Source organism: Paramisgurnus dabryanus, chromosome 4 (assembly GCF_030506205.2).
Source record: "Paramisgurnus dabryanus chromosome 4, PD_genome_1.1, whole genome shotgun sequence".
Lineage (NCBI taxonomy): Eukaryota > Metazoa > Chordata > Actinopteri > Cypriniformes > Cobitidae > Paramisgurnus > Paramisgurnus dabryanus.
In genome coordinates, this window is record NC_133340.1 from 23,253,649 (window position 1) to 23,325,737 (window position 72,089).

General features: G+C 36.5%; 5 protein-coding genes across 9 annotated transcripts in view; 2 read left to right on the plus strand and 3 right to left on the minus strand.

Annotated features, from left to right (window-relative positions):
* tbc1d9 (TBC1 domain family, member 9 (with GRAM domain)) overlaps positions 1-21,859 on the minus strand; it is a 27,182-nt gene extending 5,323 nt beyond the window's left edge. The window contains exons 1-16 of the mRNA XM_065295199.2: positions 21,102-21,859; positions 14,313-14,423; positions 10,657-10,775; positions 10,288-10,516; positions 7,850-8,111; positions 7,558-7,765; positions 7,137-7,343; positions 5,909-6,082; positions 4,425-4,575; positions 2,729-2,943; positions 2,513-2,630; positions 2,125-2,410; positions 802-931; positions 612-710; positions 449-517; positions 93-333 (exon numbers count right to left, since the gene is read on the minus strand). Coding sequence (XP_065151271.2) covers positions 93-333; positions 449-517; positions 612-710; positions 802-931; positions 2,125-2,410; positions 2,513-2,630; positions 2,729-2,943; positions 4,425-4,575; positions 5,909-6,082; positions 7,137-7,343; positions 7,558-7,765; positions 7,850-8,111; positions 10,288-10,516; positions 10,657-10,775; positions 14,313-14,423; positions 21,102-21,225 — 2,743 coding nt within the window. The 5' untranslated portion in view covers positions 21,226-21,859. The remainder of the gene's footprint in view (positions 1-92; positions 334-448; positions 518-611; positions 711-801; positions 932-2,124; positions 2,411-2,512; positions 2,631-2,728; positions 2,944-4,424; positions 4,576-5,908; positions 6,083-7,136; positions 7,344-7,557; positions 7,766-7,849; positions 8,112-10,287; positions 10,517-10,656; positions 10,776-14,312; positions 14,424-21,101) is intronic.
* Positions 21,860-26,752: 4,893 nt separating this feature from the next.
* On the minus strand, positions 26,753-43,994 carry rnf150a (ring finger protein 150a). The gene is made up of 7 exons (XM_065295236.2): positions 43,065-43,994; positions 36,800-37,050; positions 36,591-36,662; positions 36,420-36,502; positions 36,239-36,335; positions 35,961-36,153; positions 26,753-33,751 (listed from the first exon to the last, which is right to left on the minus strand). Exons 1-7 carry the CDS (start codon positions 43,507-43,509, stop codon positions 33,633-33,635), a joined length of 1,260 nt encoding a protein of 419 aa, XP_065151308.2. The 5' UTR covers positions 43,510-43,994; the 3' UTR covers positions 26,753-33,632.
* A 575-nt stretch (positions 43,995-44,569) lies between these two features.
* On the plus strand, positions 44,570-48,084 carry znf330 (zinc finger protein 330). Its single transcript, XM_065295246.2, has 10 exons — positions 44,570-44,734; positions 44,961-45,087; positions 45,255-45,274; positions 45,385-45,455; positions 46,764-46,840; positions 46,943-47,069; positions 47,201-47,305; positions 47,387-47,433; positions 47,514-47,631; positions 47,732-48,084. The coding sequence occupies exons 2-10, from the start codon at positions 44,968-44,970 to the stop codon at positions 47,989-47,991; spliced, it is 945 nt and encodes a 314-aa protein (XP_065151318.1). The 5' UTR covers positions 44,570-44,734; positions 44,961-44,967; the 3' UTR covers positions 47,992-48,084.
* Positions 48,085-49,501: 1,417 nt separating this feature from the next.
* il15 (interleukin 15) lies at positions 49,502-60,069 on the plus strand. Of its 2 annotated transcripts, none has more exons than XM_065295263.2 (6): positions 49,502-49,997; positions 51,224-51,318; positions 55,195-55,291; positions 57,970-58,084; positions 58,431-58,475; positions 59,342-59,473. In XM_065295263.2, exons 1-5 carry the CDS (start codon positions 49,926-49,928, stop codon positions 58,457-58,459), a joined length of 408 nt encoding a protein of 135 aa, XP_065151335.2. In that variant the 5' UTR covers positions 49,502-49,925; the 3' UTR covers positions 58,460-58,475; positions 59,342-59,473. The 2 variants fall into 2 exon arrangements, with proteins under 2 accessions (XP_065151335.2, XP_065151334.2); XM_065295262.2 differs by lacking the exon at positions 57,970-58,084 and adding an exon at positions 59,574-60,069 and having other exon boundaries at positions 49,535-49,997.
* A 5,556-nt stretch (positions 60,070-65,625) lies between these two features.
* inpp4b (inositol polyphosphate-4-phosphatase type II B) overlaps positions 65,626-72,089 on the minus strand; it is a 160,791-nt gene continuing 154,327 nt past the window's right edge. For 3 of the 4 annotated variants that reach the window (XM_065295210.2, XM_065295212.2, XM_065295213.2), the window contains one exon: positions 66,475-66,921. In XM_065295210.2, coding sequence (XP_065151282.1) covers positions 66,744-66,921 — 178 coding nt within the window. In that variant the 3' untranslated portion in view covers positions 66,475-66,743. Of the gene's footprint in view, positions 66,361-66,474; positions 66,922-72,089 lie in introns of those variants that run through there. The other variant, XM_065295211.2, reaches the window with a different exon arrangement.

Consider the following 72,089-nt stretch of genomic DNA (forward strand, 5'->3'; position numbering starts at 1 on the left):
TTCACATATGCATTCTGGGGACACCAAAGATTTATATTACATCTTAAAAAAAATCTCAAAATATGACCCCTTTAAACGCCATGCTCACTTACTCAAGCCACAGATGAACTCGCGGAAGTTTATGAGCGCGTCTGCGTTTTGATCCAGCAGACGGAAGAATCGCAGGGCCAGATCGTCCGCGTGAGAGCCGCACGCCCAGGGGAAAAGCAGCACGAACAGACCCTTAAACTGCTCCAGGTCAATGCGGTACTGCTCCAAGTACGGCAGACTCGGGTCGTGACGGCTCATGGGGTTACTGGTGCTGCCCCAGTAACAACTTGTCAGATGCTCAGCCTGATGGAAACACATGCATGGATCGGCCATGAGACTTCAGTATTAAGTTAATGGATGCGTGGCGTGTTAATAATTAATCAGGATCATGACCCCAAAGACTTATTTTAGGTCTTACTTTAAACAGCGTGTAGAGCTCCTCTAGTTCATCGATGCTAAAGGCCGTCTCGGTCACTATGGTCCGCACCTGGATAAAAAGAGCAGAATGAAATATATTAACATCATGCAATCGCTATATAACACAGACACATGTAACATATTTTACTTGAGATGGTCATTACCACGTTGCGTTTGGTGTTGTCTTCAATAGCCTGGATGACTTTAAGCCTCTGTTTGAATCGCATCTGCTCGATAACATCTGCCCTTATGGAGCCAAACTTCTGTAGGTGACAGAATCAACATAACAGTTTAATATTACACCGCTCGTGAATTTGTAAGTCAGGTTGAAAGCAGACATAAATAATGACAAACCTCATAAGAAGTGCGGACGAGTTTGAAGATGTCCACCTCGGGATGTGGTTCGCCGTTATCAGTCAGCAGAGAGTGCAGGTGAGGGATCGGAGGAAGTGTGCTGTCCTTATTGGTCACGCTGTCCAGATACCTACAACACAAACACACAAACTTAAAATTAACCTTAAATACCCTTAAAATGAATGTAAACCGATATACGACATCTTCTTTACACTGTTTACTCACATTTTTATATGCTCACTAGGTAGAAAACTAAATATTATACCACATAACCTACTATGCAACATACTGCATACTAACTGTACTGTAATTAAAATGCTATATACTTAAATACTCAATATGCAATATAATACAAAAGCTGTACTGAACATCCAATATACTACATATATTCACCATATATTCTGCACAAAAAATGATATAAACTACATACGCGTTATACTACACAGACTCAGTATGCAATATACTGTATATATAAATGCAATGTCAATGTTTACAGTATACAATACATATACTGTACTTAAAAAGCAATATACTACATATATTCAATATGCAACATACCATATTTTCTGCACAAAAAATGCAGTAAAAAAGCTACACAAAATGCTCTATACTACATAGTCTCAGTATGCAATATATTGTATATATAAATGCATTGGTCATGTAGTATATATACTACATATATTGTACTCAAAATACAATATACTACATATATTCAATATACCGTATATTCTGCACAAAAGATGCAATAAACTACATACAAATTATACTAGATAAATTACATGGTATGCAATATGTACTGTATATATAAATGCAATTCAATATACTACATATACTGTACTGAACATGCAATATACTACATATATTCATTACACAATACACCATATATTCTGCACAAAAGATGCAAGAAACTATATACACGTTATAATGCACAGACTCTGTATGCAAAATACTTTATTTATAAATACAATGGTCATGTAGTATATATACTACATATACTGTACTTAAAATGCAATATACCACATATATTCAATATGCAATATACCATATATATTGTAATAAAGATGCAACAAACTACATACACGCAATATACTGTATATACTGTACTCAAAATATAAACTATATATACACACTGGTGCGAAAATGCAATATACTAAAATACTCCATATGCAATATACTACATATACAATATACGCATACTGCACTCAAAACGCAAAACAGCACATATATTCAATATGCAGTAGACCATATTTACTTAAAATGCAATATACTACAAACTCCCACACTGCAGGACACAACATATAGTCACTTTAGATTTCCTCATACCTGCCCAGGATGGTCATGGCTTCTCCATCATCTTTGCAGGCCAGCAGCTGATGGATGTTGGCATCCAGCACCGATAGCGCGAGTTGGAAGATGACCTTGATGCCCTCGTAGAAGAAGCAGTCCACCACCACGACGGCACTTTCAAACGGCATGACGGACAGGAAGAGCGTGAGGAACCACGAGAGCGAGATGGTGGAGATGACGGCCAGCGCCTGCATGCAGTCGTACAGCTGAGGAACGTGCACGTGAGCGAGCTCTTCAAACACACCCTGATCCACCAGAGCACCTGTTGACAAACACACACAATATCACCGTATGCACCTTATGACCTTTATGATGTATGCGTTGTATTGCCAGTCTGCTAAACAGATAATAATCCGGAGCTCACCTACAACTCTGGTGTTGTAGTAATCTGGTAGCATTCTTTCACATAAGGCCACCAGAAGCCAGAAGGCCTCTTCCTCTTTAGCGTACAGCAGAAGTACAGAAGTCACGATGTTCATGGCCTGTGTGTAAAAATATGAGTTTCAAGAGTAAGTTTGCAGAAAAACGAACAACATATCTCCACTTGGGTTGTTTGCGTGTGTGGAGGGTGCGCTCATACCTGGCAGTAGCCAATATTGGGGTTACGAAAAGCGTACGCCGTCAGTACTCGACGCAAGGCGGCGATGCCCATCTCGTTCTGAAAGGCCGGATGCTCCGGAAGAGACCGATGCAAATCTCTCTCGATCTCCTCTGTGGCCAGATTATATTTCCCCATCGACTTCTCCACCAGATCTTCGTAATAACCAGGATGAGTAGCCATTTCATTAATCGCCCCTGCGCACACCAAAATTAACAGCCAATCAGATAACACTGCATACCAATTCTACTACTTTTACGTTCATGCTTTTTGCAGTATATCCAAACAGAACATTCAACTCATTTTCATCAGTATTTGTGGGAATCGAACCCATGACTTTTGTGTGTTGAATGCAATGCTTTACCAATTAAGCTACAGGAAAATGTGCACTATTGTACACCTCACACCTAAATACCAGCATACAAGTTTAAAGCAAAAGGCGAATTTAAACCAGGGACATCGCATCAAATGACAATGAAATCAGTCTTTTCCGACCTTTATTGGCCAAACCTGACTTTGGTGGGCAGAGCTAGTGTAAATAGCATTTGCCAACAGGTGACACTTATTTGCACTTATAATTAAAAATATAACCATTTGAAAAAATTATGACTAAATGTATCTGCAATTATATCATCACCCATCATCAGACTGCTACATTTTGCACGACCACAAAAGCAATGTGCAGTCATGTTTATAGTTTGTTTAGTCTTATTGTGGCCTGTAAAGGTTTCAATACGCTTTACTTCACAAAACATCTAAATAACAGGAAACAATTTTGAACGACAAACAGGTATGTGCAGTTAACCACGAGAGCACCACAGAAGAAAAGTAGGCTAACAGGTGTGTGTGTAAAAGTGAACGCAGAGAAATGTACCACATTAAAAAAAGTCCAGGTTTTTGTTGAATATCTTATCCCAATCTGTAGTGCTAACGTACAAAGGTTATTATAGAAAAGTAAAATGTTATGTTATGTAAGGGATAACGTACAGATTGTATCGCCAAAATAAGCCCAGACAGTGTGATCAGGTTTGTGTTACACTTAAGGGGCTTATTTTGTGATAACAACCGGCTGCCTGTATATTATCCAGTCCCTCCAGAAAAAGGCCTCATTTTTTCAAAAACACCACATATTCGCAGCATAAAATCACATATATCTTTGCAGAAAGTTGAAAAATGTTGCATTTACTTCACACAAGCGCAGCCATGTCCCCTGTTGCCATGGGAATGTTATAAAGTGACGTGATTATGTGATGTGAACATCATTATAAAACTGCAAAACCTGAAAACTGTTTTTGCAAATTCCCGCAAATTTTTGCAAGTTCCCGCAATTTTATTGCATAAAATTGCATAATTATCCCGCATATTCCATAGCATTTATTAAGAAAACGTGGTGCGAGATCAAGGACTTTTGCCCGCAACAATAAAAAAACTCGCAGTTTTTCTGGAAGGACTGATGTTATTTAAAAACATATTTATATTAAATTTTTGTGTAATATTAATTTGTTACTAGTTTTGAGCGTACCTTGTTATCTGGGAATAACAAACCTGCAAATGTTAAGACTGACCAATCAGAATCAAGCATTCCAACAAGCTGTATAATAACATAATTTATAACCATATTTAGATCACGTCCCACCAATAAAAAACAAGCAGGTTTAAGGGATATCCTGCGACTCACCTGAAAACAGGAGCCAGAGTTCTCCTCTCATGTTCTCCGGGATACCCTGCATCACCAGGTCTTTGGTCTTCTCTGTCCGGTACATACACACTCCCTGACCGTACTCCGCAAAGTGATTTTTCCAAGCCTGCTCCTTCAGAAACTCTTTAGCCTAAAGACATTAAACACCACATCAACCATGTGAGAAGTCCATTTTTAACAAATACATACTGGGAAGCTAGAATCTTCATTACGATTTTATTTTAAAATTGTAAATACGTTTTAGATCAGATAATTAAAATACATGTGTCTCTGCAGGACATGCATGTATTTACAATCTCATACGCCCACACTGAACTAAATGAACACAGAATACATTAAGTGGTTTTAAAGCAGTTGACGGTAAGCAGATGTTAAGTTTAGTAACTTGACTTTCACTTCCTGTTTGTGTCTGTTTAGCTACAAACACTCAGAAATCAATCAACAACGCGTTGTGATTGTCTGTTGATCGGTGTTCGATGTGAAGTCTCTGCAGATTAAACCCTAACTATGAGTTTAAATGATTTATGCATGTTTTTTGCTCAAGAATGACAGTGGCTGTATCATTTCTATGGTAAAGAATTAGACAAATATTAAAGATTAAAATGGATATAAATGTTGTTTGGCTAAAAGTAAGATTTCTTCATCTAAAGTGAAAGTAACAGAAGTGGGTCTATTAGCTCCCCCTGCAGGCATTTGTTGAAATACATAATGCTGTTTTTGTTACAAAGGCTACATATTACTGTAATGTGTTTACTTGTTTTGATACTTTATTTGAACCAACTATTATTGCATTGTCATTATTATGTAATTTTAAAGGTTATTGCTCACTTGGGTCTATTTTATTATGATATTACGCACTGCCCGAAAATAGTCCCCTGCTATTGAAAGTAACCAAGGGGACTATTTTCGGGCAGTGCGTAATATTACTATGCCTGCTGCAGCCATGTTACGGCAGCAAAGTGTTGATTATTACGCCAGAATGAGAGTATAGTTCCTAGCCACATCTGCCTAGAAAATCACAACTTTTAATTTTCTGTCAGTCTTAGTACACGATGTAACTACAGAAGAGTCAAGTTTTAAATAGGAAAAATATCAAAACTCTTTGGTTATTTATTAGCGTGATGTTAATGGTCTTATCAGATTCAATGGATTGTGCTAAGCTATGCTAAAAGTGGTACCACCAGACCCGGAGATCAGCTGAATGGATTCCAAAACGGTAAGAATCAAATGTTTAACTCTAGGGGAGCTGGAAAATGAGCATATATTCAAAAAAAGTGGAATGTCCCTATAAAACATTTCAAAATAATGTGATTTCATTTTCCCATTTATTTAATTTACCATTAAGGATTTCTTAAAAAGTGTAAAATCTTGTCTCGTCTCGTGAACCCAATCTCATGTCTTTTCTTGTCTCGTGGATTAAGTGTCACACCCCTAACAGTGATGGTGCATTTTTGTGCGTTTACCAGTTTTGGGTTGAACTCCTCTGGTGATCGCCGGCGGTACATGGTCATCAACGCTTGTGTTGCCGTGGGAACTCGGTTATCATTGAGATTAAACTGCCTCTCGCTCTCTCCCTCTGAGCCGAGAGCCCTGCGCTGAGGACTACAGGACAGAATGCTGCTCTGCTGAGAGTACAACTACAAACAGAACACAATTCAGTACACTATTGGTATAGTAAAGCATAGTATAGTATTTTTTGTAAAATATGAATAGTGTGACATAATATTCCTTATACCACAGGCATGTTGAATGCTTTATTCTGATTGGTTGAGAAATGTTCCATGGGTGTTAATTATTTTTCTGTAAACCACACACCTGACCTGTCAAATGTCTTAAAATAACCACCAGAGCGATGTTTGTGGTAACTGTGGTATAAGAGGAATAATTGACTCCGGTCCTTCAAATTATTTGAAAATAACGCACACTCCACTTTGCGTCGTGCCGCATTACCAACTTGGGTGTAAATAATTTTTAAATAATTCAATGGCCTGTCGTCAATTATTCCTTACATAGTTTAATATAGTAGTGTGCGGTATATTGTCCAGGGTTGGGGAAAAAAATAAGATTTTTCCTAATACTGGGTTCATGTTTCTTTGCGCTCAAATAGACAAATTTACCCCCAAATTATTTCAAAATGCCGCAGTTATCCTCGTAAAAATAGTTTGCTGCGTGAATGTGAAAGAAAACGTATGTGTAACAGTATACTGTTATCTGTGAATTACATCTGGGTCTTAAAGTGACAGCACACCAATTAAAGGTGCAATGTGTAGATTTTAGCGACATCTAGACGTGAGATTGTGAATTGCAACCAACTGCTCAGTCCACAGCTCACCCCTTTTGAAACGCATAGAGAAGCTACGGTAGCTACGTACCACAGGACAAAAACATGTAATTGTCTGAGAAAACGTAGTGACAAAACGCGCTCTGTAGAGCAGTTTGTCCATTTAGGACTACTGTAGAAACATAACAGCGCAAAATGGTGACTTCTATGGAAGGGGACCCTTACATGGAAGGGGAGTAGGGTATGGTATAGTATCATACTGTATTGTATTGTATCACACTGAATCAAGTTATGCAATATTATATTGTACTCGTATCAAAGTACAATATAGTTAAACAAAGTAGGCTACAATGTACGTCTGTAGTAGCATACGGTATACCATGTATTATCAAACAAACAGTTCAGCCCACCTCGTCATCTGAGCTACTGAGACTGCCTGCGATTTCCCGCTCAAAGTAGATTTTTGAAGTGGTCTGCTGCAGGAAGTCAGAAATCCTCTGCACTAGAAAGTCCCGATCTTTGAGGTTGGCAAAGAGGAAAGTCATTTTGTTTTTGGTGCTGATCGACAAGGGGCTCGGCAGGACATTGGAGCTATCAGCTTTCTCAACAATGGTCACCTGTTGAAGAGAACGAGAAACTCTTGAAATCGATTGTGATTGGAGCTCTTTGTTTAATGGGTGGTGGGGCAACTATCCTACGTCATGACAATTATCTGAATAAATTTTGTTGTTTTTGGCAGAACTACATCTGAGCAAAGTATCCCATAAACTAGGCAGGTGGAGCTAGGGATGGAGGTGGGTTTGACAGCTTAAGAACTGTGAAGTGACAGACCTCTCTGAGCGGGATAATCAGACTGCAGACGGTCTCCTCTTTACTTGTGAAGCAGATGTAATTAGTAGAGACAAACATCTGTCCGAGTATGTGCATCTTGTTGAAGGGCGTCCACAGCGTACAGTCGGTGTGACCGTCAAGCTTCTCGTCTTTAGGAAGGCGGAAAAGCGCCCGGTATCGCTCGCTTTTAGCCCTGGCATCCAAATCCCTGAACACATCACATGGAGAAGACATTCAATTTCTAAATCTCAAAAGAAAAGCTCTATAAATCAACTGATTTATCAGCACAGACCTTTTAAGAGCAGACACTTTCTTGGGTGACTTTTTCTTTAGTTTGGGCAGAGATCGGTCCTGCTCGAAGCTCTTGTTGTCCAACAGCTGACGCATGGCTATGTTAGCCAACTGCTCCATGAGTTTGAAAGTCTCATTGATGTTCAGGAACACAGAGAAGACGTGCTCGCTACTGCGCGTGCTGACTCGCACCATGTCGGGGAGCAGAAGTGTGGCGTTTTTCTCCAGCTGTGTGATGTCGGCCCAGCGGATCACCAGCTTGACTAAAGGAACCGATAGCGAACACAGATTCATATAAAGATTCATTGGTGTTTATATACAAACACAGATTCATATAAAGATTTCTATTGTTTGTGTTCATATACAAAAACAGACTCATTTTAAGATTAATTTGTGTTTATATATGAACATATATTCATATAAAGATTCAAATGATTTGTGTTCACATACAAACACAGATTCATACTGAGATTCATATGATTTGTGTTCATATACAAACACAGATCAATACTGAGATTAATTTGAGTTTATATACAAACACAGATTCATATAAAGATTCATATGCTTTGTGTTCATATACAAACAAAGATTCATACTGAGATTCATTTCAGTTTATATACAATCACAGATTCATACTGAGATTAATATGTTTTGTGTTCATATACAAACACAGATTCATACCAAGATTCATTTGAGTTTATATACAAACACAGATTCATATAAAGATTCAGATGTTTTGTATTCATATACAAACACAGATTCATATTAAGATTCATATAATTTGTGTTCATATAAAAACACAGATTCATATAAAGATTCATATGACTTGTGATCATATACAAACACTGATTCATTCCGAGATTAATTTGAGTTTATATACAAACAAAGATTAATATAAAGATTCATATGTTTTGTGTTCATATACAAACACAGATTCATATAAAGATTTATATGTTTTGTATTCATATACAACACAGATTCATATGAATACAAAACATATGAATCTTTATATACAAACACAAATTTATATAGAGATTCATATGTTTTGTGTTCATATACAAACACAGATTCATATAAAGATTCATATAATTTGTGTTCATATACAGACACAAATTCATATATAGGTTCATATTTTTTGTGTTCATATACAAACACAAATTCATATAAAGATTCATATAATTTGTGTTCATATACAAACACAGATTCATACCGAGATTCATGTGAGTTTATATAAAAACACAGATTCATATAAAGATTCATATGACTTGTGATCATATAAAAACACTGATTCATTCCGAGATTAATTTGAGTTTATATACTAACACAGATTAATATAAAGATTTTTATGTTTTGTGTTCATATACAAACACAGATTCATATAAAGATTCATATGACTTGTGATCATATAAAAACACGGATTAATTCCGAGATTAATTTGAGTTTATATACTAACACAGATTAATATAAAGATTTTTATGTTTTGTGTTCATATACAAACACAGATTCATATAAAGATTCATATGACTTGTAATCATATAAAAACACTGATTCATTCCGAGATTAATTTGAGTTTATATACTAACACAGATTAATATAAAGATTCATATGTTTTGTGTTCATATACAAACACAGACAGATTCATATAAAGATTCAGATGTTTTGTATTCATATACAAACACAGATTCATATTAAGATTCATATAATTTGTGTTCATATACAAACACAGATTCATACCGAGATTCATGTGAGTTTATATAAAAACACAGATTCATATAAAGATTTTTTTGTTTTGTGTTCATATACAAACAGAGATTCGTATTGAGATTTATTTGAGTTTATATGCAAACACAGATTAATTTAGAGATTTATTTGTGTTAATATAAAACACAGATTCATATAAAGATTCTTATGTTTTGTGTTCATATACAAACAGAGATTCGTATTGAGATTTATTTGAGTTTATATGCAAACACAGATTAATTTAGAGATTTATTTGTGTTTATATAAAACACAGATTCATATAAAGATTCTTATGTTTTGTGTTCATATACAAACAGAGATTCGTATTGAGATTTATTTGAGTATATATACAAACACAGATTCATATAAAGATTAATATTTTTTCTGTTCATATACAAACACAGAGATTAATTTGTGATAAAAAATACAGATTCATATTAAGATGGTTTGTATGTAAAAACAAAACACAGATTCATACAAAGATTCAAACCAGAGGATAAAACTAAAAATATTAAATGATTAATTAATAAGTATTGTGTAAAATAAGTTTTCTGCAATTCTGCAACTTGGTATAATTAAATATTATTATCTTTATACTGATTTTGGTAAGAGCTAATAAAAAGGCTTTAACCAATTTAAACAACATTACATCCAACAGTGTTCATCACACACATGTTATAAGATCTAAGATCTCCTCACCCTCTTTTCCCAGCAGATAGGAGTAAAAACAGAGGTGGTTGATGCTCAGATACAGCCAGCCCTGACGTGGCACCTTCCCTTTCCAGTAGCTACAGGAGTAATAGTTCACCAGCTTCTCCTCCTCGGGCATACAGAAGAGCTTACGAAACTTAGCGATGGCTTCCTTGAACTTGTCTGTGTCGTCGTCTTCTTTGATGTCGTGGCTTTTGCTGTATTCAGCTATGATGCCCTGGATAGAAAGACACAGACGGACAGATACAGAGAGATTACGACTCTGCTCTCCTAAAATGCTGCCATATAAGATATCCCAGAATGCAACACAAGTACTTAAAAAAATAAATAAACGAGATTGAAGCTGATCTGTCTCACCTGAATTTTGCCCTTAACAAAAGTAGTGATGTCATTTTCATTCTCAAATATAGAGAGCGTTTGCAGGAGGTTCTGCTCCAACCACTCCCAGTTCTCCGTGATCTCCTTACGAGAGCTCCCTACAGATAAATAAAGAATTCAACTCGAAATCAAACACCACAAATCCACATATTTGATATCATAAATTCAAGATTTTTCTAGCAGACGTTCAGATCACATCATTGAATTAAATCTGCATTAACTCGGCTCTCTTTAGGCAATGAATCAAATTCAGTACTGGCAAGATAAATGATTAATTATAACCCCTCTGCGACAAGATTAAAGTACTCGCTGTATTAAGACTCAGCTCCTGTATATCTCAGTCATGGGTTCACATATTCTGATAAAATCGCAATGCACTGTAAGTCACTGGATAAAAGCATCTGTCAAATGCGCTAATTTAATTTTAAAAACTAGTTTGGCATTTTCTATTAAACTATAAATATTTTAACATAAAATATAGAATAACAAAAAATCTATAATCATTTTATATATGCCTACATGTCAGATAGATGCATTGAAATATACAAAGCATCGAAACAAAAGAGATGCTTTGTAGAGAACATGCACACAGGTCTCTTTTGTTGCTCGTCTTTAACAAAGAGATTGACCAAATGGCTGACAGCTAGCAAAGTATGGGCTTGTGAAATCTGTTTCTTAGCTAATCGAGTTTGGAGGGAACTGCATTTGTTTCGGAGCACTTTCTGCTCCTTTGGGAGGCAGGAGATCTCTTTCATCCATCAGACATTGCGCTTTAGACTGTATTCGCTAGTGTACTGCTGTGGAACCAGTGCTATTCTTGCAGCATGCATACTTTGCACAGTCTACTGCAGTTTACTGTATTAACAAAACAACATTTGAGGACGCGTGTAGTAAATAAACACAATAAAATGACGTATTCTGCAATGTGGTGGTGTATCAGCGAGTCACTGTCCTTTTTGAATCGCTATTTGTTTGGAATAGCTAATGTTGAAATATTTATTTAATTTGACAATTGCAAAAAACGAAAAGTTACATACATTTTTTATGTATATAATCATCACCAAGCTTATGTGTATTGACACAACACTTGGTACTTGTGATGGCATTAAGGAACTGAGGGTGAATTTAAAGTTCCGTCACAGCACCACCTAGTGGTCAGAAAAATATTTAACATGCCTATAACTTTTGGCAGGGATTGACATATTTTCATGGGAGCTGATTTTTTAGATTCCTGAAACATTGCCGAGTCCAATGATACCAAACATACCAGGTTTGCCTTACACATAGTCCATCACTGCAAAATTGCGCAAAAAAATATCTCCGCGACCGTTATACCGATCAACTCGAAACCACTTTTATCACATATACAGCTTCTTGACTAGTGTTGGGCGACATGCCCCATTTTGAGATCGTCCTATCGTCAGCCTCTGAGATCGATGATACACAATAGTATCGGGGGCAGGGCAGTAGTTTACTCATTACATTTATTTTTTCATTTTTTTTACTTATTTATGTCACTTGATTGGTGGAAGCAAGGGCAACACTGTCATAACCACAACCTTCTTAAAACTGATGCCATTAGTCCATCCGCGTCATTTAGTCCAGGTGCTCTAAAATTTCCTGCGTGCCAGGGAGTGGGAACCACAAATGTTAATTTTAAACCTCTGCGTGCCTAACAACCTGCAAAGAAATGTCAAGCCGCGCGTATTACAAGTTGCTAGGAGGAGCCCATGCCACGCGCATTCAGGTCAGTGAAAGAGTGCAAGATGCGCGCATTGAGTCCACGTGCATAACAGAAGAAATCTGCACGTATTACAAGTTCACTCGCGCTATGTGATGCCCACAAACCCTATCATGTGAGGAAAAGCATGCAATGCGCATGTTAATATGACACTGTGAAGATAATAATACTAACTATTGCACCTATCCTCATGAAAGGCCGCTATTAAGCCGATTTATAGTCGTGTGTAGGTTCTACACCGTTGCTACGGCGTAGGCTATCCGTAGCCTGTGCGGAGCTCTGTGTAGCCTGACGCGCACCTCGCAAAATTTTAACAGCTCGTCAGATCTACGTGGACCACAGGCGCTGTGATTGATCCACCAGAACCCCTCCCGTCAGGTAAAAAAAAACTACGTCATAAGTATTTCCGTTTGTGACGGTGAAAACAAAGCTGAGCCAAGTTGAGGAGTGATTTAACTCAAACTGCATCAAAAGTCGCTGTTTATTTACTTTCATCATTGCTGGTCTTCTCAAATTATACACAACAAGTTGCTGTTTCTTCTTCGTTTGTGGGTTAACTTGCCAAGCTTCTTCTTCTCTGATGGTTGCGCTGCCACTGTGGTTACACGCGTGGTTACTGCCTACCAGCGGTCTGCACGTGTGTTTGCACGTCGACGCGGACGACGACGCAGAAGTATAAATGAAAACCGACGCGGAACCTACGCTGCCGCGGCTACGCCGTAGGACCTACGCACAACTATAACGAGCCCTTTAGCGATATGTCTGACGATCGTCGATACACAATACTATCGTCTATCGGCACAACCCTATTCTGGACTATATACTATTGACGAAACAACAAAATTCACAGAAAAATTTGTGAAAAAAATTAGGAGAGTTGATTCTTTACAGTCCTAAATTGTTGCCGAGTCCAACGATACCAAACATACTAGGTTTGCCTTACGCTTAAGTCCAGCACTGCTAAATAGCGCAAAAAAACAACCGCAAATATATCCACACGCGTTATTCGAATCAACTCGAAACCACTTTTATCACATATACATATATAGCTTCTGGACTATATAATAATAATAATGACCAAATTACAAACTTTCCAAAGAAAATATACCTCAAGATTATTTTCCACTTATCTAAATTTACTATTTATGTGTACATACAGAAGGCAAAACTGGAGTGGTCTCTTCATTTTTTCCATGGGCTTTATATTAAAGGAACAGCATGTAAGAAATGTATATCAATTAATCATAAAATGTCCCTGATATGTCACTAGACATTAAGAAATCATTTTCATTTCAAATACTTATATTACTGACAACAGTAGTCTAGCCAGGATATTGTCATTTAAAAAGTGGAGTTGCAGCCCTCAACTGATGTTTATGTTTTCATTTCGTGTATTGGCCACCAGTTGTGTGATTGCAGCACCAGTTTTGGCCACAATCCTACATACTGTTCCTATAAATATTGTTATTTGTGCTGCAGAAATATTAAATTATTCATAACAAACAAAATCACAAACAACTTCATATTACGCGCCAATAGAGTTAAAACAGTTAAACTAGAATCATAAAATAGTTTCAATTTAAAATTCTGATTGGTTGAGCCATATTTGACGCTGTTGTAAATTTGCCATTAAACACAAACCTAGACAGTGAATCACTGTTGGACAGCGACATAACCTCTGCTTGAGAGTGAACGATCTTTGCTGAACTTTCAAAGCCAAGACAGTAAGTGAACTCAAGCAACGTTTGAAAGAAAAGTGCACATTGATTTCTGACTTCCCATTCCACTTTAGATGCACTAGGCCATGAGGTAATGCCGCCGGGGAGAAGGCGAAATATTGCGAGGGAATATTCCAGAATGGGAGGCGGCGGGTGGTAAGAAGGCAGTATGTTACCATGGGCAATGGTCCAGTAAACCAGTGAATCGGGCGTCTGGTAGAGGATCCTGTACGGAGCCACACGGGCACTGGAGTCCAACACGACATCAAGCGTTCCAACAAGAAGACCTGTGGGAAAACAGTGAATATTAGGCAATGGATTATGATGACATGATGCTGGATTATGAAAGCAGCAGCTTAAAATAGAATTTGTCCAGGGATCCCACACCTATTGATCCAATATTATGAAAATATTGACTTTCCAATTGTTTCCAGTCATTTAGAAACATGATAGAGATGTTAATTTAATTGAGGTTGGTTACAAGAGCAATTTTTTTGGTAGCTCAGTGCATGGTAAAGCATTGTGTCTGCTGTGTAAAAGGTTGTGAGTTTAATCACAGGAAACACACATACAGATAAAATGTATACCTTGTAATAGTCTTTGGATAAAGGCATCTGCTAAATGAATAAATGTAATTTCTGACACCAAAATACTTTAAAGTCCCCATGTAGGTGGTAATTTTATCACTTAAAAATCATATTTGAGCATCATAATATCATATGTGTGAAAGTAATTCGCAGGAATATCTTTGGAAATAGTGCTGCCTCACGATTAGTCGTGACTAATCGTTTGCAAAATAAAAGTTTTTGTTTACATAAAATATTTGTGTGTACTGTGTATAATAACTATGTTTTTATAAATAAACACACATAAATGTATAATTTTAAGAATTTTTTAAAATAATTATATACATGCGTATGTGTATGTATACATAATTATTATACACAGTACACACACATATGTTATGTAAACAAAAACTTTTATTCTGCAAACGATTAGTCGCGACTGGAAAACTGGAGAAAATATGTAGGAATGGTGTTGAATGACGAAATTGCACATGGTTTGTCTTGCAGCATAAACCGGCCCTTGTATGTTTCTTTATTTAAAAAGTATAGCTAATCTGATAATACTTTCAGTTAGAAATAAAAGTGTAGTAGTGTCATCTCCATTTAAACTGTTTACACAGAATGTCCATCAGAATCAACCCTGAAAATGTGAAAAAAGGCCCTACACGTGAGCAGGGAAATTTAACAGATTGCCAACACATAAAACAGGAACAACAGGAACGAGTCATTGTGATGTGGATAAATTGGCATATTCATTATTGCACACTTCCCTAGTACTGGTGTCCTAATCGTCACTCGAGACTGGTAGTGTCACAATAACATAAAATAAAATTGGTTTTATCACAATAAAACAATAAGCCTAATATTTATATCCAGTAAGGATACTGTTAAATGGCTTTCAAGCAACAACCTAACAAAATCTAAAGAAACTATTTATTCATATTGTATTTATTTAATAAAATAAGTTTTTTGGTAAATGTTGTTATGCTAGTATGTAAAGCGCTTTGAGAAAGTTACTTTTAAGGGTGCTATACAATACATAAATGTCAGGGCTTCCCGCAGCACTTTTCAGTTCGGGCGGGCCGCCTAAGCTTGGAAACCCTACCGCCTTAACTAAGTTGTTAAAAAAAAAACACCAAAAAAAATTTGCCACAAAAAAAGGCTGTCAAGTGCATCTCGGGAAACAGCGCGGCTGTCTGGAGGATAACAAGCCAGTTGATAAAACATCTCGGAGATGGCGCGGATGCGCTTCACACTGTGAGCATGCACGCGCGCCACATGGCCGAAATGAGATAAAGACGTGGTCCGTCATGTCTGAAGGACAGCCAGTTGATAAAACACGTGTCCATGAGAACTGTAAGTGGACTTATGTTTTGGGGTTATTTAAGCCTGTTATTGTATTAGTCTATAGTTCTTGCAATTTTTGAGGTAAAACATTTAATTCATTAATAATCTAGTATGTGTTTATTTTCTGTCATAGTTTCTTCAAAATTAAGTTTTATGTGTGTGTTTTAAATAAAATAAAAAAAATTCATCATGACACGTATGCCCCGCCCCTTTAATTACCACTCCTCCGGTCCTGCCCCCCACCCAACCCTACCACCTTAACTAACAAATTTTCTGCGGGTAACCAGGAATGTATTATTATTATTAAAATGTATGTAAATTAGTGTATATGGTTTAAATTAACACGATTTATTTATAAAAAGGGCTTAATTATTCTTTCACATCTACTCAGAATTTTTTTATTTTGTTTATTAAAAATTTCCATTGAAGGAGTAAACACATACATATCTAGATATTTATCAAACACTGGCAAATATAAAAATTATTGAATGTGCCAAACTATTTTTTTGTAGTGGAGATTGGAAAAAACACACATATCAAATAAAGTCTGCCGAATATAACACCATCAAACCTGAATCTTTGAAACATCTAGATGAGGAACTTTAGCATTGCCTAAGGGGGGAGACTGAGGAATTGCAAGTATCCGATAATCTGACACGCCAAATTAAAACATCTGCAAAACCTACCGATCAACATGTTTCTCCCTCTGACATCATACTTTATCTTCAGATCTGCACCACTGAGTAAGTGAGCTTATATGCACAGAATAAGCGAATAACTATCAAAAATCTCATTATAGAAACCTGTTTTCACGCATTTACATGCAAATCAGTAAACCGGATATGCAGAAACTGTTTACAGAGGATTAAGATATTTGTCAGGTTTCTTGCAGGAAGTGACGTCACCGCATATAGTAAATAAAGTCGTTCAAAAAGCCGATGTGAAATTTGTCTTGAGCTATAATGTTGTATCTCTTCATGTCTGCAGAACCTGTTAATGTAACATGAGCTTTTATTTACACCAACCGCTTGAGTCGAACGCAGACTGTTATGCTTTACTATGCGCCTACTTTCGCTTGTGACATTTATCTTTCACATGTGGAGACATGCGCACATGACCAAAACTGTGGTTAAGATGTATACAGTTTATTAAGAATAATCGGCATAAGACTGTGAGTGCGTTTAAAGGTGAAATATACAATACATAAGAAAATATACAATACTATAGACAGTTTCAGCAATAACAACATAAACAAGCGGCTTTCGTGGAAAACACGTAACTTGTGGTAAACTCCGCTAAGAACAATAACAACAAAGTACTTTAAAAGTAGTTTATTTATATAACAAGCTAAATAAACAACATGCAGATTCCCTAGGAAACCAAAACATTTGTTATTTTCAACAAGGTAATTGTTCAAGAGTTAAGTTAAGCAACTAGTCAGACCATTAAACAAACAGAAACCGGAAGTAAAGTTCCGACCAGACGCATAATTGCGTCACAGCACGTTGTCGGATGAAACCGTCTATGGCTTTAGACAAATTTCCCATCGACTTTTTGAACGATTATAGGCGGTGACGTCGCTGCCTACGAGAAACCTTACAAATCTCATGTAAAGCAGTTTTCTGCATAGCTTGTTTATTGATTTGCATGTAAATGCAGGAAATCGGTCTTATCTATAAGAAGCAGATTTTTAATAGTTCTGCTTTTTCTGTGCATGTAAACACACTCACTGGGACAGTACCTCAGAAACTCCACACAGATATTTACCTTTAACGTCCCAGTATGAGGTACTAATATGCACCCTTTTTGAAGAGGTACTGCCCCAGTTACATTTTGTTTACCATTCCAGGACCGATACAGCTTTGCCAAGTCATGCTTAATGAATTGTAACGTACCGAAGCATGTTAAGTTGAGTTTTTTGTAGCTATTTTGAATAAAGTCATTATTTTTGCACTATGACAAAGGCTTGCGTTGTGCTGCAATGATTTTCCCACACTTAAATGTGTGGTTGAGAACAGGGATCCTCTAGTCTTCCTCTTTTCTGCATGGGTGAGATTACACCGCCTCTTAAACACATGACTTTCAGTTTTGCTCGGATGAGCAATGGTTTCCTTGGTTGCAGAGACAAGAGAGCAGAGATCTGAGAATACAGTAAACGTCACGTGATCTGTTCAGACTCTAAGCTCATCGCTTTGTGCCTCTAAGTAAACGTGAATTGCATTATGGGATACAAAATTGCACACAACATGCTTTGCTGCATACTGCACAATGCTCCTACTGCTACACATGTAGCGGGTTACACAAGTATTATACATGCCGTCTCCAGCATACGTATGAATACAACTTTAAAGGACACCTATTATGCAAAATCCACTTTTATGTAAAATCCACATAAATGTGCATTGGCAGTGTAAGAACACAACCACCCTACGATGAAAACAAATCTACCCGCTCTTTGTTTTTGAAGCCCTATTAAACCAAAGCAGTCTCATTAGACATGCCGTTTTTATTCTTTTATCAATGTGAGGTCACATTGATAAAGCCCCGCCCACTAACAGTCCTGCATTACCATAGTTTCCACCCTCAGGGAGTTGTACGCTGTCCACTATATACTATTGTCTCGGACTGTATTAATCAGATCTATTTGAACTGAAACAGTGCTCTCTGTCTGTTTGTAAGGAAGTGAGACACTGTAGCTCATTTGCATTTAAAGGTACAGACATTTAAACAGCGAGTTTTTTCTCCCACCCAAATAAGGGCATTTTGGACATGATATAATAAATGATCTGTGGAGTATTTTGAGCTGAAACCTAACACTTATACTACATCTTGTAAAAGGCTATAATAGGTGCCCTTTAATCTTATTATTTGAATCTATGGTGTAATTCAGAAATGTTGTTGTGCAGTCGAGGTGTTGTGGGAGGATTATTTGTGTGTCTTCTCTAAATATAGACTGTAGATGCTCTCAGTTGAATTCATTGGTAGATCATCTCTGCTCTGACAAAAACACATAGGCAAAATCAATATGCTTTTAAACAGCAACAACCTGATACTATACAGTGCGGAGTAGCAAAAAATAGCTTTTTGCAATGGCACGAACATAATGTTTGGCCTCTTGAAACCAACCTGAGCACTAGATTTTTAGATCATGGACTACATGATACTTTGCTGACTATCTTAGTGTCAAAATTTTTGAGAAGTATGATTATGTAAATTAAAGAAAAAACAAGAACTTCATTTCGAAGACACTGATCGTCGTCGCTTTTTTACAAGTTAGAGAAATCAATGTGAAATAAATGCATGAAATCAAACTTTGATGCTCCTCATTAGATAGAGAATTTGGTTTTACAGACAGGGTCACATATTATAGTCGCAAAACCTATATGCAAAGATACAATAGTTTTTCAGGTGTGCTGTTAAAATTCAACCTCAAAGAAAATAAGCAAGACAATTCATAAGAAATTTAGTCGGTTTCCCTCAGGGGTTTCGTCTAAATGCGGACTAGCCAAGATTCGTCTGGGCCGTGCCAGGACGACCAACTCTCACTCGCAACTGGCACACATCTCACACACTTATGTAACAATGACATCATCTTTCTCAGTTGTGTAGTCTTTGTGTCTTTCTTCCCTCGATGACAGACACAAAGGGAATTGACACCCGAATGCAGGCAACGTTTTGGCTCTTAGAATTATCTTCAGTAATAAAGGTCTTGTTTTAAGGACCTGTTTACTTCAAAGCTCAACATGAAACAGCAGAAACTCGACAATTAGAGGAGGTTGAAAGCGAACTGCTGCCCACCTATAAATACAGGTCAGGTCAGGTCAGGTCAGGTCAGGTGAGGCGTTTGTCAACACATTTACAACCCCAGCTTTCCCTTCACCGTACATATATATAATGTTAACAAAATAGATAATGGTTTGATCACTGATAAAGCTGACTCTTAAAGGAAAACACCACCTTTTTTCAATATTGTACTTTGTTCTTCCCTCAACTTAGACAAATTAACACATACATATCTTTATTCAATGCGTACACTTAATCTTTGTACAGCGTGTCGTGAATGTGTTAGCATTTAGCCTAGCCCCATTCATTCCTTAGGATCCAAGCAGGGATGAATTTAGAAGCCACCAAACACTTCCATGCTTTCCCTATTTAAAGACCGTTACATGAGGAGTAACACGAGTTAGCATGGTGGCACAAAATAAAATGTGGTGATTTTTTAAGTGCACTTAGTATGCAGCACTTCGACCTCGGGCGCAGTAACATCAACACTTCCGACTTCGGAGGTTTGAGCGAGAGGGGGAGTAATGATAATGTATTCATGCGTATGATAATGTATTAATTAAGTTGAGGGAAGAACATAGTAAAATATTGGAAAACTGTGGTGTTTTCCTTTAATAAGTTATTACAAACACATTTGCCTAGAGTGATTCTGAACTTTATCTATACTCTATCTATAATATTATTTCTCTCTTTCTCTCTCTTCGTATCTATCTATCTACCTACTATCTATCTACCTACTGTATCTATATACCTATCTATCTGTCTATCTACCTATCAAATATTGGATTTATAAACAGAATTCTTTTCAGTTTCTTTAATTTTCCAGGTCACTTAAACCATTTAATCATGTTTTTTCTTTACATCATGTTCAGACTTTTCTGGAAAATAGTTCTCAAATCATGTGAGGTGCATGCTGTCAATAAAGCAAAAAGTCAAATACTGACCATTTTTAAATACTAAACATGCATCTTTCAATGTAACTTTTCACTTAAATTACTCTTAACATTAAACAAATTAGTTTAATAACTGATGCATTCAGTAATCCAATCCATCTTTTCACATCAGCCCAACCAATCTTCTCCACGCTGAGGTAAGGGCGCACAGGTGCGTCTCCACTTACGCAGACGTAAGCAATAACGTAACACCTCCATATCTGACTCAATTTGCTTTAAACAGACACTTTCATAAAACATTTGCATGCCAAACAGCTCTGCAGAAGCCGCTTCTGTCATTAAATAACAAACACTCTTGAATAAGTGATTGCGTTACCTGCGAGTCCGCCTCCTCCTTCGCCATGGCCCTTGCGCTTCTGCAGGATGAAATAAGGATTCGCTCTTTCTGTCATCCACAAAGCGCTGGCCAACAACACCTCCTCGGGGTTGACCCACATCATTAACACGATCTCCTTACGAGGACATCAAAATAATAAATACAGTATATATGCGGTCCGGAATGCAGTCGATGTCCTAAACCTTATCCAATCGTCAAATCGCGCACCATTTAAAGGGAAACCACGCGCTTCAGATACCGGGTGGCTTTTATTTTGCACAATTACAGGTGATCAGCTACATATAACACCTAGTGTGTGAAACTAGGTGCGATATAAAACCAGCGATATACATTGAAATTTGCGCGTGCTATACCAGAATACTATATATATAATCTTAAAACGAGCGCGCACACGTCACATCACACATCCACGCTGCCCAGAAAGGACAATGACCGCTAACGATGGATATTAAAGCTTATAAAATGCAGAAGTGGTATATTCCAATGTTTCATGATGATGATGGACGTTTCTCGGTGGTTAAATCGCCTCAGTCTTTGTTATTCGCCTCCGTGTCAGGTGCGCCTGGACACAACGCCCTCTCGCGACTTCATTCATGTCAATGCAAAATAAACAGATGTGCAAATGCACACGCCGTTTGCGTTTAGTACGGTAACGACACGACAAACGCTTCCCATCAAACAAAACAAACAATGCATGACATTCTGCCCTGATTCACCGACGCGCGACTCTCTAGCGCCACTGCGGTACGGCAGCGCGCGGCCGGCGTGCGTCAGCGTCATGGGCGGAATGTTGTGACGTCACAACGGTGAGAGGAAAATACTTTCGATAATAAACAGAATTTTCTTGCGGTTTTTAATTTTTAATTTCGATCTTTAGTAAAGGTTATCACAAACATTTTTATATTAATAACGTAAGTGAAGTATAGAAATAATTATTGAATTAATATTATTAATACTCTAAAAAGGGATGTGTTTATTTTTACACATTTGTTTGTGTTATGCTATTTAACACATTAAGTGCCATTTTGTGTTGAATTTGTGTTTAAATAAATAAAAGGGACAACACAAGACAACACAAAATGTGTTGTTCCAATAATAACACACTTTCACTAACTTTTGTATCTCTAACTAGACATAAAATGTGTTGTTTTAACACAACCGTTTTAAGAGTGTGGACACATATTATCTTAAACATAACAAATATATTTTTAATATATTTTCTATTCAAGTTTAATATTTAATATATGTCACCCTACAGCTAAAGTCATTTTTTGTGATTTTCTGTTTTCTACATAAAATCATCCTAGATCATGTACAGAACATTCTGTAAAAATATAACCTTTAAATCTTTAATATTGACTGAGTAATATCATGTCAAAGATTGAAATGAATAAGTGAAATCAAACTTGGATGCTTGCAAACTTAAATTAGAAGACTTTTGCTTGGATTTCACAAATAGAGTCACATACTGTATGTTTCATTCAGATGAAATAGCCAAACTCAAATTGAATCCCCATGTACAGTTCTTACAAAGGAAATTGATACTTGAGGTGCACAATATGTCTTTCTGCAAAATAAAAACCTATGTGGTTCACAAGTGGGCCAAGTAAATATAAAAACCGAGGTAGTGTGGAGGAGGTGTTTCCCCATTGAGTGGGTTAGGTGCATGGTGTTAGACCAGGCGTGTTTGAAAGATTGATTTTTTATTTTTCCACGTGGTTAACCGCTGGGTGTTTTTAGGTTTAACACCCCATGATGTGATGAGTGGGAGAAGATAAAGTTGAGTAGGCTGAAGCAACAAAACATAATAAAAGTTTATTTGCAGGAAATAGAACAAACATAACAGAGCACTTCTCTACCGCCGGGGGTGAAAGTTTGATGGAGACAGAGCCATTTATTCAAACAAACCACATGAAGAAAACAATATGCTTGTGTTAGCGGAGGCGTAACTCATAACTGAAGTGACTCATAACTGTGACTGATCATTTACATTTTGTTTGAACTTTGACGAAAAATCATGAGCTTCTAGCAATGTTTTTATTATGCTCATCATATACTGCATGCCTATGGAGGGCCTTACGTACCATTTTACATCTTACTGCCCCTCCACTTTAAAATAATTGGCAACATTTTTTGAGTGGCAGCAAAGTCAGCCAATCAGTAATGAGATTGCAATTTAAGCCAGTAGGGGGAGCCAAATAGGTGCAAAACCACTTGTTTAAAATCCCCCACCCTAATAGAGCTATCTGAGAGAGGTTTTTAGGAAGCTTCTAAGGCATTACAGACTCAAACAAATTTTTTTTTATCTACATGTCACATCACAGAACAAGGATAAATACCCCGTTCAATCATTCTATGTCACCTTTAAGTTTGCTCACCCATTAATTTTATGAAAGGAGAGCATGTGAAATCATGATAAAAAGTCATATTAGTGGTGGTAATGATATTGTTTGCTTTTGAAAACAGTAAATTATATAATTTAGCACAAAAGTAGGCAAATTTAAACACTCTGTGTCACAGACCAATCAGAAACAAGTATTCCACAAAATATTTAACTGATGTCAAATCATGTAGTCAAATTACATCATGTCTTTTCCTGTACAATGGGAAGTTTTTGACAATTTCGATGAATGTCACAATTCTCATTAAATGTCATAACAAAATTCTCCTCTCATGAGTGAAGTACCTTGATGCTTTCAGACTTGAATGAGTAATTTCTCAGTAACCATTTATTCTCATTTCATACACAGTATTTGGGACTTTTGCACACTACAGTAAATGTGGAAGTAACTTGTTTTTGTATAATTCAACTACCCATTATCAATTATTTCTTACACATTCAGGTGTGCATTTATTAAAACATCTCAGAACACACCAAAATATTTTTTTATAGAAATATGCAGAAAAAATACATTTAGAAATACAAAAGAAAAGAGTAGTTTATGTTTTCATTTTCATTGTAAATGTTTAATAGCAATCCCAAAATACCTGATATCAAAACCTGTTATATCTGATATTGTGACTATTGTGCAACCCACCTGATCCCACTGTGTGACCCACTAGTGGGGCTTGACCCTCAGGTTTAAAATCCCTGAAATGGTACATGGTCCTGGTGATGGGAACCGTATAAAGTCATATCAGGGTCAGAGCAAGTGCCATATACATTTTCTTTGTGACAATTACAATGAATTTAACACAATAAGACCCATGTATATAGAGAAGTAAATAGGTTAAAATAGCGGTGCAACTGATTTGTCAGCTGACACAGCCACGAGAAAGCATAACATGTTTAGTATCATCTGTCATTAGGGAAAATCAGTCATTAGGAAATATTTACAGATTTTTTTACAATTTCCCATATAGGTGAAACACTTTTTATAAAACCTCGAGATTAGGGATTGTTCAGAAGGGTTTCTTTATGACTGTTGACTTTTCCCATTCATGTCTGTTTTCCACAACAACATGAAAGATTATTAAGAATGAAACTGAAATCTGTACTTTCTCTATTAGATGACTCATAACAAAACCTTAATATTACTGTTTAAAGGTTAACTGAAGTTAACTGAGATCAAGCGCTCATTACAGTAGAAGTTTTCAGCTAGTTAATATCAAACAAGAAGACCTAATGTTTTAGGACGTTTCTATTTGAGTGTTAATAAATACAAATCCCCTTTACACCAGACAATTCATTGAATAGTCAAAATGACAGCAAACTTTATACCTTAATTTACATGCTAAACAAGACTAAGTTTAACGAAGTTTTTTCATTTTAATATTTGCTAAAAAAGTACTGAAATATTTGTGGAATTTAACAGATCCTAACGATCATAAAATATCCTTATGAATGCTATTAGTGGGAACTAATTATAAAATAGTATTAAAAAATCATGCATTTACACAAATCTGAAAAGCTTTAGATATTACATAACTGTAAAAAAAAATGTGTTAAAAACAGTAATTTATTTTTCTTGAAGGATTTTACTAATCCTAGTAGTAAATATGTGGCAGGGAAAAGATCATCCAAATTATTTTAATGGCATCCACTAGAGGGAAGTGTAGCATTAAATACATAGAAAACTGCACACTGGAAAAATACTTAACCTACTTTTTAAAGTTTTGACTGAAGTTGACATAACTTATAAAAACAAGTTGAAATTGTTTATCATAATTTCTTAAGTTAAAGAAACATAAATATGGCTTTTTTGAACAATTTGTAAAAAAAATCTATAATTTTATGTGACTTAAGTTTGAAGTCTTCTAGAACGATGCATATTATTATTCAAAGGCAATTTTTTAAAGAAATATTTTTAACTCTAAAAGCAATATGTGGCTTTATATTATATCATAGCTAAATTGTTTGGCAAGTAACACTTGGTAGTAGTCTTGTAGGGTTTAGGATAACTACTGATGTATTAGGAATACTTTTAAACTACAATAGGGTGATGGATGATTCCATCCATTCAATTTCCACTGCCAGATGACATTCAGTTAAAAGATGTCATCTGCCCAATGTCAGAAACATACATAACCACAGTTTAATTCAAAGTAATGTTTTCTCTCATTTTAAGAGTGTCAGCATGGTGTGGGAGGATCTAACTGAAGGCTATAATAAGGAATGGGTCAGAAATTGAGGCCATGCTTTTGGGTTAGCACAGCTTGTGCACAGAGATTCTTAGGGTATTAGATATCTAGAAAACCTCATCAGTTTTGTAAAAAGTATGAGTTTAAAAAGTCTGTAATGGTTGTCAGGGCGTTGCAGTGCATTTGCTAATCTGTTCAGAGTGGGTTTTAGCTGTATTATTTTGGGATGTTTGCCCCAAATTGAAAATTCTATCATTTCCTCACCTTGTTTTTGTAAACCTGTATGACTTTTCTAGTCCATGCAACTTACAAACTGACTAGTTTGGCATGTTTTCTTCGTGCGCTGTGTGCCATATTGTTGTAAGGTTAATACATTCAGCTAGGGTACAAGGTGATAATAGGTCCAGTGCCCAGCAAGACTAAATGCGTTAGGCAGAATCCAATTAGGTGTGGCGGCGCACCATGGAAATATTGTGTCAGAGATGGTTGGTTTCTGTTGACTAAGCGTTATCATTGCTTTTATCGGTTCCTGCAACAGATGCCAACTGAATGACATTTGTAAATGAAGATACACTTTGCGTTGCTTAGAAACTGTGGCACTGTGCAATTGAGCATCGCCGCTATAGTTAAACAACCACTGAATCATTAAATTAAAGGTTGTAATTTCTGTTCCACCAAACAGAACTGCAAAAATAGTAATGTTTGTAAATTGTACATGTCTGATTTTGTATTCTAGGCTGCGTATATATGGGTCATTTCCCTCCTTTAAAGTATTAACGTACCTCTGTATATAATAATCCCACACTCTCAGAAAAAAAGTTTTTTTGTCATTGAGACGGTACCTTTTAAAAAAGTCCTAATATGTTCCATTTACGTACAGATATTTACCTCCAAGGTCCCATCGTGCACCTTAGAGGTACCAACATGTAAAGGTACCACCCTAGTGACAACTTTTTCACCTTCGTATACCTTTTATTCTGAAAGTGCATAAAATACACCTTTAATTTCAAGATATTCATTTGTTACATACAGAGTTACAACTAGTGAAATGTAAATCAGGGACCTTGGTCTAAATTAGGTTTTGAACTTCCTCTAGTGAAAGTGAGCCAGGCCACCTCCAAGGTACAGGAGTACCACAAGGATATGTCCTGAGTCCTCTACTATATTCTCTTTCTTTACACATATAACTGTGTGTCTGTGTGCTAAGGCAATTAACAAACTAAATGTAAAACTTTGCACTTTTTCAAATCACTTAAAAAGTGTCAGTAATAGTAAAGATTCTTGCTGTCCCCTCTTATACGACGAAGCTGAATCAATGCAATTGTATCCGGATTGGGGTGTGCAAAAATACACATTTACAATTGCACATACATAGAAAATGAATCCGGCTGTATCGAGTTAATGAATAGTAACATTATTTGGACAACAACTATACATGTTTGCTTTAGGAAAAGATGGACTGGAACAAATGTTTACAGTTTACACATTTAATGAACTACAGATTAACCTTGACAAATGTTTTACAGGCAAGTGTTAAAAGCAACTGCTTGGTAAACCTACTGTACACAAGGTGGTTGTTGTTTGTATCCTCCTCTCTTAGCTGATTCATAACACTTAAAAACGTATGCAAAAAGTGATTTGTGCTGCATTTTATTTGTATATCTACGCTTAAATTGTACTCCTAAACAAAACAGCAATACTGTGGATACAACCCAATAATAACTGACAATTAAACTGATAGTGTCCACCCTTCATAAATTTCAATGGGGGCGTGAACATTTCCTCTGTCTAGATTATCAAAACAGATTGTGCTTCCTCTGGAGTGAGATAAAGTGATTTGGTGTATTGTTATATCCAAAAATAACCTATTCTGCCCACACAGAAGTACGTGATATAATGTTTAGAAAAGGCAAAGAGATGAAACCAATACTGCCAGAGCTTGGTATTTGAATGGTATTTTGAAGTTATTGAGGACAGTGCCTTTCAACAAAATAGATGACATACATATTTTTTATTGATAAAGGAAACTTTTACTACAATATTTAATGACAACCTAATGAAAAAAGGGTCAAAAAACTTTATCGAAGAGTATCCCCAAAATGCTAAATCTTCTGCAAAAAATAAATAAAAATAAATAATGTGCTTGATAAAACCATCTTTACATCAAGCCTATCAGGTCCAGTGTACGACAAACCATTCACAGATTTATTTAACAAGATAAAGTACAGGTAAACAAACACAATGCTCCTGACAATACTGTCTAATATTAGAAATAATCTGTTCCTTTTTTAAAGGGGTCATATCAGAACAAATACTGATGTGAATCAAAACATTAAAACAAAAAACATTATCTATTGAGTTCTCTATTAAGTCATTGTCCATTTCATGAGCTCCCCTCCTTGTATCCAAATAAAAAGTCTTTAGGGATCAAAAGAGGATGTTGTGTTTTTGATGCAAAAAACGCAGCTCCGGAAAAACTAAGAATTAAAGGAAGTATGAACTATGGAAGTATGACCCCTTTAATAAACTGATGATCTAGATAGATAGGACATTAAACAGGACAGGCAGTGACCAATAAACCGACACTGTCATTGGTTTTTTGCCATGTCTGAAACAGAGCAATAACATTAAAGAGCAAATATTGTGCCTATTTTTACAAGATGTAATATAAGTCTCAGGTGTGCCTTGAATGTGTCTGTGAAGTTTTGGCTCAAGATACACCACAGATCATTTGCTATAGCATGTCCAAAATGCCCCTATTCGGGAGCATTAAGGCGCATGTGTATACTTTTAAATGCAAATAAACTACAGCTCCTCACTCCCTTACCAGCAGACACTGAGCGCATTTGTTTGTTACAGTCTAGTAGTATATTTATATTATATTTATTATATAATATATAACACATTACACATTTACACTGCAAAAAATTACTTCGTTATCTAGTATTTTTGTCTTGTTTTCAGTACATAAAAGTATAAAAAAATTCTTAAATCAAGATGCATTTTCTTAATAAGCGAAATGCCCCAAGAAAATAAATCTAGTTTTTAGACAAAAATATCACATTTACTTGAATTTGTGCCTAAAACAAGCAAAAAATAAAAAATCTGCCAATGGGGTAAGAAAAAAATATAGTTACATTTTTTTCTTAAACACTCAATTACCCCATTGGCAGATTTTTTGTTGCTTTTTTAAGCACAAATTCAATTGAATGTAATAATTTTGTCAAAAAATTAAATGTATTTTTTTATGGTCATTCTGCATCTGATCTCTATCAAAAATGCAATTATCTCAGCTTTTTGCTTAAAATTTTGTCTTTTTGTAGAAACATACCCATATTTGAGACGTGATAAAAGAGAACTAATGAAGGTAGGATAAAACTTTTTTTTTGCTTGAAAGCAGAGGGTCTGTTCTTTCATTTGATATATTGTATGTTTAAAGAAGAACATTTTCTGGAAGGCATAAAACCTTTGTGAAAATCATGAAAAATTATGGCTGGTGGGGAAAGAGTTAATGGGGATTTAAAAAATAATGAGAGGTTGGATTTCTTTTCCATTGTAGTGTTGTTGTGTTCACACACTGGCATTTACATTTATGTCCAAACATCTTGTAAAAATAGATTTTGCATAATATGTGCCCTTGAAGCCTTGCTTCACTCCTAGATGGTCTACATAGATAGGACATCAAATAAGACCGACAGTGCCCAATAAACTCACATTGTTTGTGCTATGTCTGAATGTTGGCCCTCCTGCACCTCCTCCCAGAAGATTTTAGATATATCTTTAATTAAAACACCTGATTCATTTTATCAGCCTTCTTCCAGAATAGTTGATTTAAATGAGGAGACATCTAAAGGATTCTGGGAAGGGGTACATCAGGACCAATATTGGAAATCACTGCATTAAGGGATAGTTTACCCAAAAATGAAAATTATTTCATTATTTACTCACCCTTAACCTGTTCTGATTTTGAATCAAGCAGGAAGCATGAGTACTTTGTAGGTGTGTGCAAAAATGTGCAGATTTTGGGTGTGTCCTTTTAAATGCAAATGAGCAAATGAAATGCAAACACTGATTTCCATGATGGTGGTTTGTTGAAATTGAAACTCAATTGTGCTGTCACTTACTTTCTCTCTCTCTCTCTCTCTCTCTCTCTCTACACTAAATGGCAGTGCTCTGGTTGGATAATGCAGATTAAGGGGTGTTATTATCCCCTTCTGACATCACAAGGGGAGCCAGATTTCAATGAGCTATTTTTTCACACGCTTGCAAAGAATGGTTTACCAAAACTAAGTTACTGGGTTGATATTTTTCACATTTTCTAAGTTGATAGAAGCACTGGGTACCCAATACTTTTACATTCATTGTATTAAGTAGCCTACTTAAATAAAGAGCATCCATAAAGCAATATCTTATACACTTAAATGTGCAAATTAGAATATGCAAGTATGCCTAACGCCGGAAATATTTTGCAATGTGTAAATGCATTATAATGCAAAAAAATGATTAAACATTCTCTTGTGTCCACTGACAGTTTGCAGAAACTGAGACCGTGTAAACTCCTTATCACAAAAAAATTGAAAGAATGGAAGAGAAATACACGAAACAAAGAAATGGAAATAAATATATTAAAAGGCCTGTAAGTTCAATCTATATCTTACTTTATGTCATCTGTTGATTTTTCTAAAAAAATAAATCCATTTATATTAAAATAGTTATTCAGCAGACGCTTTCCATTAGGCGAAATACAAAATTAACAACCATTTACTCTTTACTAATATCAGTGTGCTTTAAACTTTCAGACAAATTTCAATCTTATAATCTTCTGAGAGAGCAAAATGCATTATGGGTAAATCAAAAAGCTAAACACGTTTATACAGCCATATTGAGTACGCCGCCATGTTGTTTCCAAACCGAGGCTGTGAGAGTTGGAAGTCCAGAGCGAGCGCTTTAAACCTATTATTTTGTATCAGGATGTTAGTCATTCAGCCATCAAAATATAGATAATACATCAATTTACACATTTCCACCGGACAAAGAACCCCAGAAATCAAGGATTGTTAAAATTCGAAGAGACATATGAGCTAATTTAGGATAGAGCATTGTGTACATACACTCACCTAAAGGATTATTAGGAACACCATACTAATACTGTGTTTGACCCCTTTCGCCTTCAGAACTGCCATTCTTTAGAAATGTTGGCCCATATTGATAGGATAGCATCTTGCAGTTGATGGAGATTTGTGGGATGCACATCCAGGGCACGAAACTCCCGTTCCACCACATCCCAAAGATGCTCTATCTGGTTGAGATCTGGTGACTGTGTGGGCCATTTTAGTACAGTGAACTCATTGTCATGTTCAAGAAACCAATTTGAAATTATTCGTGCTTTATGACATGGTGCATTATCCTGCTGGAAGTAGCCATCAGAGGATTATGCTAAGCTATGCAAAAAGTGCTAGTGCCAGACCCGGAGATCAGCTGAATGGATTCCAAAACGATAAAAATCAAATGTTTAACTCTAGGGGAGCTGGAAAATGAGCATTTTTCCAAAAAAGTGGAGTGTCCCTTTACCAATCCATGATTTCTGAGGTTCTTTGTCCTGTGGAAATTTGCAAAATGATGTATTTGTTGTGTTTTCATGGCTTAATGACCATCATCCTGGTACAAAACATTGGGTTTGAAGCGCACGCTCTATCCCTCACAGCATCGATTTCATCGGTTTGTAATCAACATGGTGGTGGACTGAATAAGGCGTGAATATTATTAATAGGCCTACACTTTAAATTGTAACACCCAAGCCTAACATCTTCTCTTTGTTATGCCTCGGATAATAAAACAGCAAGTTTTAGGAGTGACAAATACCTGGCTGATGTAATTTCCAGTTATTCACTTTGGAAATGGAATGTCAAGTTGGTTGCAATGCATTATGGGATACAAACTTTTGCACAGTCACAGTTAGTAGTAGTATTGTAGTATCCCATTCCAAGCCAAAAGCAATAACCGTAAACAAGTAACACTGATGCCAACAGTTTCTCAGTTTGATACTTTGGACCAAAGAAACACCATGCAACCACACCACGAGGCATAAACATCCGATGCTATTAAATATCAAGCTGTCTTTGCTATGGCCTCAACAACACGGCATTGTTCTTAAGCGTGCTTCTGTTTAGTACTGCCCTCATGCCACACAAGATAATGTTTATAACAGAAATGTACAGTTTTGTTTATGAAAAGTTTATACATTTGCTTATATAATCTGCTTGGCATTTATATTAACATCTGTTTGTGTACAAACAGGATAAAGCACTCAAAGGAGGAATGTTAACTTTGGCAAAAATACTCTACACAAGTGTGTATCCAGCTAATTGATTGATAACACATTACATACATAACACATAACAGACTCTACCGCCCAGACCAATGCTGAGGTTTGTTGTCATTTTTAACCCAGCGTTGGTTCAAAAAGGGACAAACCCAGCCGCTGAGTTATATTAAAGATGCAATTTGTATAATCCGTGCTGCTAGATGGCGCCAGATCAAATCAATAACAATGCCGTAGATTAATGATGCTCTTAAGCAGCGTGGACTGATGGGATTTGTTGTCTTTTACTCAAACGCTGATGCCCATCAATCAGATGGGAACGAGAAATCATGTTACACATGAGGTAAAGTAATCAAGTTTTATAATGTTGTTTTTGATGACATCGTTTTTTTCATTATGTAAGATTTCATGTAATGTTCAAAACGCAATTGTTAGTCATAGATGTTACAGTATTAGTCCAATACGATGGTTTGTTAACACAACACAGAATTAAGTGTTCAGATGAAAAAAACTTACCATAAAAAAAGCGAGTGGCCGACAGACGCTATTACTTCCGCATTTGTCCATGACACGGTTGTCATGTGGTTTTTACGTCAGTAAAGACGGTAACAAAGGGTAACGTAGATATTAACGTCATTTACAGGCGACTGCCCCGTGTCACTGTTTAGGGCAGCAATTTTCTCATAATTTACAAGTAGATAAAAACATTATAGATATTGTTAGTAATCAGCTGGACAAAATACATAACACCGGACTAGTGGATTTTGGATATTTAACTGGAAATATCTTAAAAATTGTACCTTTAACGCAAAAATATTTATTTCCAAGTTATCAAAATCTAGGAAAAATAGACAATATTCTCAGCACTCTAACGCTGGGGGCGTGTCCATTGGCAACTCTGAAACCACGCCCACTGCGGGAAAGCTGCCATCTCTCTCAACTTTCAAATACCGCTACAATCTGAGTAGATGCTTGCGATGGTGTTAGGGGCGGGGCCATGCTTGATGGCTTCAGTGCATCATTGAGCCACCGTCTTAGTCCCGCCCAAATAATCCTGAACACGGAAATGTGGAAAAAAAATTTACGGTTTAACTCCACAATTCAGTACTACATAGTTCACAATGACTTCAATCACGGTTATTTCTAGCTACTCAGGTCAACTGTTAAAAAAACTGGCACAGCTACCCGTGAGACAACACTATTATAAACTAGAACTTTCACAAAAGATGGTTCTAGTTCACATAACACATAAAAGACTCTACCGCCCAGACCAATGCTGAGGTTTGTTGTCATTTTCAACCCAGCGTTGGTTCAAACATTCCATTCAAAGCACACGTAGTTGGCCGCATAAATCTACACGTTAGGTCTCTGTATATCGTGAAATATCCTATGTATATCAGCAGTGGTCCCATAGGGAAGCTGAAACTGTTGAAATTTCCATAATACAAACATACAAATAGGGACAGGCTTTTCCATCAACACGAGGTAACCGAGCAAAATACAAGAGTTCATAGTGTCAGATATTAGTTTAAATCACTTTCAATATTTTTTGCTCCAGACCCGTTCCATTTATGGCACAGAGAGTTTATTCGCGTGGAGGCGACCCCTCAAGACTTCACGTCTTCAAGTTCTGTTTCAGGCTGAAGGTCCACGTCAGACCGGATCATCTCCACAGGCATAATGAGGGACGTGTCTGATTGGTGACTCACAGAGGGCTGCTGTTCACCTAAGGAACCAAACGGAGGGTTGGAAAACATCAGTAGATAGGTAAAGCAAATTATTACATTTTGATAAGATTACAAAGACAGTTTTTCTGTGAAACGACATGAAGGATGAACCTTGACATGTCATAAGAAAGTTTACAGGCTCTATTTCGATATCGTGTTGACTTGATATCATCATGTGATTTAAGCTGACACAGCACAAACCGAAAAATGTTAATGACCCCATAGTTTACTGACCTTAATGCCATCCCAGGTGTACAGACAAGTTCAGCAGTAACAACATAAACAAACCGCTTTTGTGAAACGAAAACTTCCGGTAAACTTCCGCAAAGAATCAATAACAACATAGTTGTTTTAGCGTAGTATATTTCTGATAAAAAGCAAAATAAAGAACAAGTGTAATTGAATAACACCTTTTTCGAAGCTGACCGAAGCTGATTCTTAAATAAACATGTGTTTTCTTAAGCAGAAAATAAGTCTAGTTTTTAGACAAAACAAATAATATTTAAGCGAAATTGTGCTCAAAACAAGTATAAAAAATCTGCCAATGAAATACACTGCAAAAAATTAAGATGCTTTTTCTTGATGAGCAAAATGACCCAAAAAAAAATAAGTCTAGTTTTTAGTACAAAAATATCAAATTAAAGTGAGTTTGTGCATAAAACAAGCAAAAAATCTGCCAATGGGGTAAGCAAAAAAATCTTGAAAAATTTTCTTAAACACTAAATTCAAGAAAAATTCAATAATAAATTTGATATTTTTGGACTAAACTAGACTTATTTTCTTGGGTCGTTTTTCTCATAAAGAAAAAGTATCTTAATTTAAGAATTTTTAGAAAGTTTTACTAAAAACAAGGCAAAAATACTAAGAATTGTTTTTCTTGAAAATCATTTTTTGCAGTGTTAGACATTTTTTGCGAATTTTTCCTTGTATTAAGTAAATTCAAGAAAAAAAAAAAATATTTTTCCATTTGCTTATTTTTTTTGCTTGTTTTAAGCACAAATTAAATTTGATATGTTTTGTCTAAAAACTAGACTATTTTCTGCTCATGAAGAAAATACATCTTGATTTAAGAATTTTTAGATATTTACACTGAAAACAAGACAAAATAAGAAAGTCATTTTTTGCAGTGTGGTTCTAACAAGTTTATGAATGTGCGTTTCGTCATGACGTATATGACAACTAGTTACGAAACTCGTGAGAACCATTGATCATTTTGAAGCTGGCATGCCGCCATATTTGATCTAGATATGTTCACATTTGAACGCAATGTATCGATCCGTAAAGCTAGAAGTAAAGTGAAAAAATGATCCATGAATTTGCCCTTAGAATGAAATGGTCTATTATTACCTTATTCTAAAGGGTCATGAATAATAATGTTGAGCTCTGCTCTGATTGGCTGTTTCTCAAAGCAGCTCCTTCAGTAGCTCTGTGTGTGTGTAAACAGATCTTATGAAGATACAGATTTTGATGAATAAATCAATTGTTTGGAGATTGTTAATGGACGTTTCTGAGTGGTAAGTTTGTGTTTTTTTCAGTATGGACCTGCAAAACGTAACTGTAACATCAATAGTAGAACTTCAGCCTAAACACTAGCATATAGCAATAACTAGCATATAACGCTAACTCTGCAGTCACAACTTTGTTTTTAGCATTGTAACAACATTGTAATTAATTTAATGTGTAATTTAATGTTGGGGCGTACATCTGGACTGTAACGTCACAGTCGGTGTTATGTTGAGATTCGTTTTCCAGCCATTTTTTTTGCATGCATGAGGTTTACATAAAAAGGAAGAAACAATCGTGTTTGAGGCTCACAATGTCATCTATGTACAGAACTCTTATTATTCATCGATGTTTTACATGCTATGGCACCTTTAAACACATATTTTAACCCATTAGAGTCGTTTAGATAGCTTTTTCTCCTTAAAAAATCGGTTACTATTCAATGCCAAAGCTAGGAAGAGCCAGGATATTATTTAATTTAATTTAACTCTAAATGTGTTTGGCTAAACAAAAAAAGTCATATACACTTAGGATGGCATTCATGTTTGTGAAGCCCGGCAAGTGTACACAACCAGAAAAGCAGAGATTAAAGCTGAAACCGAGAACAAGAACAGATTGTGCTCTCGATTCCTATGATATCTCTCTGTAACCAAACTAAAATGTTGTTTACTCATATTGATAACACATTCATATCTGGATACTCACTGCTTTCTCCCATCTGCTGAAAGGAGTCAATCTCATGGTACATGTGTGAAAGGCCTATTGTTCTTACAGCTGGATCCAAGACCACTGAATTCTCACCTACTGTGACCTCACTGGCCCCCGTCACCGGATTGGTGGGCGGACCACCGAATGACTCATAGTCTTGAGGGATGTCATCATAACAGTCTGTATCGAGCTGTTTAGATGTAAATAACAAAAACACTCACAGAATGTTACGCAAGGTCTCATGCCGAGGTCTACGGGTAGTATCCGGGTCTTACCTGGATGCCCAAGGCCTTGAGGATGTTCATTTTGCACATGGGGCAGGTTCTGTGGTCTTGAAGCCAAGGGTCTACACAGTTCTTATGAAACACGTGGCTAGCAAAAACATTGCAGGGCAGTTAAAACAACATTGTATGGAAAAACGACTTTAAATTGTTGAATGGCAGTCTGAAATCTCACCGACACGGCAGTGTCCTCACAACATCATTAGGCTTGTAGTCTTCAATACACACGGCACAATTGTCAAAGTCAGACTCGGTTTCCTAGAAAAGGCCGAAGTGTTACATTTAATGATTGTGAGATTTAACACCAGGCACATTGTGTTGACTTCCGAGTCAAACTAATACACACCTTGTCTCCCTTCCTGATGGTCCGTACTTGCAACTTGCTTATGGCCTTTTTTGCAGCGTCTCCCAATCGTCTCTGGAAAAGACATCAAATGAGCTACATCAGATCTCTACACAAACAATAGAAAGACAATCACCGGCGGTATATTTATAAAGAAATGACAGGCGATGTAAATCAGACACATCCGGGCACCCATCCCAGAGAGACATCACCTGGTTGCGGTCTCGCGCGTTGGCGTATCTGAACCTCTGGATGTAGTAGAAGACCAGCCAGGCCAGCGAGATGATCATGAGGACGATAAAGGAGATGGAGACGAACACCACGGAGGTTCGACTGACGTACTTCTGCAGGTTTCGCGTCCCGATGCTGATGTGCATCACCACAGTGATGTTCTTCTCCAGCAGGGCCATGATCTCACGACCTTTGGACTCAGGGATCATGATAGCCACCACATCACCGCTACCTGAAGGTACAAGGGACGTCTCCGATGAAGTCAAGATGAACTCAAATGAAATCTTGTCTTATGGGCTTGTTGCTATGATGATTTGAATGGTGGCTAGGGGATAGATAGGGCTGGATAGATAGAGAGATCAATAGATTGATACAGATAGATAGACAGTAAACAGACAGTCAGACAGACAGTATATACAGACAGATACCAGATACAGACAGGAGCTAAATCTAATACTTCAAGCTACTGGGTTATTCGATCCCGTTATAATTAGGTTGATGCGCTCTCTTGCATTGATGTTTACCTCTCACTATACATCTTCATGAAAAAACGAGAAGTTCATTCTTCTGTTGCATCATCATACATTATTTTAATTGCTCCACATAACACCAACACATATAATGTCCAATTTGGTATCAAGAATAAATACAGTGAGGGAAAATTACATAGTACATCATTTTGCGCTGTTGCGGTCAAAAATATTTTGCCCTTCCTGGTCAAACCACTTGACTTTCACAGTAGGAAGGCAACTTATATGCTAAATGTAATGATCACAGCGCCACACAATGGTCAAAGTGAAAAACACATATTATAACATATTTTGGCCTCTACAGATACTCAAACAGAGAGACAGGAAGTGTAAATAGACAGACCGACAGATGGATAGTCAAAAAGACAGACATACAGTCAAACACACAGACAGACAGATAGCTAGTAAAACACACAGACAGTCAAACAGACAGACTGTTACAGACAGACAGATGGTGTAGATATACAGACAGGCAGATAGATAGTCAAACACACAGAAAGACAGACAGACAGTCAGACAGACAGACTGACCAATAGAAAGATAGTCAAATAGACAGACATACAGTCAAACACACAGAGAGTCAGACAGACTGTTAAAGACAAGACAGATATTGTTGACAGACAGACAGACAGACAGACAGACAGTTACAGACAGACAGACAAACTGTTACAGACAGACAGACAAACAGTGCCAGCAGACAGACAGACAAACAGATAGTGTAGATATACAAATAGACAGTCAGATAGTGTAGATATACAGTCAAACAGACAGACTGTTACAGACAGACAGACAGACAGACAGACAGACAGTGTCAGTAGACAGACAGACAGTCAAACAGACAGATAGACATATAGTGTAGATAGACAGACAGACAGTCAAACAAACAAACAGACAGACAGACAGACAGACAGACAGAAAGACAAAGTCAATAGACAGACAGACAGTCAAACAAACAAACAAACAGTCAAACAAACAAACAAACAAACAGACAAACAAAGTCAACAGACAGACAGTCAAACAAACAAACAAACAAACAAAAAGACAGACAGACAGACAGACAGACAGACAGACAGACAGACAGACAGACAGACAGACAGACAGACAGACAGTCAAACAAACAAACAAACAGACAGACAGACAAAGTCAAAAGACAGACAGACAGACAGACAGTCAAACAAACAAACAAACAGACAGACAGACAGAACATTCAGACAGACAGACAGACAGTCAAACAAACAAACAGACAGACAGACAAAGTCAATAGACAGACAGACAGTCAAACAAACAAACAAACAAACAGTCAAACAAACAAACAAACAAACAGACAGACAAAGTCAACAGACAGACAGTCAAACAAACAAACAAACAAACAAACAAACAGACAGACAGACAGACAGACAGAACATTCAGACAGACAGACAGACAGACAGACAGTCAAACAAACAAACAGACAGACAAAGTCAAAAGACAGACAGACAGACAGACAGTCAAACAAACAAACAAACAGACAGACAGACAGAACATTCAGACAGACAGACAGACAGACAGACAGTCAAACAAACAAACAGACAGACAGACAAAGTCAATAGACAGACAGACAGTCAAACAAACAAACAAACAAACAAACAAACAAACAAACAGACAGACAGACAGACAGACAGAGTCAATAGACAGACAGACAGTCAAACAAACAAACAAACAAACAAACAAACAGTCAAACAAACAAACAGACAGACAGACAAACAATGTCAATAGACAGACAGTCAAACAAACAAACAAACAGACAGTCAAACAAACAAACAGACAGACAGATGGACAAACAATGTCAATAGACAGACAGTCAAACAAACAAACAAACAGACAGTCAAACAAACAGGCAGACAGACAGACAGAACATTCAGACAGACAGACAGAGACAGACAGACAGACAGTCAAACAAACAGACAGACAGACAGACAAACAATGTCAATAAACAGACAGACAAACAATGTCAATAAACAGACAGACAAACAATGTCAATAGACAGACAGACAGACAGACAGTCAAACAAACAAACAGACAGACAGACAGACAGACAGTCAGTCAAACAAACAAACAGACAAGCAAGCAAACAGAAAGACAGACAAAGTGTGGATATACAGTCAAAAAGACAGACTGTTACAGACTGACAGATTTTGTGGATAGACAGACAGAGATATAGACAGTCAAACACATAGATAGACAGACAAACACAGACACAGACACAGACACAGACACAGACACAGACACACACACACACACACACACACGCACGCACATTCTGGTTTCCATGTTTTTTGGGGACATTCCATAGACATAATGCATTTTATTCTGTACAAACTGTATATTCTATTCCCCTTACCTGCCCCATTCCCTAACCCCAACCATCACAGGAAACTGTCTGATACCTTAGATTTTCAAGAAACATCATTCTGTTTGATTTATTAGCTTGTTTCCTCATGGGGACATCAAAATGTCCCCACAAGGTCACAAAAACACTGGTATTCCTATCTTTGTGGGGACAATTGGTCCCCCCAACGTGATAATTACCCGGCCGCACGCACGCACGCACACACACACACACACACACACACACACACACACACACACGTAGACAGACAGACAGACAGACAGACAGACAGATAGACAGACAGACAGATTGTTACAAGGAGACTGTAGATAGACAGATAGACAAACAGACTCCAGAACTGTAATTTCACTAGAGATTCAGTAGATTTGTGTCTTTAAGATTCTCTTTATGATTCACTGTGACTGCACTGCTTTAGTAGTGTCTGTGCTGATATTAAAAATAGAGCTGCTCCCCTCTCACACTGTGCAACCTGAGACATCCATCCCTAGCTGTGACCAAAGCCTGTGTGTGTTACATCACCATAACATCAGCTCTATCACATGTATGATCATCCCTTAAAGACCTTTACAAATCAAGGTCATGGGTTTGAACATTGGATAAATATATATACCTTGTAATGCACAAAGTCGCTTTAGATAAAAGTGTCTGACAAATGCATAAATCATTACTACATATTTGGGTCTTTAGCGACCTGAAATATAATCTTTAGAAAAAACTTTTCCAAATCGGCCAAAACAGCCTGGCAACTGCAATCAATACCCAAGCAAACATATAACTAATAACACAATACCATAGCATATGCCTAGCAACCACTTTAGAGCACCATAGCAACCACCTAGCAGACCTGTTATCCCTTCTATCCATTTACATGATCTTAAAGTTAAGCTGCTGCTACATTAGCCAAAACTAACTCAAGCAAACTTCAGCAATATGGATAAATGTCAAATATATTTTTTTTTCTTAAATTTAAGAAAATGTTAACTTTATTAAGGCATACTTTGTTCGTTTTAAGAGAAGTGTACAGTACCGCCTCTATGATTATGTTGGCAATGTACGGTTCTGTAACATGTGTTAGTGGGTAAACACATGAGAGGTAATAATGTTTTATCATATCAAACCAAAGACTCACACAACTTGGCTAAGCTCGGGCTTCCTGGACTTTGGACTTTCTGTTTGTACCTAGAAACCCAGTCACTGCACGTTCAATTGCTGCCAGCTGGATTGAGCTGAAATACAGCCAGGTTTGTGCGTACAGATGATCAAGTGTGTTAAACCCTTTCAAAGGAAGTTAAACATTAACATCTGAGAGAGTTACATCAGTGCCACTATAGCAAATAAACAAATCTTCAAGCTGGGCTCTCGACCTACCTGCCCACAAAAGAAACAACACTTTCTGGATTTTGGTAAGTCATAATGTACTAATATTGTTATTCAATTCTCTAATTTTGTGTTCAGAAGAAGAAAGAGACTCATAACAATATGAGAGTGAATAAATATTTATATATATACATTTATATATAAATATATATATATATTTATTTAGGTAAACAGTTTTTTAAACTTCCGCTAAAGTGCTTTGAAATGCGAAGTTTTGTTTGATGTGTTGACGTTATTTCTACTGATACAGGAAGTTATTATGTTGAGTGACCTCTCCCCTTTTTAAAATAGCCAATAGCATTTAGAGCAATTTTATACAAATTATATGAAAAAATAAATAAATCGACAGCATAATTGAGTTTCAATTGTAAAAAAATGAGTTTCAATTGCAACAAACCACCATCGTTGCGATCTGTGTTTGCATTTCATCAGCTCATTTGCATTTTAAAGGACACACCCAAAAACGGCACACTTTTGCCAAGGCCTACAAAGTGGCAATTTAAACATGTTATAATAAATTATCTGAGGGGTATTTTGAGATAAAACTTCCCATACGCACTCCGGAGACCCCAAAGATTTATTTTACATCTTAAAAAAAATCTCATAATATGACCCCTTTAAGTACCAATGCAAGGTCTTGGTTAAAGTTTTTCAAAAAAAATTGAAAAACTTTTCCATAGGAAAGCTTAAGTACCAGCCTGATCTTACGAGAATTAGTACGTTTTTACGAGTTGGCTAAAGTGACTGATATTTCTCTGATGACTCTATCATCGGCAAGGATTTAGGAAAATGCATATGAAAATACAAACAGCTGGTTTAATATATTGGTAATAAAAACATTATCTAAGAAATAGATTTAAATTTTTGACTAAAAATGTCACATCCATAACACTGGAATTGAAAACACAACAGTTTTTCAATATTTTACTTTACCTCAACTTAGATGAATTAATACATACCTATCTTTTTTCTTGCACTTTTAATCTTTGAACAGCACTTCTTGAATATGTTAGCATTTAGCCAAGCCCCATTCATTCCTATGTCTCCAAACAAAAGTTTTATTTTGTGCCACCATACTTGTGTTATTACTCATGTAACAGTCTTTAAATAGGGAAAACATGGAAGTGTTAATGGTGGCTTCTAAATTCATCCCTGTTTGGAGCCATAGGAATGAATGGGGCTAGGCTAAATGCTAACACATTCACAAGGCGCTGTACAAAGATTAAGTGCACACATTGAATAAAGATAGGTATGTATTATATCATCTAAGCTGAGGTAAGAACATAGTAAAATATTGAAAAACGGTGGTGTTTTACTTTAAGTTTACCTCACAGCCTTGAATCTAATGAGAAACTAAAGTGACCGACTGCGAGATTTAAATGCATTATGCATATATCTATGCTAATTGTCAAACTTTTAAAAAGCTATTATTTTATATAAAACTGGATGTGGTGTAAGTTTTCCTTGAGCAAACTAACAAAAACGTACCAAAAACATCTGGGTGCATACATCAGCAACTGTGGTACTATGAATAAATCCAATAAAAGACAGGAGCAAACAGCAGTGCTCATAAACACACCTGGGTGCATTGGTATAGAAAAATCACTGCAATAAATCACATTGTGACAGCTTTGTGGTACATTAAAGAAACCGTTCAACCAAAACTTAACAAATTACCTTTTTGTATTGATGCCTTAAAGGAAAAGTTCACCCAACAAATAAAATCACATCATAATTTACTCTCCCTCATCCCAGAAGTATATGACTTTCTGTCTTTCTATCCATCCCGGCTTGAATAATACGTGACTTTGTAATGCCATTGATTGGCCTCCAACTTGTTGAAGCTCCACGGCTCCAAAGCAAAGAAACTTTATTATTTACAGTTTTAAAGAAAAGTAATATACACATGAGCGTAAGTATTTTTATTGTGGCCACATGTTGTCCTCTTACCTTGATGTGGCATAGTGATGGTTTCATTGGAGCCCACATTAAATATGACCACAGCAGATGCATTGAGAATGGCTGCATGTCTGATCTTATCTCTGTATGTACAGTTTCCTCCAGCTATCAGTGCTATCCATGGACTGCTGGGATGGGACAGGGGAAATTTAGTATTGCTGTCACACCCCTGTCTGTCCTGCAGAAGAGCAGGCATGAACACAAATCCCCTGGCATCCTTTTTAGGAGAATGTTCCCCGTATCTCCCGCACTCAGTCTTCTCTGTCCGGATCTCAGATGTTACAGGGTCCAGGTAAGTAATGTTGACAAACGCGGTGTACCACTCCTCTTTCTCCGCCACCGTGAAGTCCAAACACAACAAATGCACGAAACAAAACGACAGCAGCCATGTAGACAGGGCAAGACTTTGGCAAGCTTGTGTTATGGACATTGTCATGTTTATAGAGCTGGCAAATGTCCTTGTCCCTGCTGCCCTTTAATGCGTGTCGTGCGTTTAGTAACGCATTACTTGGCAACCGGTCCAAATACCGCGCAATGCGATGAAGACACCTCAACGTCAAACTCTTGTGTCCATTTAAAGCCGCTTATCATAGACGCGGTCCACCATCACGTCAACTCCCCCCATCTACTGACAGAGTTGCCAGTTAATGCGAAATAAACGCTGGGGAAAATATAATGTCATGTGTTTCTGCTTCCAAGGGAACAAGATAAAGTTTTATAATTTAAAAAAACATTAATAGTAATAAAAAAGTGTTTACAACATTATTATTATTAATAATAATGAGGATAAAAATTATATAGATGAAATGTCGCTGACGTAACAAAATACAGTTGCTATGCAACATAGCTCTATGTTTTACGGATATATCGCTATTATGCAAAATAATAGTTTAAAATATGACTTAGATAAGCTTTTTTATTTATTATTAATAATTATTAATTTATTTATTTTTCCTACTTACTGTATGTGCCTGTTCTTTACATTGTTAAGGTGTATTGTATTGTACGTACTTTGGTGCCATGTTGTTTGTACATGATAATTTTGTTGAATATTTTTTGTGGATATAAATTAACTAGCAAACTTATTTAAATATATAAAAATAAGTTTAACAAAATCACACCCTTAGGAAAATTAGTAACAATGGTTTAACAAATGTAACCACCATACATGTACAATGGTTACTTTTCATAAATGCACCTTTTTATATACTGATACTTGATTTCGATATCAAATGCATTAAATTAAGGTTTGGATGCTAATCTGTTTTAAATATGAAAAGTGTAAAATAACCTAAATTGATAAAAGACACAACGTCTGAAACTTAAAATAATGCAAGTAACTGGCAACCCGATGACATCGAAAACAAAGTACCATGTGTTGCCCTCCTCTGTGATGGGGTGGGACTACATGTCCCCTAATTCTGCCAGATATAATCTACCTGACCTGTAGATAATATTATACCACACATCCCATGTAATACCGCCACATGCAGAATTTAAACAACCTGCAAACACACAAAAAAGACCGGGTTGTGAATGCAAGCGGAACTAATAACAGCGCCTGGAAGTTTACGTACGGAACGAATTGTCGTTACACACACATCCTGTGATCAGCTGAGAACCCATCTGCCCGTGTTCTGCGTGATTATATATTTTCCTTGGTATGATTGCTATTACAGAAACAATCGATTACATGGTTTTGTGTCACATAAGTGTGTTTGTTAAATTAACTTAACTGAGATGTTTACATTAAGATAATTTATCACGAGGCCAGCTCACTCATGTACGCTAACTTGCGTGATGAGAATCTGAGTCACATGGGCAGAATCTTGACGTTTATTGTGTAAATGTATCACCACATATTAATGTTTGTTTGTGATATTGGAGGTGAACGATGCCTAAGAAGAAGACTGGCGCTCGTAAGAAGGCTGAAAGCCGAAAGGTTCGAGAGAAACAGATTCGAGCCAACAAAGATAATGTCGATGTGGCCAAACATCCGTGTAACTCAGCCATGGTAAATATGCGTTCATATTGAATTTGAAAATTACAGGAATGCCATCCTAACAGTATGTTTTATAATGGCATTTTGTTCAGTTTATTTAATGGATTATTCTTGGAATTAATATGGGGGAGGGGGTTTAATAGTTCACCAATGTACTAAACTTTCTGCTCTCCTTTCAGGAATGTGATAAGTGTCAAAGGTAAACATGCATCTTCTTCATATAAAATGTATATATAGTCTTGCTGTGTATGGTTGCATATGTGATAAATATATTGCAAACTTTTTCGTTTTTTCTTTTCTGCCATGCAGGCGCCAGAAGAACAGAGCTTTTTGCTATTTCTGTGCCAACGTGCAAAAACTTCCCATGTGTGCACAGTGTGGTAAGTTTAGACACTCTTATTTGATCACCTATAAGTGTTTGCATTTCATCAGCTCATTTACATACACACCCCACAAACCGCACATTTTTTACATGCTATAATAAATTAAAAGGGATGTGGCTCGAGTTCCAAAAATGATGACTTGCGACTCGACAAAATTAAAGAAGACTTAAGACTCGACTTAGACTCCAACAGCAGTGACTTGAGTTGGACTTCAGCCCTGTGACTCGGAAAGACTTCATATTTATAATCAGATCAGAGTCCTTATCACTTTAGACCGGTCCCTGCAGCGTGCACTTGACATCTGTGCTCCTGACAGCGCTGCCATTTTTTGTTTGATCACCACCCAGAAGACACACAGGACGCAGGCATGAGAAACCAGAGGCGTGGTTGTGATCACTGCTGCTTGCCTCATCATCACTGCTACCGCTGCTGTTTAATGTTAAACATATTCCTCACTTCTTTTGTATGATATCCGCATCCCAGGAATCCCGCCTCAACCTTCACACTTTGACAGCACGATGTACTTTAATTTGATTTTTAAATACCTCGCTGAGGCCTGTTTTTGTCAGACCTCTACTCAGTCACACATTTTAATTGCATTTCATTTTATTTAAAACTGTATTAAATGAATCCATAATCGAGATTTAAATCTGAGTTTTGCTCTTTTTTTTGTCAGTGTCACGTCACTTAATATGTCGTCATATCATTTGATATTATTATTAATACTGATACACTAGTTTCCAGATATTTTCCCATTATCGGATATCGGTTTTGTAATATCGGATTGACCGATAAATGCCGCCATCTTGTGGCTGTTTTGAGAATTGGTCACTGGACAGCATTTGAGGAGACGACACAATTCAGTAGTGTTGTAGTAATTGTGTCAAAAACAGTAGTATAACAGTAAATAAAAATCGCTTTAGCATATCGGTTATCGGGGACTTAAGCATCCAAATGTATGGTATCGATATCGGTTTGAAAAAAAAAAACAATCTGTATCGGTCGCTCTCTAATTTATTTCTCGTAGTTTCAGTGTACTTGTTTAACAACAATAAATCATGATCAGTGTTGTTGAGATTAAAGGACATACAGGTCACATGACAATAAAAACATGGCGGATGAAGTATGTCCAAAATATATTCATACTGCACTATATAGTATACACTCACACATACTGTTTTAGTAAAAAAGCAGGAAGTACAGCATTTAATTCAGTACAAACTGTCACAGTACGAAATTTCGGATGCACAGCAATGTGTTTGTTGAAATGAGCCATAAATTTAATGTTTCTCCTTTTTTTTATAGGAAAAACTAAATGTATGAAGTCTTCAGATTGCGTCATTAAACACCCTGGCGTCTACAGCACTGGGATGGGGATGGTGGTAAGCAGAAAAACTAATCAAACTGTTTATTGTACATTTTGTCAGATAAGATAAACAAATTCTAACTGGGTAAATGAATGCAGTACTGTTTGTGACCATTAGGGGGCCATATGTGATTTCTGTGAAGCCTGGGTGTGCCACGGCAGGAAATGTTTAAGTACCCACGCCTGCTCCTGCCCCCTTTCAGATGCAGACTGCATTGAATGTGACCGTAATGTTTGGGAACATGGTAAAGTGCCAACTGATAATGTATTGTCTATTGTCCATGTGGAAATTGTTTTATGGTTGATTAAATCTGCATTAATATTGCTGGAGAAAGCAGTGCAAACCTGTTTTCTTGTATAAACACTTTTTATTCAGGTGGTCGAATTTTCCGTTGCTCCTTTTGCCAAAATTTCCTGTGCGAGGACGATCAGTTTGAACACCAGGCGAGCTGTCAGATCCTGGAGGCAGAGACTTTCAAATGTAAAACTTTTTTTTGAAAGGTTTTAATAATTTACCTTTTTTCTTTCCATGACTTTTAACGTCTCTCGCCCTCAATTCCAGGTTTGTCTTGTAATCGACTTGGTCAGCATTCTTGTCTGCGATGCAAGGTAAGGATTTTTATCTTTGATATCATATTTGATTTTTTTTTTAATAAATATATTATAATAATAATAATACTTCTTTGCAGGCGTGTTTCTGCGACGATCATGCCCGCAGCAAAGTCTTCAAGCAAGAGAAAGGCAAGGCTCCACCATGCCCGAAGTGTGGCCATGAAACTCAGGAGACCAAAGATCTGAGCATGTCCAGTGAGTGCTGCCTCTTATCTAAAATTGCAGTTTGTTTGGTTCAATCATCGCTATCTGAAAGGTGTGGAGATGTGATAGTGACTGTTTTTTTATTTCATAGCTCGAACCCATAAATTTGGACGTCAGAGTGGCGCTGATGATGATGACGGCGGCTATGGTGCATCAGGTTATAGCTCTTATTGGAAAAATGTAGAAAGTGGAGCGGGATATGATGACGATGATATCGAGGAGGACTATGACTTTGATGATGAAGAGGAAGAAGAAGATGAGGATGATGACGATGAAGAGGACGAGGATACTGAAGTTGAAAAAGGGCTCTCAGACCTGAGCTTAGGAGCCAGTTCTGAAAAGGCCCAGTAAAAATAAATGGTTTATAAACAGTGTCAGTGCAGATGCAGACCTAAACAAAAAGTTAGACAAAACTAGTGAGGTTAGAGTGATAGTTCACCTAAATGTGGTTACAAACATTGTTCAACATATCTTCCTGTGTGTTCATCAGAACAAAGAAATGTATACACGTTTGTAACAACATGAGGGTAAATGATGACAGAATGTATTTGTTTAATGGATCGTTCATTAAAAATGTCAAAAATCTGGGTTTTTGCTCTTACATTTTGTTAAGACCTTAATGAATTTCAAATATATCTTAATATTTTCAAATGTCAGTTGTTTGTGTCATTTTTCCAAAGAAATTTGCTAAATTTACAGAAATCGAGATTTAAAAAAAATAATGGGTGTGGTTTCCTGATTAATTTCATATAATTGTGAACTTAGAAGAAGATAAAAATAAAATAATAATAATAATACAAATGTAATAATGTTATATTAATATTATGAGATATAATGACTATGGATTAAGTCATGTAATTACAATAAATAGATACATTTTCGAGTAAATTAAGTTGGAAATACCTAATTTACGTGCGTTTATTTTATTTATTGCATATTTATATTTGAAAGTCCATGAGATATCGATCTCTATTATTAAAAGAAATGACATATTTGTAAAGTATGGATGGTTTCTGCAGCAACAGCACAAACAAAGGCTTTTGTGGAACAAACGTACCTTCTGGTAAACTGCAAATCATCAATAACAAAGATCGCCGTGTCGCATCGTATTTAGGAAACCAAAACATCTGTTATTTTCGACGTTTCACCTTTACGAAAATTGACCATGGTTTTATTACAGTAAAAAAAAAAAAACAATGCTTACTGTAGCAAAATCATGTTTATTGTAGCAAAGCCATGGTTTTGCTAATAGTAATCGACACACACACACACACACACACACACACACACACACAAAACTACACTTTTACCACACAAAAAAAAAACACAGACCGGAAGTTAAGTTCCGTCCAGACGCTTAACCGCGACAGCGTACGTGCGTCTGATGAATGTGTCTTTACTGAAGTACTTTAGTATGTTCACTAAGTAAACTAATAAAATACTCAGACACCTATGGGATAAAGGTAGCTCACTCGCAAGAGTGTTTTATTATTTGTGTTACCATAAATCAAAGTTATAACAGTTTTGCAATGTATAAGTCATGACTCGCAGCCACTCTGAGCTGCGTTACATGAGAAGCGCCCAGCACGACAGACAGCCAATAGAAATCCACGTTTATCACTTCCTGTCCAATCATCTTTTAGTGCGATTAGTCGGAGACGCATAAACCTGTTGCGCATAAAAGTTATAGACACCTAAATACAATTTATTTGTATTTTAGTTCATTTCAGTTAGTCTTGTAAACAAACAACAGAATTTTAATTAGTTATGTTTTTTTGTAAATCATCTTCCCATGAAAACCAAAAATAAACTGAGGTGGCACTTATCATATCAGGCAATGCCCTCCTTTGAACCCTCGTGGCAGCTCACTATTGTAAACATAAAGTGTCCTATTTACATTTTTCCATGCGAGTTTTTTTTTTATTATCACAGGCGTTTGTATTTAAGACTTTAACTCCCAAATAAACAAGTCGGAATGGAAAGTGTTCAATGGAAAGTGTTTACATAGGGTAGTCAAGAGATCAGTCAGACAAATATCAAAGTGAAAGAGTCGCTGTCGATGGGCAGGGCGCTGTGCGCGCGAATCTCACTAGCAGATCTGATCTGTAGAAGACAACACGCGTTCGGTGCGCGCTCCCGGAGAAATAATGTGCAGCAGACGATCAAGTTGGACTGATATATAGGATCTGTCACACTCCACGAAACTCTTCAGGGATCTTTACATAACGAGATCATGTGAATTTTACGCGTCTTTCGCGGTTGGCCTACCAACGATCCCGGCTCCGATGATCCTGGTGACCCTCCTCCTCGCTATAATCATAGGAGTAAGGAATAAACCAACCAAGCAAAAAACCATGGTAGGAAACTAACTCGTGCTTAACTTTCAACCATTGACTGGCTTTTAAAGCAATGCATGGGTTGAACGCAACGAATCAGGAACGGCATTGGTCAGTGGGTCAGTGAGTGCGTACAATTTGACTGTTTTTCTGATGATTGACATCTCGTTTAGACAGAGATTTGCATATATAATTAAAGTGTTTAATTTGCAATGCCTGTTTTGTTCTGTACAAATAATGGCAGCGTGCTATAATGATCATTGCGCATGGATAAAAGTGCGATACATGCCAAATGTGTTTTAAAAGTAAAATGTTAAAAGGGATGACAGTTTTTATCAGAATCACTTTTTGGTTCACCAAAAATCTTTTTAGTCAAGAACCATTAACTTTTTTTTATTATATGTACGACATTTGTCTATACGAACCTTTTGTGCAACAGAAAAGTTCGTAGCATATAGAAAAATAAATATGCTTTATGCCGTAGAAGAACCATTTCTGCCTGAATGTTTCCATAGGAACCTTAAACTATGTGACACAGATAAACAAGTTATTTAAATTATAAAAATGCGTGAAAGAAATGGTTCTTCAAGGAACTAAAAATGGTTCCTCTATGGTACCGTGAAGAACCTTTTATATCTAAGAGTGTGCACGCTTGCATAGTGTTTTATTAACTTTTGCAAGCAATTATTCACTAAATTACGATTTCAGTTTTGTTATTTGAGTTTCACATATTTCCCATTCATTGAAATCTCATTCATTTTCATTTACATGGCCTTGTATTTTTCTTTTTAAATAATAATTAACAACCGTGTCGTGCATATATTGTTTACTGGCTGTTGTATTCAACCCGTTTTGTGCGTCTTTGCCACGTGTTTTATGGCATCTTGCAAGTGTTCGAATTCAGGAGGGGGGCTGGGGTGGTCCCGGACCCCCTATAAACACAAAAATATAAATTAGGGGAATTAGGTCCCCCTGGTTTTATTCAAATTAAAATACTTCATGAATTTTAAATTCTCTTGGCACCAATCGATACAGTCCACTATAAACTAATCCAAAAGTTAGGGAACACCCCTAATCTCTGTCATAATTCCAACGACCAATTTCTGATGTAGTTGGATGTCTATAATTAGTAACACACAGCTTTCAGTTTCACCAGACTTTGTTCCAGGAATTGCTTTACTTTCAAAGAATAATGTCTGAGTAAGAGGGATTTCAGTCGTATTAAAGGGACATTTGATGTTTTACAGAGATCTGGAAGATGTGCTTGTAACCACTGGTGCTTTGAAAATCACCTGGAATGTCCTTTGAACTCCGAGGTTTGGAATTCTTTCTTAATATTGAGGTACATCTGAGAAACTGCTCATTTATATTTGTTGAATAGCTCTTAATATATAAGCAATCTGTCTATACAGCCGGGTCCAAAATTCAATCCATAACCATTTAATAAATATGAAATGGGACTTTTGGACCTCACTGTAAAGATACAACCTGACTGTGTACACGTAGTGATATCTGACACCTGTCCTCTGAGAATCATGTTGTTGTTTGCTGTTTGTTCCTGTAGCAAATTTGATAAAACATTATGTCAGTTCCCAAAAATTTTGCGGGTTTGATTTTCAGGAAACCCACATCCTCATAAAAGTCACTTTGGATGAAAGCATAAATGGAAAATTCATATCAGTCCGTCCATTTTAGTAGCTTGATAAAGTGGATCGATACTGTGATATACAGTCTGCTTAATGCACTGTGGTAAAATAACTTCATGTGAACCTTCCATAAGGACAATTTTAGTCTCCGTATGCCTGGAGCAAACGACATGACACAAGTATGTGAATGTTGAAGGAAATATATGATTTAACTGTTGCATAAGACACGCACAAAAGGTTGTGGTGGCATTAAATGGATTAAATGATAATCTAAAAGCTATTTGAGATCACGATTTGTCATATTTTATCACAAGACAATAATAAAAGTCTATATAATAATTACGATTGGAATTTTACTTGCTTTTTGTGTTACAAGTGTTTTCTTGCAAATGATCATGCTCTTATGTTTATGTTCAGTTATTTCACTTTAATGGCAAGGAAAATGTTAGCAGTCAGTAATTAAAAATGCAAAAATCTCCACTTCTAAAAAAGTCTCCAGGCACTCCAGTAAAAAGCTTGAAAATGCAGTCCTAGAATCCTAATACATTCAGCATTTTGAAACATGAGATGCACGCTTCTGACCTGATCCTTAGACATCATTTATCAATTTAAATAGTTAAGACCAAAGCTTCTGGAGGAGTGTAGAATGATGTCATTAGGGTAAAGGTTACACTTCATCTGATTAGTTTATGGCTTCCTGTTGGCCTGAAAGTGCACTGCAGATGCATAATGGAGACGTAGTGAACATAAGAGTTTGCGGTTAGAGGATAATTGTGGGAAGATGTATCGACAGCTGAAGCGTAACATTATTGTTATAGAGATGCTTGTTGTGAGGCAATGGCATGTTGATATTGAGTGAATCTGTCATACTGCTTTTGTGGAGCTTGTGATGACATAAAGTGTAAAGGGGTTGGGAACATTATAACAACATCAAGACAAATGGGAGAGCAACCACTGTGTTTGCCAAAACTGTCACGCTTATAAACTTTCATGCAAGTTGTAGGCCTGTTTCACACCACATGCAAGAAAAAAAGTCTTTCATATTAAACCGCATAAATGATTCAATGTGGATTGAGAAATATAACAAACTATTATTACAAGCTGATTCAAGATGGTGATCAAATATGCATGCACTGTAAAAAAATATGCAGCATTTTTTAGGGCTGTCCACCGATTAAAATATTTAATCTAGATTAATCGCATGATTGTCATGAGTTAATCCGTGATTAAATGCAATTTAATCACACATTTATTTATATATATATATGGATGCTTTATGCAAATATGTGTATTATTAGTGTCCACAAAAATAATAAAAAAACATTTTTTTAAGGTTCAAAATAGTGCTGGTAGAAGATTAATTGTGATTAATCGCATTCAAAATAAAAGTGTTTTTTTGCATAATATGTGTGTCTGTACTGAGTTTATTTATTATGTATATTTAACCACACACACACACATACATACATATAGTCATTTATGATTTTTAAATTTATATATAATTTTTTTAAATGTATATATATATATAAAATATAGAATATATAAAAATATACCTACATATATATATATATACAAACATGTAAATGTTTCTAAAATACATACATGAATTTGTATTTATATATACATTATAATAACACACTGCACACACTCATATTATGCAAAAAATCACTCTTATTTTGAATGCGATTAATCGCGATTAATCTTTTCCCAGCACTAGTTCAAAAATAAAATTACAGCATCCATACCTTAAAATCACTGATAAAACTTATACATTTGTGTTATACTTTTTTCTTTCTTTTATTGTTTGATTAATATTGAGACAGACAGCTTTAAGATCTTAAGACATAACAGATTATATCTGTGTGAATTCTTGTCAAAACAGATATTTTTAAAACTGTAATTTTGTCTATGTGTGCATATATCGGCGTTGTGCGCCTGTGTGCATGCTTCAGATGTGTCAGTCAGCACAAGGAAGATAGTTTTCGAGTCTTATCGCTCTTAATAACTCTTTAAACATTAATCAGGTCCTGAACTTTCATTGCTTTTTTATCATCAAGTAAGTCCTGCACTTTATTTTCTAATTCCTGCATGTTATTAAACCGAAACCAAAATCTCAGATTCGTTTGTCACTTCCCCTTTAAATTCTTAATCCTGTTCTGTACACACACAGTTCAGAATTTACGGGACTGACTGATCCGCAACTGAATTAACTCCTGCAAAATCCAGGTAGTAACAACTGCATTTACAGAAACTCTGCATAGTGTGTAGTGTACATAACCGAAATGAACAACTAGTAGTTAATAAAGTAATAAAGTGTTTTAACATGCATCATGGACATTACAGGTCTCTCTAGAGGGGGGAAAAGTCTTCTGTATGCGCGGTGCAGAAAATGACAAAGGCACGAGCATTTGCTGACTAGTGTTGCCAGATCTTGCCAGCGAACATGAAAAATCCAATAATAAACCGAAATAAATCCAAATGTTTTACATCAAAGATCAAAATATTGGGACCGGCACCTTCACACTTTATTAACACCAAAAATTTGATCGCTTCATGAGCCGAAAGCCATAAACAGTTAAGCGCCAAAACGGTATTTATGTACAAAAAAGACGATGACCTGGCAACACTGCAAGCCAGCACACTGTGAAGCAGCCTCACAAAAGTGTACGATACACAACACCAAGACTGGGGTTTATTACAAAACACAATGCTGTTAAATTATTTTGGTCAAAGCTGAATGATAAGCATGCGAGATGGCAGAACGTTGCTATGATTATTTCTGTGTCAATCATCACATTTTCGGGACTGAGTCTTGTTCCATACAGACATGAAACGAACATTAAGGGGATTCACTCCTGCAATTAAATGCAGTTGTCACTCCTAAAAGTTTGCAGTGTGTACGAGAAAATTATGTCTCAATTTATCCAACAATGTGCTAAGCTTAGGGTCAGATATTGCGCGTTGCATTAATCGCGTGTTTATAAAATTAGTGCCGTTAAAATAAATGTATATTATTAACGCTTTAATTTTGACTGCCCTGTTTTTTTGTTACTTTAACTTAAAAAATTAAGTTAAACCATTTCAACTTTTTTATATGTCAACTTTTACAGAACCTAATTGACTTGAATTGACTTGCAAAACCAAGTGGTTTTAACTTCATGCTGCACTTTTTTTTACAGTTTGGAAACACATGAGGGTAGTTATAAAGTAATTTGTTTTTTAAACAGCGGTTTAAGTGTTTTAATGAAAGCTTTAGTTTCACAATATGCTGATAACAAAGAAAGCATTGGAAAAAATGGCATGGGCGGTGTGTGATATGCAGGAACCTGCTGATATTGATGCCAAAATAAATACAGACTGCCCGTGACTGCAGTGTGTAACAGGCACAACAAATCTAAAGACATTTTTCTGTAAAGACGTGTTTATTTGTTTTAGCACTCTCCCAAAAAAAACTTGTGAATGCAGAATCTTCTTGAAACACATACATTTAACTCTCACTATGTTTTAACACTGAACTATTTTAAAATGTAATTTTTTTGACTGAATTGTTCTGTTTATTTGTGTGTGTTTAGCTGTCTAAGTGCTCTGTTGCCTGTGGCCGACAGTCAAAGAGTACAAGAGCTGAAAGACCTCCAGAACGCTCTAGAGAAGACAGAATATTTATTTAACGTAAGTCACTAAAATTACAAAACATGATGTATTCTGTAAGGGGAAAATGTATAGAAATAATCCCTGACAGTGTGATCAGGATCTTGCGTCACACTGAAGGGGCTTATATTGCAATAACAGCTGAACAGCTTTGAAATAATGCTAATATTTAACGAGTGCAGACTTTTACTAGGAAAACACGTTTACTTTCAGTTTTAGTTTAAATGTCAAGAACACACTATTATTTGGTAAATAATTTGTAAATATAATGTAATTACAAGACATCTTTATTTTTTGTGTAGTATTAAACTGTACCTGTCAAAATGATTTGCAGTATCTGGGTGTATTTTTATTGAGCGGTTGTTCTCTAGGTGATATTAAACCCATGAGTTACTCACCCCCAAGCTGTCCAAGATGCATTTGTCCATCATTTTTCAGACGAACACATTTTCAGTTATTTTAGAAAATGTTTTAGATCTTTCAGTGAAACAAATGTAAAGTTATGGGGTCCACTCCTTCAAGTCCAAAAAATGTGCATCCATCCTTCACAAAATAAATCCAAACGGCTCCACGATGATAAACAAAGCCCTTCTGAGGGTTATCCGTGCAGGCTTGTTGTAGAAATATCCACATTTAAAACTTTATAAACGAAAATAACTAGCTTCCAGTAACGCCACCATCTTAGTCGCGTCCGCATTCAAGCTGAGAGCGTACGCAGTTTATGGAGGGTTCTGTGCTGCTGCTCTGTGCCCCCGCCCTCCCAATTTGTTATACGTCACTAAGAAAAGTGCGTACACTACGCTGATACTCTCTCCTGAATACAGAGGAGTCTAAGATAATGGCATGTCGGACAGCTTGGGGGTGAGTAAATCGTGGGTTTAATATTATTTTTGGCTGAACTATCCCTTTAACTTTATGCAAATTATGAGCGACATTCGGGACTTACTACCAATGAGAACGAACCAGGGGAGTTCATGTCATCCGTCTCTCGTCATTTACTGGAGTGGAAGTTACTCATTTGTTTATGACAAACATTTAGAAACGCCTCTTTGAAAGTTACGAGCGACACACAGCCACAAAGTTGCTTATAATGTAAATGTACTTTTTAAGAAGTTATTCTGCACAGTGGAGAAAGTATTTTACACTGATCGAAAAAAGGGCAGAATCCTTTGAAAAGCGCAACCTAATATGCACGATTTATGCTGGGTACACACCAAAAGATTTTTTTACATCTTATAAGATTTTTAAATGTGATAGACCACAAACATGAGGATAAAAAATCCTAGATTTAACTGTTTTGCTCCTATAGTGTGTGGTGTGCCATGATGTGTCAAAGACAGCACACAACACACGAACAGATTTTCAACCAGAGTCTCGACTGTGAACACAGGAAATCTCATGGAGATCTCACGATGTCTCTCGTGGCCAAACGTGACTTCACAGTAAACAAACATGGTGAACAACGGGTCTAAAGAAATGACATAACGTGCTTTTGAACATCTCTGGTGTCTATCTCACTTTGGACTGTGCCTGCTGTGCCATGACTTGTTTTCGTCTTCCATAATCTCGCTTTCTGATTGGATATTGTTTCATTTCACGTGATAATCTCAAGAGCGTGCGCAAGTTTGTTACTTCAGAAAAGTAATATTATTATGTAATGCACATTACTTGTAATGCCTGGTTCACACGGCAGGATAATTAGGCCGATTTTAGCCCCGATTCACCCCTTCCGACAATCTTAAGGATGCTCCGATAATCGTAAAATAAACTGATCAGATATTCTTGCCGTGTGTGGTGTGTTTAGACTGCTCTCGTCTACTCGGAAGCACCTCGGGACCGCTCCGATCTCAAATCGGGGATATCCAACATGTTGGATTTTTTTGGCCCGATTTCTTCTCGTGTGTGGTGTCTCCCGGGGACAAACGAGCATGCAGCCTGTGGACTGTGACGTGTAGCCAATCAGAAAGCGAGGTGACGAGGAAGCGAGGATGTACCGGTGTCATGTAAACAAAATCACGGGTCACAACAACTCACCTCCATATCATGATGTAGCAAGTATAGTCCATGCTCGCGTTGTCTTGTCTCCACTTCTTTGACCATCGCCTTTTCTTTTGAGAAAGTTTTTTTTTCGGATAAAAACAAACTGCAAACTATCGCCACAGCATCCTCTTCGTCCGCCATGATTGTTTACTCTGAAATCACGTTTGATCTCGAGAGATTTTGCGAGATTTCCCATCTGACCTGGGACTGCTCAGGAGTCAAATCGGTTTGTGTGTGATGTGTTGATTTTGCCATGTGGCGGCGCACCACTAACTGTACGACCAAAACTGTTAGACCCGCGATGTTTTATCGCCGTGTGTAAGGTCTCTCAGAGTTGGAAAATCGGCCGACGATTTTAAATTCGTCCCGTCTGGTGGAGCCTTAAGGCGTTACCCTCCACACTGGCAGTTGCGATGTTCTTTCGATCAGTTTCCGACACTCTTAACACACCTCACACCAAGGGAAAATCTGATAAGATATTCTGTAGAACCATCAAGATAATCGTACCAATAATATGTACCTTTGGGTTAATAAAATGCACTCTTTGGTGCAAAAAAGCACTTCTGAGGTAATATGCACTTAGGTGCAAAGGTGTGCTTTTTTATTTTAATGTTTTTCTTGGGCCATTTTTGCATGTATTTGATTGTATGCAAGGACAGGACAGGGTGGAGAGAGGGTACGGGATTGTTAAAGGACCTCGATTTGAGCTTGGGTCACCAAAAAAGTGCACCACATGTCAGAGCACTGCCCACTACACCAATGGCTCTGACAAAGGTGTGTTTTTTGAAAACCCAGTCACAGCTGGATATTTCTGACAGCGTAACAGAAAGTTGTCATGACAGTTGTCATTTATCAGTTTGTTTTCCGATTGTTAATAATTATTTATCTGATAAGAAAGATTTGGCGTTAAAAATGGCATTTGTTTTGCCTTTTGAAATTTAAATGCACAGTTCACACAAAAAGAAAAAAAATCAACCTCAAGTTGTTCCAAATCTTTATGAATTTCTTCTGTTAAACACAGAAGATATTTTAAAGAATATATTTCACAAAGATATTTCGTTAAACGATTGATTTCAATTTTATGCTTTATACTTATTGTAATGTCTTTTTATTCTGTCAGAGATCCAGTGCCATCCTGTACACACCTAATCCTGACAGTATCAATGTGAGTGCAATGAACACTATTTGCACTATTTATTATCACAATAACAAACATCTTTACCTTTAATCAGTGGTTCTCAAAGTGGGGGTTGCGATATGGTGCTGTGGGGGGGGGGGATTTTTATGACATTTTATAAAATAAGTAAGGAAAATTTATGACAGACGTTGAATTATTTGAAAAGAATGCACACCCAACACTGTCAGAAAAAAGGTACAAAACTGTACTTTTTTTGTCACTGGGGTGGTACCCCAAGGTAAAGTTTTGTACCTTTACAGGTATATAAACATAATGCAATGTTGTACCTTTTGAGGTACATTACTGTTCCTTAAGGATCTATTGTGTACCTTTAAAGGTACAGTTAACGGTTTTGTACCCCTAAAATTTAACTGGTACATAATTGTTCCTTAAGGTACACAATTGGTTCTTAGAGTATAATATTGTACCCCATAAGGTACAACATTTCAATGTGTTGTTTACCCATAAAGGTACATAAAGGTACCTTTTAGGGTACCACCCCAGCGACAGAAACAGGAACAACTTTGTACCTTTTTTTGACAGTGAAGGTGGTAATGCGAGTGCTGTTACATCGCATGTGTACATTATTTTCAAATTATTCATAGTCAATTATTCTGCTTATACCACGGTTACCACAAACATTTGACAGGTTAGGTGTGCTTTTACAGAAAAATAACCCACAAAACATTTAAAAAAACCTTTAATTGCTTTTTTATATCATGAATTTTCTTTGGTTGGGTAGGGGCCTGAAGGGATGCACCCAACACAAAGGGGTGGGGGGCACACTCCGAAAAGTTTGAGAACCACTGATCTAAATAAATCCAGTACTAATATACCCTCATTTTTCTTTTCAGGAATGTACTTATAAGTTTCTTGACTGTTATTTGTTGGAGATGAATGTTGTTGTGCACGAGGAAGGCACCGCTGAGCAAGTGAATGAAAATGACTTTTTATTATTGAAAAATGTTGTCGAATATAGAAAACATGTAAGTCAAAGCACTAATACAGCATGTGTACAAACAGTGCGATATTTATATGATATGGAGATATTAATGTGCTTCTGTGTTTTTTTTACTGTCTCCATAGAACCACACAGCACCACATTTATGTGAAACACAAGAGCTCACAGACTCTCCTGTCTTCTATCAAAGGATGAAAACGTTTCTCCAAAAACTCACTACACATTGCAGACAGAAAGGTCCTAATAAATCCTTAAAAAGTAATTAGAAGCGTACTATATTAGAAATCATAAGCTTATTTATCTATAATTATATAAATTATACTAACCTCTTTTTTACCCATATTTATATGTAGCAGCACTCTCCAAACTTATCTCAGGCTAAAGTGTTTTATTTTGTAATGCTATAGACTTTGAAATGATGATATATTTTTGTAAAAAATGGAGTCTGAATAAATGTCTAACTGTAAATGTCTTCTATATGTACAGAATTTATGTTGAACAAAAAACTAAATATTGTAAAATTTTCTTTGTACGGATAGGAACAAAAGGTGCTTTTGTATTTCCGTATGCGTTTTTTTTATAATCACAGTCTTGTTACATTAAAACGCTTATTTTACTAAATGAATGGTGTCAATTATTGGTCTTGTGATGTACATTACTGTCCATAAGTGCTAATACCAACAATGCTGTTATTCAGTGTTCAGACCCAAAAACGTTTTCATTATTTACTCACCGTCGTGTCGTTAATGCCCAAATGTCTTCAGAACCCAAACACAGATTTCTTTAAACTCTTTCCTCGGCATTGACGAGTTATCTCCGCAATTTACAGAAAACATTTCCCTGCCAATGACACTTTCCTGACGTGTTTTACGGTAATCTGAAATTTAGCTATTTTACCCAATTTATAAAAAACTGAAGCAAAAACTAATTTAACAACATTTTTAATTCCGTTTATATTTTGATCATCATTCTGAATCTTATCTGTAACAAAATTACTTTACAAAAATGCAATTATTTCAGCTTTTTGCTGAAAATTTTTTATTTTTAAAGAAACCTAACCATATTTAATAGTATGAAACGTTTTGTTTCCCGGTTTGTTTGAAAGCAGAGGGTCCGTTCTTTCATTTGAAATATTTGTATGTTTATATAGAAGAACATTTTCCTGGAAGGCATTTTGTGAAACTTTTGTGAAAAGCACAAAATGGTGGGGAATCCTGGGGGTTTTCTGCGATGAAAATAAATGTTTGTTAAATTTAATTAAGTACACTGTAAAAAATGTGCACCATTTTTGTCAAATCAACACATATTTTAATGTTACTTTAACTCAAAATATTAAGTTAAACAATTTCAACTTGTTTTTTTCAAGTTATGTCAACTATTCTCAGGTCAAAACTTAAAATAGGAGGTTGAATAAAACCAAGTTGTTGTTTTTTTTGTCTTGCTGCATTTGTTTTTACAGTGATAGTTACTTTAAAAAAGTTGATTCAACTTTAAAAAGTATGTTTCCTGGTTGCCTAAATGTTACTTTATTTAACTTTATTTTTACTTAATTTAACTTAAAAACACCTTTTACACAATTTGTTCGGGTTAACTAATATTTTTAAGTTGAATAAACTTAAAATTTTAGGTAACCAATTAACTTTATAAGTTGAACCATCAAATCCCTTTTTATAGTGTGGTTAGTGGTTGGTGACCCAAAGCGTCAAAAGGACCCAAAAGTCATAAACAACTCCACTTGACTCTTGCTGTATATTTTAAGTGTCCTGAAGGGCATGGTGAAAAAGAAAGTAAAATATAATCCATTATTTGATCAAATTTGACCTGTGTCTCACTTTCAGTGCTTATTCTCTGTACCCAAACTGTTGTTTAGGGAGTGTTAGGTTGTTTACTTGTAAATAATGTGTAACTGAAACTGCGATACCCAGAACAAGTAGAGAAGTAAATATCTTCAGGAAACCGTGTTACACAACTCCAGTGGAGTTACAGTATATGACAGAAGTCAGGTGGAGCTATTTATTAAACACTTCAGAGTACCGACTCAGTTACCATCTACTTCCGTAGTAACCAGAAAAAAACAAAACTGCGTTTCGTTCAAACTGGGGGTTCAAACGACATGAGGGTGAACTATCGTTTTAAGGTAAATATCTTAAATATTACACAAACATTTATATTTAACAACAGCAATCGTGCCAACTAAAAAAGGCAAATGTGTCCACCACAGCATAACACATGAATGGCACAGCTTTCCTCACTTATAACCAACCGTCTATAATTCACATTGAAACCTTAATGCTTACTGTGGCACTTTTGGGCATTCAGAGGAAGTGAAACTACTGCTGTGGTTTCATTTGAGAGGAAGTTACTGGGAAGTCATCTGTGATGTTAACCCTCAGAGCTTTTGAGGAAATTCACATTTCATCCATGAGTTTGTGGGATGACATTTCTCTGAGTAACATTTTGGCTTGTTTATGTTAAAGTGGATGATTATTTATTCATTATTTAGATGAAACCTTTAAAGGAGCATTTCACCCGTAGAAACATTAATCTTTATTGAAAGTGTGTCATATTTGTAGTCGAAATGTAACATACATTTAGAATTTGGTGCCTATTTGACTGAGAAAATGGGTGTTTGTAGCCCCCTCAACAAAGATATTGGACTTCCTTCTTTCAATGATGCAAAATGATGATTTTTACATCATTGAAAGAAGGAAGTGCAACACAGAAATCTGTATTTCTCCTGTCGCAGCGGCAACTGAGGAAATGATGCACGACCATTCAAAAACATGACTGGGGTTCTAACTATACAAAGCTTAATGCAAATGGGTGAAGTGTCCCTTTAATCCAAATGTACTGTAATGTCTTACCTGAAATCCTTTTGGGTTGACCAACTGTTTGGTTCTCAGAGGGATGCGGAGGTGGCGCTCTCTGTTGGGAATCCTGAGCGACTGGGACATAGGAGCCGGCCAACTGTATGAAACAACAATGCCAGGTGCGTTTGCTGCGCGAGCCCTCGATGACCAAGTGTTGATGAAAAGCAGAATGAGATTGAAGTTTCTGCCTTACATCAGTGTGTGTCAGGATCAAAGATAACATTGGCAAAGCTTTCAGTTGTACGTGCTTAGTAACACTGCAGTGTATTTCAGTTTACATTATTAAATTTTTTTCCGTATCTTATCCGAGTTTAAATGATCCCAGATTTTCAGACTTTTGGACTCGGCTGCATATGTTACATAGCAAATGATTCAGAACCTATCCTGGATACGTTTCACGAATTCACCTTCCCATAAGTCCCTTCTGGTGGCCTGTAGTATTTTGGACTTTAGGATGTTGAAAGCATATTTTCTGCACTTTATATTCTTTTGCAGAAAGAAAGAAATGATGACACAATAAACTTATGCGTTAATATGCGAGCATGAGGAAATATCGATTCTGAGTGTGTCAATAACACATATTCCTTAAGCTCCAAAACAAACTAGGCAAGTAATTCAAAGATTAACTAAACATTGATTTTGGCTTTGGTTTAATAGAAAAATGCACCATATCTCATTGCAGAGAAGGAAAACACGTACACAATGCCATACGATAAGGTTATAGTTACCACATTTGTCAAGCTGAAAACAAACAGATGGACAAACAAAGATTGCAGTCATTACAAAAAGATTTGAGTGAATTAAGAAAGTTAGACAGAGCTCAGATGTGACATAATCAGCAGTTTATCGGTATTTATTTAGCAAGCATAAAAACAAAGCCACCAGCAGGTGGGAGCCGACCAGCAGAAGAGCGAAGGCTTTTTAATAGCTATGGAGCCTGTCTCAGGGTCGTCCCATTGGGCTTCATCTCCTGGGCCAATCGACCGCTGACCCAGACCCAAAATCAGAGAAAAAAAGCACACACAAACAAGAAGTTAGAATATAGGTCAGATATATATGCGAAAGTAAGGGTTATTTAAGTGGGTTAACTGGTAATGACCTCACGAGCACACACAAACAAGTAATCAAAGTCAGTGTGCCCTATCTCGGCCAGGGAGAGAGCTATGGAGGCCGGTTGTGCAGAGGCAGGGACCTGAAGGGCGAGGGCCTGGGACTTAAGGGACCGACTTAACTTTGGAGACAGTGTGTTGTATCTTGACCAGGGGGAGAGGGCTAGAGACTAAAGCCTATTTTATAATCGTGCGTAAGGTCTACGCCGTAGGTTATCCAAAGTCTGAGCTTAGCCTGATGTGCACCTCCCCAAATTTTTAAAAGCTGCTTCTTGGTTGACAGTCGCACTGCTACTTTGGTAACATGCGTGGATACTGCCTACCAGCGGTCTTGCATGTGTGTTTGCACGTCGAGGCCCTACGTACAACTATAATGAGCCCTTATGCTACGTACACACCAGACACAAGGGATCGTGTTCCTCGCTCTAGATTACTCACGGGATTTAATTTAGTAAAAATCTTAACTTTGGACGAAAAACGCGCCACATTAAAACCAATCAGGAGCTTGCTCTAGTAGTGACGTGATTACAGGAAGTGAGCACAACTTCAGAAGCCCCTCCCATGACTCGCATTTCCGCATGAAATCTTGATGACTAGAATTTCACGTGTGGCTTTCACGCACGAATGAAGTGAGTACAAAATGTTGAAGCGTCCAACTACACATGGTAGAAGCGATTTTGATGCCTCAAACCATCTGGTGTAAACCCACAGTTAAGGGCAGCTGGTCTCTATCACACAAGGCTACTTACTTCATATTGAGGTTGGTAATGCTTCATGTGGCCTGGTTCTCCACAATGTTGCTCCAAATGGCCAACAAAGTTTGCACAATGCAACCCACAATGCATTTTTTTTAAATAACATTAGAAAAACTGTGGTTTAACAAAGTACTGTTCAAAAAAGCCAAGACAAAAAGGGAGGTAATGGACTCAAAGGTCACACTAGTTCACAACAGCCCTATGATTTGAATAGGTGTTGAAAGACGTCGAGGAAAATGCAAGGCTGTGCTTTGGAAAAGGCAGCTCATATGGTGCTCAATTGAAAGCCTTGTCAATTTTATCTTTGATCCTGACACACAATGACGTAGGCAAGAACTTCATTCTCAATCTGCTTTGTCATCAACACTTGTTTAGCAATGTTTTGATGGACTGTCATGCAAATATGTAGGCGCTTTGTTGTGCGCAGGATTTCACAGCAAAATACACGTGGCATTGTTGTTTTGTACAGGTGACTGGTTTTTAAAACACTTTCTGTTCTGGCTGATGACCAACGTTGGGTGTAACTAGTTACCGAGTAGTTCATGTAATTTTAGCCCAGTCTCGCGAAATTACGTACCTATAGTCACGTACATTTTTTATTGTTTTTCATGATACTGTCACGGATTTCAGCATTTTTCATAAGCATATCACGAATTTCTGTCATTGAAAATACGAAAAAGCAGTTGGGTAACCAATGTGTGACAAACCATTGTCGCTTCGGTTTAGGGTTAGATTTGCTTTTTGGGTTAGGATGTCACTTTAAGTGTTGGTTTATATTATTTTTTTCTGATTAATTTTTTTAATATTTTCAGAATTTTAAACCATTGTTGCCTGGCGTTAGGGTTAGAGTTGGGTTTCGGTCAGGATGTCATTTTATCGAAATCTAACCCTATACCGAAGTGACAATGGTTTGAAAATAGGACAAAACAGCTGAGTAAAACAAATATGTGACAGTGACACGCAAACACAAATACGTGAAATGGTCATGAAATATTTTGGAAATTCTTGAGAGTATTACGAAAAATAATCAAAAATTTACGTGACTACAGGTACGTAATTTCGTGAGACTGGGCTGGTAATTTAATCATTTTTAAGTTAGGGATTACACTTATTTCTCCAGTAATTTAATTACAGTTACTTTGATGTAATTAAACAAAATTTTCTGTATGCACGGTGGAGCAATTATTTAATTTAATAAAATTATAAAATTTAAAGAGGTTAAAATGCACGTTCCTTCCCACTTTAAATACTTTGGTGAGTTAATATAAAATAATGGTCACATTAACTACTATGGTAGTTTACAATTCTTACTAATAACTGGTTGGTTATTAGCATTAATATTACAGATTTTTATGAACCTGGTTCGCACCATTGGAGGGAAAAAAACAACTCAAAGCAATGTTTAAAAAAACAAAAAAGCTGCAATCAGAGTCTGTAAAAGAATTTAGGAAAGAAAATGTCATTTTATACAAGATGCCAATATATAGAGCACACATTATGTAAACAAAATATACATTACGTGCAAAAAGTGCATGTGTTCAATTTACAACCCCTAAGGCTGTTACAGAAAGTCGTATTCATTACAGAATCCTCCTAATAAACTTAAATGATATACAGTTGTGGCAAAATAAAATACATTTTTTAAATATAAAAAAAAAACACACACAATTGGTTTATGTTCAAACATGTATCGGATGATACAGCAAACAATTACTGAGAGATGCCCAACCATCCACGTCATATAAAAACATTTGACATGTGATATGTAAAAATGTTACATTTCTATACTTACATTTTTTAAATTATGTAAAAATAATGCAATGCACAATAAATGTGAATTTTTTTGCACAAATTTCTCCTTGAAACAGTCCATAAAAGAAACAGTACATACAATGAACGCTTTCATTCCTGGTGATTGGTGTACGAATCTAGACACACAATTAACAGTTTTTCCATATCTTATCCAAGTTTAAATGATCCCAGACTTTTGGATTCCGCTGCATATCTTACATAGCAAATGATCCTGAACCTATCCTGGATACGTTTCACGAATCCACCTTCCCATAAGTCCCTTCTGGTGGCCTGTAGTATTTTGGAAAGGCCATCAGCTGTAGCATGTTGAAAGCATATTTTCTGCACTTTATATTCTTTTGCACATTCTCAATCCGGCAGCCTTCTCTGATAAAGGGAAGATGGAGAAAGAAAGTAATGATGATGATGAAAACACAACTTAAAAACCTACGCGTTACTATGCGAAGCATGAGGAAACTTTCGATTCTAACCAATAAAACAACACGTGATTTATCGAAACATAATAGGAAAAGATAAGACGGTGAATTCGTAGTATGTCAAAAACAAATACTCCATTTCTTTCCCATATGAACTAAGCATTGATTTTGGCTTTGGTTTAATGGAAAGAGTCACCCATATCGCATTGCATACGATAAGGTTTAAGCTCAAAAAGAAACAGACGGACAAACAAAGATTGCACTGGTGGGAGTGAACACTTTCGAGTGAATTAAGAAAGTTAGACAGAGCTCAGGCGTGACAGAATCAGCAGTTTATTGGTATTTAGCAAGCAAAAAAACAAGGCTTAAAATGAGCCAGACCACCAGCAGGTGGGAGCTGACCAGCAGAAGAGCGATCGGATAGAAGTGTCGAGACGCCGGCTTGTTAATAGCAATGGAGCCTGTCTCAGGGTCGTCCCATTGGGCCACATCTCCCTGGGCCAACCGACCGCTGACCCAGAGTCCGAGAGAAAAAAGCACACACAAACAACAAGAAGTTAGTATATAGGTCAGATATATAAGCAAAAGACAGGGTTATTAAAGTAGGTTAACCGGTAATGATCTCACGAGCACACACAAACACGTTTAACAAGAATACTGACGGTGTGTGAATGTGCAAAGAATGAATGGAAAGACTAGGAGGAAATAATAATATAATTATGTGGATTAAATTTTATGTATGTATATGTATGTAAATTCAAAATTATATAAAATATTATATATATATAGCCCTGGGCATAGATTAATCTAGATTAATCTCATACAAAATAAAAGAATTTTTGGCATGTGTGTAATTCATTTAAGAAACATTTACATGTGTATATTTATTTATATTTTTATATATTCTATATTATATATAAATAAAAAACAATATACACTGTAAAAAATACTTTGCTGCCTTAAAAATTTTTGTTGAATCAACTCAGATTTACAAGTCATTTCAACTTGCTATTATTTATCTTGACTAGAGATGAGTTGTTATAACTACAGGTGAGTTGTTATAACTTAAAAAATTAAGTTGACTTTTCTTAAGTTGTGACAACTCATCGTTGTTGACAAGACTTGTAAATCTGAGTTGATTTAACAAAAATTTTTAAGGCAGCAAAGTATTTTTTACAGTGTATAAATAAAACATTTCTTAAATGTATATATATATATATGTATGTGTGTTTGATTAAATATATATAATATAAATATAATTCTGTAAGTTTAAATTTTTAAGAAAGCCAAAGAGGTTGATGTCATTCTCGGGTTGATCAGTGTTTTTGGTGCATTAGTTCCCACATCTGTTATTGGTAAGTAAATGTGTAAATTAATAACAGATGCGGAAACTTACGCACCAACATCACTGATCAACATGACAAAGATTCAGAGGCATAAAAAGTTATTTATGGCAACAGTAGTCAGAGACGCTGTATATCACACGCCTACAGTGGCGTTGTTTTTCTAAGGCGATGTTTTTTGAAAAGAGGGTGTTTGTTATTGTAGTACAACGGTGAGTACATCATCTTCTTTTCATAACGCTACTGTCAGCGAAGAGAGTCGTAAAAACGAACGTGTACAATTGAGCAAACGTCATGCAGGTTGACACGAATCCAAATTTAGCATTATACGCATCAGATTAAAAGTTTCTGCTTTGCTTTTAAACACGACCGAACCGGTTCAGCTATGCAAAATCAAAGACTGGCATCAGCAAGCCTTTCTACAAAAATAACAAACTCAAATGAGATTAGTTTATATTGTCATGCCAATCGGAGCGAATGTTACAATACATAACGTTTGCATGACTTTATAAGAAAATAAACCTTAAAATCTTCTTCAGTAAAATATCTGGCCTTTATGTTTTAAACAAAAGCATTGTTGTGTTTTGAAGCCAGTTTGTTCACATACAGCAGTTTTGTTTGGTCAGTCATAAATAAAAGTGTTTATATAAAGTAGGTCAAGGATCAGATGTAATTATTTTGTTTTTATTTAAAAAATGAGGTGTACGGTCCAGAAAAGCTGGGTTGTTTTTCAACACATTAACCTAGAAAATGTTCATACTTGTATGAAATCTGATCACTGACCTACATTTTTAAATGCAGTGAAAGATATTGGTAGGAAAGTTGAGCTGTTGAAAAATGAATGTGGGCGGGTTTATAACCCACTTCTCTCTCTCTTTCTTCAGTTCAATATACTACTGTGTTTATTTACACTGTAGTAAATAACTACTACCATCAACTGGAAAATACTACACTTATTACATTATAGCTGAATAAAGCGAAAACATAATGAGTTTTTAAGTGTCATTCATTCGTTAGGCCTCATTCTTTCCAATAGCATAGCTGACTCAATTCTTAGATAGGATGTGTTTATTTTGTACACATCTGTGTGCATTAAGCTTTTAACACATTACGTGTCATTTTGTCTTGATTTTGGGTTAAAATATAAAACAAGTTGTGTTAAAAGCAACACAAAATGTGTTGTTTCAATAATAACACAGAGATGGGTGGATTCTGGGACAACGCATTTAAAAAAAAGCTACCCTATTGAAGTCACAACTTAATATAAAATAGTATAATAATGTAAAAATATACATTATTATAGTTGTGTGTTTTTTTTTTTTTTTTGGGGGGGGGGGTTGAGCTACCTCCCTCAAATTCGTTTTTGCATGGTGGGATGTCTAGTTGGTAATCGTTTAAGGGGACATATCATAAAAATCTGACTTTTTCCATGTTTAAGTGCTATAATTGGGTCCCCAGTGCTTCTATCAACCTAGAAAATGTGTAAAAGATCCACTCAGTAACTTAGTTTTGGAAAAACATTCTCTGCTAGCACGTGAAAAAATAACTAATTGAAATCTGGCTCCCCTTGTGATGTCATAAGGGGATAATACCACCTCTATTCTGCATTATCCAACCACAGCACTGCCATTTAGTGCAAAGATCATCTCATTTGCATTTTAAAGGACACACCCATAAACGGCACATTTTTGCTCACACCTACCAAGTGGTAATTTTAACATGATATAATAAATTATCTATATGGTTTTTGGAGCTGAAACTTCACACATGCACTCCGGAGACACCAAAGACGATCCATGTCGCACGTTCCACTGTTCGATTACACTTGGTTACGACAAGCATGTAGACTGTACGATGATGACTTTGATGGCTGTGTCACACGTTACGCGTCACCAGCATGCGGTGATCATGCTGAATTTCTGACACTGTCGGAAAACTATCGTAGGCTATCTTTGGACGCAACCTCACCCAATAAACCAATAATCATTCTTTGATTAAATACCTAGTGCTTGTTTGTATGTTGCACACTTTGTGTAAACACTCCCTACCTCGGTTCCTCTTTTATCTAGCTTTCCTTGCCAATGTTTTACCTTGACCCAAATCCTAAACCTCACATGTGCGAGACTGTAGAAGATGTGTTCATCATTAATGATTTATTGTTTCCACTCTTGACCCACCTGCAAATAATCTGATTTCTTTTTTTTATACTTGACCTCCTCGACCCACAGAACTGCAATCTTATTAGTCTTTCTATAGCTGCTTTAAATCAATACTGTGTGTTAAGTGGAAATTACAATACAAAAGATTTTTGCAAAAACAGACTGTTATTTCCCTTTCACAGAGTGGGTTGATCACAAAAAAATGCCAAATAAAATAAATAAATGCCTTTTTTTGTGAAAGCAGACACGTCCTGCAATTGATTCTGTTCTCCCAACCCTGGCATAACATTTCGGAAATGGGTCCTGTGTAAACAAAAGGCAGGACAATGCCATAACTAAAGCAGAGATCAGGGAGCTCTTCAGTATCTGCACTGAAACTGATATCGGTCGCCAGCTGGAACAGAGCGCTGCGCTAGTTTATAATCAGGAAAAAGAGCACGAGTGCCGTTTCACGAGAGAAAAATGGTGTTTATCTCTCGTGATCTCAGATACTGGTGTTTTTGAAGGGATAGTTCACCCAAAAATGAAAACTCTAGCCCTTTTCACACAGACATTACAGAAAATACACAGAAAATGCACCTAGGATTTGTCCGGGAGCGTTAGATTTTTGTTTCATTCACACTGTCAATGTGTAGTCTTATAGTTACGAGCTCTCTGATCTCTGCTTCAGTCCAGTTTGCATGTAAATCCCTCGTTTTAAAAAGCTGAACCAAATCTATTATTGCGATGACACTCACTATGACACGCCCATTATGGCATTGTTTCTGGGTGTTGTTCACACCAGTGGCGAAGCTACGGGTGGGCCTGGCCGGGCCTGGGCCCGCCCACTTTGAGTTGTGGCCAATCAGAAGGCCATTTTCCAGACAAATGTGTAAATAATTTAACAAAAATAAATACTAGTACTACGAATATACGTCTTATCACACTATAATTTCATATATGTAATACAATTTTAAATGTAATTAAAATATAAAATTTAAGTGCAAGTTTGCATGTTCAGTCAGTTTCGCAGTTTTCTTTTACCCTATAGGTGCACACGCTTGTCAACATGAAACGTTGAATATGATTCGTCAGTCATTGTTAGTTCCGCCTACGCGCGATTGAACTGAATTTGAAAACAGCAAGTCGCAAATCATCAAGTTTAACAACCTTTCCACGATGACATCTGCTTATGCCTGTTTACTTTTGGAGCCATGGGCGTAAACACTCCCAATTTATGTACATTCTATGCTTTGCCCACCCTGTTTTATAAAGGCCCACCCACTTGAACATTTCTGGCTTCGCCACTGGTTCACACTAAGGGCTTTCCCGGTATCTTACTAGGTCCTCTTTCCGGGAGCGATCCCAAAAGATTTACAAGACGTGTTTGCGTTCACACAGACGCTTGTCTGCCAATTTTACGGGTATTTTCTGGGACCAAAGTGCTGTATGCAGGGGCGGAGCCGCAATCGGGAGAGTCAAGACTTTTCCCAGTGGGCCGGTAGCGTTCTGAGGCCGCGACAGCCTGTAGGCCTTTGATGTAAAAAGCCGCCGAATGCTTGTTTCTTGCAGCACGTATATGTGGTCGGATCCGTCAAGCGGATAATCTACCGTCAAGCGGATCAAATCGGCAGATTTGCAAAGATTTATTTATCTCAACATATATTATAAATAAAAATTAGCAGTGTAACTTTGCAGTATACCACATTATATATTTCCTACTATGTGATTTCCATATTATAGACAATAGTATTTAATGGCAATAAACGTCTCATATGTCAATAAATATCCTCACAACATTATTATTTCTTAAAACTTTGACAAAGGAACTGTATTCTTTATTCAAAGATGCAAACATTATTCCACATATGATTTGAATATTAAACAAGAGTATTTATATAACGGCAATGAACGTCTTATATGGCAATAAATATCCACATATAACTCAACATAACAGCAATAGTTTCACGTGCGCGTGCGAAAGTTTCACAAGAGCATGCAATAGTTTCACGTAAGCATGCGGTAGTTTCACGTGCGCACGCAAAACTGAACTTTATTTAATTTTTGCTCCATGTCCCCTTAGGGGCTCTGTACCACCGGCCCTCCGTGGTCAGAAAAAATAATACTAAGGTCTCGTATTTATGGTAAAACTAGGGTAATACAAATCGAAATCAATCTGCCAAAAAAACACATTTTCA

What these genes read in the sequence shown, in the direction of transcription:
- rnf150a (XM_065295236.2), bottom strand. Translation starts at nt 43,509, where the DNA reads ATGACAATGTCCATAACACAAGCTTGCCAAAGTCTTGCCCTGTCTACA. An exon ending in GTGAGGACACTGCCGTGTCG is followed by an intron (nt 36,336 to 36,419) that starts GTGAGATTTCAG and finishes TGTTTTTGCTAG; the next exon opens with CCACGTGTTTCATAAGAACT. An exon ending in TCAGCAGATGGGAGAAAGCA is followed by an intron (nt 33,752 to 35,960) that starts GTGAGTATCCAG and finishes TTGGTTCCTTAG; the next exon opens with GTGAACAGCAGCCCTCTGTG.
- znf330 (XM_065295246.2), top strand. Translation starts at nt 44,968, where the DNA reads ATGCCTAAGAAGAAGACTGGCGCTCGTAAGAAGGCTGAAAGCCGAAAG. An exon ending in CCGTAATGTTTGGGAACATG is followed by an intron (nt 47,070 to 47,200) that starts GTAAAGTGCCAA and finishes CTTTTTATTCAG; the next exon opens with GTGGTCGAATTTTCCGTTGC. An exon ending in GGAGGCAGAGACTTTCAAAT is followed by an intron (nt 47,306 to 47,386) that starts GTAAAACTTTTT and finishes CCTCAATTCCAG; the next exon opens with GTTTGTCTTGTAATCGACTT.
- il15 (XM_065295262.2), top strand. Translation starts at nt 49,926, where the DNA reads ATGATCCTGGTGACCCTCCTCCTCGCTATAATCATAGGAGTAAGGAAT. An exon ending in AATTCTTTCTTAATATTGAG is followed by an intron (nt 51,319 to 55,194) that starts GTACATCTGAGA and finishes GTGTGTGTTTAG; the next exon opens with CTGTCTAAGTGCTCTGTTGC. An exon ending in CTAATCCTGACAGTATCAAT is followed by an intron (nt 58,476 to 59,341) that starts GTGAGTGCAATG and finishes TTTTCTTTTCAG; the next exon opens with GAATGTACTTATAAGTTTCT.